The sequence below is a fragment of the Piliocolobus tephrosceles genome, chromosome 6 (assembly GCF_002776525.5).
Source record: "Piliocolobus tephrosceles isolate RC106 chromosome 6, ASM277652v3, whole genome shotgun sequence".
NCBI classification, from domain to species: domain Eukaryota; kingdom Metazoa; phylum Chordata; class Mammalia; order Primates; family Cercopithecidae; genus Piliocolobus; species Piliocolobus tephrosceles.
In genome coordinates, this window is record NC_045439.1 from 66530483 (window position 1) to 66602571 (window position 72089).

The following is a 72089-nucleotide window of genomic DNA, read 5'->3' on the forward strand; positions in this document are numbered from 1 at the left end:
TTATTGGATAGTGAGTCCTTTCCCCGTTGTTTGTTTTTGCCAACTTTGTTGCAGATCAGATGGTTGTAGGTATATGGCTCTATTTCTGGGTTCTCTATTCTGTTTCATTGGTCTGTGTCTGTTTTTATACCAGTCTGTCCTGTTTTGGTTACTGTAGCCTTGTAGTGTAGTTTATAGTCAATAATGTGATGCCTTCAGCTTTGTTACTTTTGCTTCAAATTGCTTTTGCTATTTAGACTCCTTTTAGCTTCCATAGACATTTTAGAATAGTTTTTCCTAACTCTATAAAAAATGCCCTTGGTAGTTTGAAAGAAATAACATTTAATCTTTAAATTGCTTTGTGCAGTATGGACATTGTAATAATGTAGATTATTTCCATCCATGAGCAGGAAATGTTTTCCCATGTGTTTGTGTCATCTCTGATTTATTTCTGCACTGTTTTCTGTTTTATAATTATCACTGTAGACATCTTTCACTTCCTTGGTTAGCTGTGTTCCTAGGTATTTGTGTGTGTTTGTGTGTATGTGTGTGTGTGTGTGTCATGAATAGGATAATATTATTGATTTTGCTCTCAGTTTGAACTTTGTTGGTATATAGAAATGCTACCAATTTTTGCACATTGATTTTGTATTCTAAAACTTTGCTGAAGTTATTTGTTAGATCTAGGAGATTTGGGGTATAGACTATGGGATTTCCTAGGTATGAAATCGTAGTGTCTGTCAAGACAAGTAGTTTGACTTATTCTCTTATTTGGATAACTTTAATTTCTTTTTCTTGCCTGATTGCTATGGTTGGGACTTCAAGTAATACTGTTCCAGTACTTGAATAGGAGTTGTAAGAGTCAGCATCCTTGTCTTATTCCAATTCTCAGGGGCAATGCTTGAAGCTCTTGCCTGTTCTGTATGATGTTGGTTATAGGTGTGAGATAGATGGCTCTTATTAGTTTAACTTATGTTGGTTTGATGTTAACTTGTTGATAATTTTTTAACATCAAGGGATGTCACATTTTATCATCTATTGAGATGCTCATGTGATTTTTGTTAGTCTTGTTTATGTGATAAATCACATTTGTTGATTAGCATATGATGAGCCAACCCTGCATCTCAGGAAGAAACCTTATGTGAGTATAGTGGATTAGCTTTTGATCTGCTGATAAATTTGATTTGCTTGTATTTTGTGAGAATTTTTGCACCTATGTTTATCATCAATATTGTTAGACTGCACTCTTGAAGACAGAGTAAGTTGAGTCTTGTTTCTTTATCTACCTGAAGTTTTATTTTTTATTTTTGTTATGTCTCTTCCAGGCCTGGCATCAGAGTAATGCTGGCTTCCTATAATGAGTTAGAGAGTAGTGCCTCTTCCTCAATTTTTGGGAATAATTTCAGGAAGATTAGTACTAACTCTTCTTTGTACACCTGGTAGAATTCAGCTGTGAATCCATCTGGTCTGGGGCTATTTTTTATAAGTAGGTTTTTTTTTTAATTAATTCAATTTTGAATCTCATTATTGATCTATTCATGAATTCGATTTCTTCATGGTTCAGTCTTGAAAAGTAGTACATTTTTAGGAATTTATCTATGTCTTCAAATTTTCTAAATTTGTGTGAATAGAAATGTTTACAGTAGTTGCTGAGAGTTTTTCTTTTTTTTCCTGTGGGATTGGTGGTAATGTTCCCTTTGTCATTTCCGATTATTATTATTTGGATTCCTTCTCTTTTTTATTAATCTAGGTAGTGCTCTATCAATCTTACATATTATTTTCAAGAAACAGCTTTTGATTTCATTCACATTTTGTATGATTTTTCATGTAAAATATATATATATGTAAAATATATATATATATATTTTACTAATGTATTTTCTGAACATGGTCCTTTGTAGGCATTCAATAAATATTTATTGATTTAACTTTGAATACATTAATAAAAACTGAGATGTTAACATGGAAGAGGATATATGATAATAATGCAATGGTGCTTAATTATTTGGTTATTTGTAAACAGTTAGATAGAAATACTGAAATTCGTGTAGGTATACATAGTCGTTCTGCTTGAATTTACTCTATGTCTTACCATGAATATAAATTTTACTTTCAACCATTCACCTAATTAACAAATATTTATGTATTGACTACTATGTGCCAGGCAGGATTCCAGGCATTCACATCAGTGAACAAAACAGTAAAAGTCCCTAATCTGTGGAACCCAAATTCTACTTGTTTGAAGACATACAATAAGTAGTAAGTTTAATAAATAATTAAATATGTTCTATTTCTACCTGTTCTAGTAGAAAATTTTATATCAAGAGAAATGAGTGATTCAGATGAATGCAGAAAAATTTGAAATGATAATAATAACAGGAAATATAGACCAGCGCCAATAGTCTCGTATAATCGCAAGTAGAAAGAAAGCATAATAATTTATTGTAAAATGGTCAATTATGCAAGAGTCTTAAGACTTCCTCTCCAGGTTTTGTCTGCTATCTTTTGGAAAGAAGTATCTGGATTATCCTACCAATTATACTGAAAATCTAAAGGTGCATAATTTTTCAAGTAGGAAGAGATAAAATAATTTAAGGCATCTAGTAGTAGAGGAGTTTAAAGTTGAGAAGACAAAAGGATGATTGGACTATAACTTGTAATTTTGAGCACATCAGGCTCCTTGATCTCCACAGGTGCAAATATTAGAAGTGAAAATAAAATAAAATAGTTCCTGGTAAGCACCTTTATTTATTTTGATTAGGTTGCCTATGATGCTGTCATGTATTGCCTCTTAATGGCCCGTTACGTGACTTACCAACACCGGTCAAGGTTATATGAAAGAGTAAACATTTTGCTGTTGCCAGAATTATATTAATACACATATGTGGGGAAGTTAGGAGAATGCCAAATAATGGGGGTGAAACAATCATTGCTTTATCAATACTGGAGGGAATTTTCATACCAGACTGATAGTGATGATATATCATTCAGTAACAATCAAGTTAAATGGGTATGATGATTTAATATATGTTTGTCACTGGTTTGAGTGTTTAGATGAAGAAGAAAATATTTCAGAACTACAGCATCAACAAAGTTTATATATTATCAAGTTTAACCAGTTTTTAAAATATATTATATTAATACATGATAGTACACTTCACCATTGAAATAATCACCAAAGATCACTTCAAAACATTGATAAAGGGTTTAATTTCCACTAATTCTTAAAATATTGGAGAAGGTTAAGCATAAAAGAAGAAAGGATAGGTATTAAAAGCAAAATAATGTTTACATCTTCTTTTACACAAAATAAACTGAATTAAGTACCTATGTTTATATTTACAATACAATGGACACTAGTTCATTTCTGTGATGAAGGCAAAAAATAAATTCCTGAGTTGTTAATGGAGTTTTACTCTACAATACTATCTTCACTGGATTTCTGTGGGTTTGAAAGAAAAAAGCAATAACAGTATAACCACTCTATGTAGGGTACAAAATAGTGTTTTGTTGTTGTTATTCTTTCTACTGAAGATGACACATGAATAAAGTTTGTACTTATTATAAAACGTACGAACATGCTTCATTGTCTGTTTCAAAATGCAAAATTATATTGCTTAAAGAGAAAAAATCCCTTAAGAAAATAGATTTCCTTCTCTTTTGATTATAAATCATGTGTATTTAGGCAATTTTCCTTAAGAAATCAAAGTATCCCTTTTTCTAGTTTGAAAACGAGACATTTGAGACAAATATAAAACAGGATAAAGAATTTGCCTTTTCTAATTCTCCAAGAGGTAATTACTTTCTTGAAAGTTCTTTTTTTCAATATCAGATTAAGTTGAGGCCAAGTGTGGTGGCTCACACCTGTAATCTCAGCATTTTGGAGGCTGAGGTGGGAGGATCACCTTAAGCCAAGGAGGTCAAGACCAGCTTGGATAACATAGGGAGACCCTGTCACTACGGAAAATTAAAAAAATTGCCAGGTGTGGTGATACATGCCTGTAGTCCCAGCTACTCAGAAGGCTGAGGTGAGAGGGTCCCTTGATCCTGGCAATTCAAGCTGCAGTGAGCAGCGATAACACCACTGAACTCCAGCCTAGGCAGCAAAACAAGACCATAATCTCAAATATATACATTTGCATATATATATATTTGCATATAAAAAGTGCAAAACCACATAATTCTCTAATTCCACTTACTATATTTGTATTAACAATGTTGAGAACCTGAGAAATTGAATGAGTTCTTTCCATAATCAAAATAATTAAAAAAGTAGTTTTCTTCCATTTCAAGAGAAGTCACTTGGGGAGACTTAAAAGCCATTTCATATGGAGTTTCAGGATACATTTTTAATAAATTAAAGATAAAAATTGTAAAATAACTAACTGAATGAATATTTTTAGTAGTAAGAAGACAATCTATACCATGTAAATAATGTCAAATAAGTTTTGCCCAGCAGTGTCAAAGTTAGTGATGCTTTCTTAGTTCAGAGGATAACAGTTTTCAGATTTGTATGTAAATGTATTAATATCACAGTTTGTCTTATTTTCCCTGATAAAAGCTTTCTTCATATATATAGAGGGCTTCATATATAAGCTTTCTTCATGTATTTACATGACTTCATATATATAAATATATATGAATATATATAAAGTATATGAATATATATAAAGTATATATATGAATATATGTGGCTAATTAAAAGGCAAAGTAATCTTTAAGATATCCATATATTATATACATTATTCAAATACTGACTTAAAGAGATGTTTTCACTCAACTTGATAGCATATTTATGGTCTATTTCTTCATTGTTTTGTAATTCCCCTAGATTAGGAAACAACTATTTTTGTCACCTTTGCTTCATTTCTCATAGGCATCATATATGCCTATAAACATTCTTAAAACTACATAAACATTCTTAAAAAAAATGCAGAGTATAACATTATAATAATTGAATCAGGTTAAAGTTCTCTGAGGTATTCTGGAGATAGGAAGTGTTTTCATTTTAATTATTTAAGAATTGAAATATTTATTTTATTATGAATACAAGTTTCTTTAATCACTGCAGAAATACTGAGCTTACATAAGTCCTAACTTTCAATCTCACAGCTTATTTGACATCAAATAAAGATAAGCCATGAAGAAACACTCTAGGCAGCCATTCCTGGATTGTAAAATAACTAAGTTTATTCACTATTTTGCTGACTTATTCTTGAAATTTCCATTTCTTATACCTGCAGTGCTTTTGTGTTTTATTTCTGCCCTGGCTGGAAATGCTATATTTTCTATGTTTCTACTGTTACTTAATACTTGAAAAATTAGAGGCATCTTAACGATTACTGAGAATCCATATACTCTAGACAAAATTTGTTATTTTTGGCATTTCTGCCAATTGGTTTACTAGTCATTTAACATTTCTAATTCTGAGATAGCTTCTGAGTTACATATACAATTCTAATATAAGTGGCAGCCAAGTTAACACCTACTGGAAGTTCCTAATTTCTTTTTTCAAAGGAGATATGCTCTTAAAATCAACTGTCAATGTGTAGCAAATTGAAAATTTTCCTGCCAAGTTTGATGAATTTCAGGGATACCTGAGTGATCAAATGATAAAACTGAATAAACAGTCCTTTAGAGACAAGTTTAGAGAAGTTAACTGTCTAGAACTCACATTCTTCTCACTTGTGATTTTGTACATGATTATATGTGTACAGGGAGAAATTACAGATATGTGTGTTTATGTATATGCACATGTGTATATGTGTGTGAACATGAGTGTAAACACTATAGATGTTCATATTTATTAAAATATCATATTATGTTTTGCTTTTGTTTAATGGTAAAAGAAGAACTGAACAAAGAAATTTCTGAAACAGGTAATTGTTTTTTGCCACATATGATGTTGGTTTCTTGAATCCCTCTATAAGGCAAAGAGAAAAAACTAGAGAACTACTAAAATTATTTCCCTGATTTCAAACTATCTTTTATTTAAATTGTAGAAATGAATGTCATATTATGTAAAAAACCTGAGATAATCTCTTTAACTTTGCATATTCTTTCCCATTTTATCCCCAAACTTGTAATTTATTATTTACATATTCTTGTGGTTTATGTAATTTTCATTTTGTGACTTAATAATCATTTCCAACAGTCTGCCACGCTTGTAGAGGCAAGTTCGATGTTCACTCTTCAAGTATTTTTTTAAAAATAGAGCTTTCCTTATTATTTATAACAGAGCTCAGATAGACCGTTAGAGCTCATTTCCACTGCTGATAGAACACAAATTTTTAATCTTGCCAATTATAAATAGATTAACATTTTTAGTTCTCATTAAACCTCCTTCTGTACCATTCAAAAGGGATTTTTCTGTTTTTTCCAGCTCAAGATAATGACTGGATGTAGTGAGAAGTTTGTAGTCTCATAGTAGCATCTGAATTGGTCTCTGGTTTGCTGTCTATCCTACAGACCTTCACTGATATTACTGGTCGAGTCTTGTTTAAGGTTACCTGCTGGGTACTTTTATACCAAATTCTTGTCTTGATTTCAAATCTATTATTCTCCCCTCTTTTTCATAATGAGACACCTTGAATACTCAGCTATATTCTCTGCAGAATATTAGATGATTTTTTAGTGGGTGCATTCTGAACTAGGCACTTAGAGGAAATTAATAACAAAAACATTGACGTTTATTATTATGTGCTATGAAGACAGTAATTCAACCTGAGTTGTTTCTGTTTGGAAATGCTAAAAATTTCACGATATATTCCCATTGTGAGTTTATTTAATTTTAAAGAAATAACAGGCACTAGAGAGATACCATATTAGTAAAAAAATTTTACATTCTATTTGGTAAATTAGAAAATAGACAAACATACCAACAAACAGAAACATACACATTTTCATATAGGCTTATACAAGTTTATATGACCAAGGACAAAGTTGTCTAAAAACACACTCTCTTAGAACAATGGAATATATGACAATGCAATGATACTTTATATATCTGTATTAGGTAGCTTTGTACACAAAGCATATATTGCTTTTATAATATAAAGATGAACATTTAAAATGTAAAATATTTTAAAATACACATAATGTATAATTTGTTTATCAACCAATCTAGGCTGGTAGCATTGAATCAGAGAGAAACCTTATACATGCTCACCGATGTTGTTTCTTCTCAGACCTTGAGACCCACATGTATTTTGCAGCTTTTTAAAAAATACAGGTATACCTTGTTCTATTGCACTTCACATTATTGCACTTCACAGATGTTAAGCTTTTTACAGATTAATGATTTGTAGCAACTCTGTGTAGAGCAAGTCTATTGGCACCATTTTTCCAGCAGAATGTGCTCACTTCATGCCTTTGTGTCACATTTTTGTAATTCTCACAATATTTCAGACTTTTTCATAATTATTAGATTTGTTATGATGGTTTGTGATTTTTGATGTTACTATTGTAATTGTTTTGGGATACCACAAACCACATCCAGGTAAGACAGCAAAATTAATTGATAACTGTTAGGTGTGTTCTTACTGTTCTGTAGACTAACTGTTCCCAACCTCTCTCCCTCTCCTCAGGCCATCCTATGCCCTGAGGCACAATATTGAAATTAGGTCAATCAATAGCCCTACAGTAGAATCTAAGTGTTCAAGTAAAATAGAGTCACTTTAAATCAAAATATATAAATGGTCAAGTTTACTGAAGAAGGCATGTCAAAGCCAAGGTAGAACAAAAGCTAGGTCTCCTGTGTCAGTTAGCCAAGCAAGAAATGTTCTTGATACAAACTAAAGTGCTACTTCATGAACATACGAATAAGATAAAAGCAAAACAGCCTTCTTCCTAATAAGGAGAAAGCTTTAGTTGTCTGGATATATGATGAAGCCAGCCGCAACCTTCCCTTAAGGCAAATCCAAGTCCATAAAGGATTCTAACTCAACTCTATGAAGGCTAAGAGAAGTTAGAAAGCTGGAGAAGAAAATTTTGAAGCTAGTGGAGGCTGGTTCATGAAGCTTAAGGATACAAGCCATTTTCGTAACATAAAAGTAAAAGTTCATGCAGCAAGTGCTGATATAGAAGCTGCTGCAAGTTATCTAGAAGATCTAGTTCAGTTAATGAATGATGGTGGCTCTACTAAATGACAGATTTTCAATGGAGACAAAACAGCTTTCTGTTGAAAGATGATTCTATCTAGGACATTCATAGTTAGAGAGAAGTTAATACCTGGCTTGAAAATTTCAAAAGAAAGTCTGACTTCACCCAGGCTAATGCAGCTAGTGACTTTAAGATGAAGCCAATACCCATTTACTATTTTGAAAATCCTACATCTCTTAAGAATTATGCTAAATCTACTCTGCCTATACTCTATAAATGGAACAACATACCCTGAATGATAGCACATGTTTACAGCATGGCTTATGGAATATTTTAAGCCCACTACAGAGACCTACTTCTCAGAAAAAAAAAAAAAAAAAAGATTCCTTTCAAAATATTATGGTCCATTGACAATGTATCTGGTCACCCAAGAGTCCTGATGGAGATGTACAAAGAGTATAATGTTTTTATGCCTGATAACCCAATATCCATTCTGCAGACAGTGGATAAAGGAGTAATTCCAACTTTTAGTCTCATTATTTAAGAAATAAATCTCATAAGGCTACGGCTACCATGCATAGTAATTCCTCTGATAAATCTGGGAAAATTAAACTGAAAACATTCTGAAAAGAAGTTGCCATTAAGAATGTTTGTGATCCATGGTAGGAGGTCAGAATATCAAGATTAACAGGAGTTTGGAAGAAGTTGATTTCAACACTCATAAATGATTTCAGGAGGTTCAAGATTTCTGTTGAGTTCAAGATTTCAGTGAAGGTGTGATTGAAATATCAAGAGAATTAGAATTAGAAGTGGGACCTGAAGATGTGACTGAATTGCTGCAATCTCTTGGTAAAACATACATGGATGAGGAATGATGGATTAATGAATGATGGTGGCTCTACTAAATGACAGATTTTCAATGGAGACAAAACAGCCATGTAAAACATACATGGATGAGGAATTGCTTCTCATGGATAAGAAAGGAAGTGGCTTCTTGAGACAAAATCTAATTATGATAAAGATATTGTGGACATTATTGAAATGACAACAATTAATTCAGAATATTATGTAAATTTAGTTTATAAAGCAGCAGCAGGTTTGAAGAAGATTGTCTTTATGCTTTAAAGAATTCTACTGTCGGAAAAATGTTGTCAAACAGCATCACATTCTACAGAGAAGTCTTTCTGAAAATACTCTATGTGGCAAACTTCATTGTTGCCTTATTAATACTTTAAGAAATTGCCACAGTCACCCTAAGTTTCAGTAGCTACCACCCTGATCAGTCAGCAGTCATCAGCATGGAGGCAAGAACCTCCACCAGTAAAAAAAAATTACAATTTGCTGAAGGCTCAAGTGATCATTAGCAATTTAAGCAATCAAATATTATTGAATGAAAGTATATACATTTTTAGATGTAATGCTATTGCACACTTACTAGGGTGCAGTATATTCTCATATAGTGTGCATGCACTGAGAAACCAAAATGTTCATGTGATTCACTTTATTGCAATACTCAGTTTATCGCTGGTCGTCTGGAACTGAAACTGTAATATCTCCAAGTGTTGCCTCTACTGGGGGAAACCCCCCCGATATTTAATGTGGGTTTTTTCAATCTCCCTAAGTGTTAGATGGTCTGATAAATAAAGGAGAAGAGTACAAAAGAAAGAAATTTTAAAGTTGAGTGTCCGGGGGAGACATCACATGCCGGCAGGTTCCATGACGCTCCCTGAGTCGTAAAACCAGCAAGTTTTTATTAGTGATTTTCAAAACAGGAGAGAGTGTATGAATAAAGTGCGGGTCACAGAGATCACATGCTTCACAAGGTAATAAAATATCACAAAACAAATGGAGGCAGGGCGAGATCAGAGGACCACAGGGGGGGCAAAATTGAAATTGCTAATGAAGTTTTGGGCATGCATTGTCATTGATAACATCTAATCAGGAGACAGGGTTTGAGAGCAGACAACCTGTCTGACCAAAATTTATTAGGTGGGAATTTTCTCATCCTAATAAGCCTGGGAGTGCTACAGGAGACCGGGGCTTATTTCGTTCCTTCGGCTTTGACCTTAAAAGACAGCCACCCCTAAAGGGGCCATTTCAGAGGCCTACCCTCAGGGTCCATTCTCTTTCTCAGGGATGTTACTTGCTGAGAAAAAGAATTCAGCAGTATTTCCCTATTTGCTTTAGAAAGAAGAGAAATATGGCTCTGTTCTGCCTGACTCACTGGCAGTCAGAGTTTACAGTTATCTCCCTTGTTCCCTGAAGATTGCTGTTATCCTGTCTTTTTTCAAGGTGCCCAGATTTCAAACTGTTCAAATGCACATGCTCTACAAACAATTTGTGCAGTTAATGCAATCATCACAGGGTCCTGAGACAACATACATCCTCCTCAGCTTACAAAGATGATGGATTAAGAGATTAAAGTAATGACAGGCATAGGGAATCACAAGGGTATTGATTGGGGAAGTGATAAGTGTCCATGAAATCTTCACAATTTATGTTCAGAGACTGCAGTAAAGACAGGTGTAAGAAATTATAAAAATATTAATTTAGGGAACTGATAAATGTCCATGAAATCTTCACAATTTATGTTCTTCTGCCATGGCTTCAGCTGGTTCCTCCATTCGGGGTCCCTGACTTCCTGCAACAGCCTCCATTAGAGAACAAAATCACAGTTCACGTTAATGACAAAACATTAATTTCTCTTCCAAATAACACTTCTCATTTAATGACTAGTTTGGCTATATAAGCCCTCAGTTTGGAAGGCAAGGGAAAAGTGTAGCTACTGTTTAAAAACTTATTTGTGACTTTTAGGCCTGACCATAGCAATTACAAAAGCTTTACTAACAAGACTTTCAGGGAAAAGATGCCTTTCCCACACTGGAATTGGCGTACAGCTCTCTCTGCAGAGATTGCAATTGAACTGGAGCCCCTCTGGCCCATTCATTCTTTTTGCATATTTACATGTCTAGCCTGATGCCTTCATTCCTAGGCTTCTTTATCTGAGGCCTTTGGCAGAGCTCCTCTGGCACCTATTCTGAGACTTCCTTATTAGGGAAGGAGAGGCAAATATTGAAGACCCTTTTCCCCCCACTGACTCAGTATCCAGTGCTTTGCCAGTCCTAGCCCTTTCCCTTTATCCTACTCTCAAGTGCAGGGCCCATAAAACTGCTAGAACGTTTTGCTCAGGGTTCCTGCCACACCACTCATGTCTGGACTGATCCATCTCACCCTCTACAGGTGTGCTATTCTGTGGGAAAATATAGAACATGAGGAGTCAGTGTTTTAGATTCTTGCTTATACCATCTCAGTAAATGATTATAGACTTATCTCTTTCATTTTTGGCTTATTGCTTTAATTGGTTACCTTAACACCTGGAAGCTCAGCTCTCTCTCTCTCTCACCACCCATACCCCACCACCCCTTGCCAAGGTCAGCAGAGTTCTTGACATGAAGAATGGTAGAATTCTTCTCTTTGGCTCACAATGCCTCCTCCTTATGACAAAGTATTATTTTGCCATTATGTAATATTAGGGTAAATGAAGAGAGGAATTAGAGAAAAGTCACTAAATTGTTATGGTTGTTGTGGGTACAATCTAATAGTACTTTACTCTGGCTATAGCAGAAATACAAAAGATACTTTTCTTTTGTTTTCTCTCTTAAAGTCCCCTGCAGCACACAACACACATGTATATGTTACTCATGCAAGTGTGTGTGTGTGGTCACACACACACACACTCACTGCAGTGAGACTCTTAAATGAAGGTTCTTTGATCATGGCTGAACTATAACTCCATTCCACAAATCTATTCTTCACATTTTAAAACACATCAATGCATCTTACCATTCCAGTACTTTCTAAACTACATACTTCTACAACAGACATTCCAATATGCCTCTTACCTCCAAAATGTTTTTGTGTTTTAATCACTAGGGACTCAGTGCCTCAATCCCTGTGTCTTAATTCTCCCTCAATTTCCAGTGATCACATACAAGGATACAAGGACCTCTGAATAAAAATCTTCAAAAGACTTTTAGGCATCTTAAGGGATAAGGAAAGAAAAGCACGATGGCCAATGTCAGTGCCATACAAAGAATTTTCTGTTAACAAGTTCTGAACCAATGCTTGGTCTCCCTTTATATTTCCTTGAGGTTTACAATGAGCTGTGAGTCAGGTTGTTTTGAGGTGATTTCTTGTCTAGCTTTACATAAATCCAGCAGCAATTCTGAATATCTGTCTTTGTTCTTTGAGTTTTGGTACCTTAGCAGAAACAGAAAACAGAAAAATAAATTTTATATTGAACACGTTACAATCTCATGCTTAAACACAAAATTGTGACATAATAGACATTATAGTGCTCCTTACATATCCTCAACCATTTAGGAAAATAGACACATAGATATACCTGCTTCTATTTAAAAGAGAAGGAAAATAGAAATATATGTGTGTGTATGTGTGTGCATGTGAGCACACATACAATGGTATATAATATATTTTACCTCATGAAGCTAAAACCTGTAATCACTTCATATTTATGTTCTTTCATCACAGCATAGCTGCCATGAATGACTGGCAAACTTAGCTATGTTTAGATTCAATAAATGCTTATCCACTTCCCTCGAATTCTAATCCCCATGTGTTGAGACAGGGAGGTGGTGGGAGGTAATTGAATCATGTGGGCAGTTTCCCCCATGTTATTCCCATGATTGTGAGTGAGTTCTGATGAGATCTGATTATTTTAAAAGTGGCAGTTTCCCCTGTGATCTCCCTCTCTACTGCTGCCTTGTGAAGAAGATGCTTGCTTCTCCTTCACCTTCCACCGTGATTGTAAGTTTCCTAAGGCTCCCCCAACCATGCAGAACTGTGAGTCAAACAAAACTCTTTTCTTTATAAATTACCCAGTCTCAGGTAGTATCTTTATAGCAGTGGAAAACCAACTAAAACGGAGAACTGGTACTGGGAGTGGGGCACTGCTATAAAGGTAACCTGAAAATGCAGAAGCAACTTTGGAACTGGGTAATAGGGAGAGATTGCAACAGTTTGGAGTGCTCAGCAGATGACAGGAAAATGTGGAGAGGTTTAAAACTTTCTAGAGACTTGTTGAATGATTTTTAACAAAATGCTGATAGTGATATGGACAATAAAGTACAGACTGGGGTGGTCTCAGATGGAGATGAACAAACTTCTTGGGAAATGGAGCAAAGGTAACCCTTGCTATGCTTTAGCAAAAAGACTGGCAGCATTTTGTCCCTGCCCTAGAGATCTGTGGAACTTTGAATTTGAGAAAGATAATTTAGGGTAACTGGCAGAAAAACATTCAAAAAGTGATCTGGCTGATTCTGAAAACATTCAGTCACATGCATTCACAAAGAGTGGGTATGAAAATGTAACATGTTTAAAAGGGAAACAGAGCAGAAAGATTTGGAAAATGTGTAGCCTGACCATGTGGTATAAAAGAAAAAGTCATTTTCTAGGGAGAAATTCAAGCCAGCTGCAGAAATTTGCATAAGTAATAAGGTGTCAAATCTTAATAGCCAAGAAAATGGGGAAAATGGCTCCAGGGCATGTCAAAGGTCTTTATGAAAGCCCTTCCTATCACAGGTGCAGAGGCCTAGGAAAAAAAATGGTGTCACAGGCTGAGCCCAAGGCTCTGCTGCTCTGTGCAGCCCTGGGGCATAGCACCCTGCATCCCAGCCACTCCAGCTAAATCTGTGGCTTGTTTCAGAGGGTTCAAGCCCCAAGCCTTGGCAGCTTCCACATGGCTTTCTGCCTGCAGGTTCAGAGGAGTTAAGAATTGAAGTTTGGGAACCTCTGCCTAGATTTCAGAGGATGCATGCAAATGTCTGGATGTTCAGGCAGAAGTCTGCTGCAGCGGTGGAGCCCTCATGGAAAACCTCTGCGAGGGTAGTGAGTAAAGGAAATGTGGGGTTGGAGCCTCTACACAGAGTCCCCACTGGGGCACTGGTTAGTGGAGCTGTAAGAAAGCCACCATTTTCCAGAGCCCAGCAAGGTAGATCCACTGACAGCTTGTACCATGGCCTTGAGAAAGCCACAGGCACTCAACGCGAGCCAATGAAAGCAGCCACAGAGGCTGTACCCTGCAGAGCCACAGGTGCAGGACTGCCCAAGGCTGTTGCAGTCCACCCCTTGCTTCAGTGTGTCCTAAATGTGAGACATGGATGCAAAGGAGAATTTGGAGTTTTAAGATTTAATGACTGCTCTGTTGACTTTTGGACTGGCATAAGGCCTGTGACCCCTTTGTTTTGGCCAGTTTCTCACATTTGAAATGGGAGCATTTACCCAATGCTTGTACCCTCAATGTATATTGAAAGTAATTAACTTGCTTTTGAATGTACAGGCTAATAAGTGGAAGAGACTTGCCTTGTCTCAGATGAGACTTTTGACTCGGACTTTTAGGTTGATGCAAGAAGGAGTTGACACTTTAGGGGGCTGTTGGGAGACATGATTGGCTCTTAAATGTGAAAAGGACATGAGAGTTGGGATGGACCAGGGAAGAATGATATGGTTTGTCTCTGTGTCCCCACCCAAATCTCAATTTGTAATCCAAATTGCAATCCCCATGTGTCCAAAGAGAAACCTGGGGCAAGATGATTGGATCTTGGGGGTGGTTTCCCCCATGCTGTTTTTGTGACAGTGATTGAATTCTCACAAGACCTGATGGGTTTGGAAGTGGCAGTTTCCCCTGTTTCTCTCACCCCTGCCACCTTGTTAAGAAGGTGTTTACATCTCCTTCACCTTCCTCCATGATTGTAAGTTTCCTGAGGCCTCCCCAGCCATGTGGAACTGTGAGTCAATTAAACCCCTTTTCTTGATGAATTACCCACTCTCAGGTAGTATCTTCATAACAGTGAGAAAATAAACTAATCCAACATTGGATCTAAATTTTACTACTTAGAATTTCCAAACTTTGTAGCTGAGACTTTAAGGATCTGAATTTTATACCTGGATTATTCGATACAGTGATATTGGCCACATGTCATTATTGAATACTTGAAATAGAACTAGTCCAAATTGAGATGTGCTACAATTGTAAAATGTACACTAGTTTCTAAAGACTTTATGAGAATAACATCACATTAATGATTCTATATTGATTAAATGTGAAAGTGAAAATATTTGGGGTATAGTTGTTTAAATAAAATATGGAAACTAATTTCACTTTAATTTTATTAAATGGTGGCTACTATAAAACCTGAAATTACAAATCTGGTTTGCATTGTATTACTGTTGGATGGTACTGTTATATATGCTACAATAATTTTTTCACATTGCTTATATTGTGCATTTATTAATTCAATACTATTTTGAAGCAACTTTTACAAAAATAGATAGTATTTAGAAGCTAATTTGTAGTGTTCGGCAATTAATTTTAAATTCCGTGTAAAAGTTAATAATAGCATCAGTTTTTATTGTAAAAATAATTGATGCTATAAAGTGTTAAAATATGTTCTCATTTGTATTGTATCATAATTCTTAATACCATGTTAAGTTGATAAACGTCACAGCTAATCATAAAATAAGTATAACCCATGTTCAAGCCATGTTTTTAAGGCAGGTATGATACTTTAATTTTAAAAACAGTTTTCAATAGATGTCAATTACTTCTACAAAAAGTTTCTGGATTAGATCTAATTATTGACTCATTAAAATTTAATTCCATTTGTAGTGAAGAGAAAAACATTATTGATATAGTTTGGATATTTGGCATCATCTAAATCTCATGTTGAAATGTAGTCCTGAATGTTGGAGGTGGGTTGTCTAACGGGAGGTGTTTGAGTCATGGGGACAGAATCCTCATGGATCTTGGTGCTTTCCTCACAATAGTAAGTCTTATAAGATCTGGTTGTTTAAGTGTGTGGTACCCTGCCACACTTGCTCTTGTTCCTGCTTTTACCATGTGACATGTCTGCTCCTTTTACCTCTTCTGCCATGAGTAAAAGTATCCTGAGGCCTTCCCAGAAGCTGAGTTGATGCTAGTGCCAGGCTTGTACAGCCTGTAGAACTGTAAGCCAATTAAACCTCTTTTTTTTAAAATAAATTATCCAGCCTCAGGTATTTCTTTGAAGCAATATTAGAACAGCCTAATACAGAAAATTACTAACAGGAGTGGGGTATTACCATACAGACACCTGAAAATGTGAAAGCAGCTTTGGAATTGGGTAATAAGCAGAGTTTGGAAGAATTTGGAGGGCTCAGAAGAAGACAGGAAGATAAGGGAAAGTTTAGATCTTAAAGACTGGTGAAATTGATGTGACCAAAATAGCAATAGTGATACAGACAGTGAAGTCCAGGCTGAAAAGGTCTCAGAGGGAAATGAGAAACTTATATGGAACTGGAACAAGGGCCACATGGGTTATGCCTTAGCAAAGAACTTGGCTGCATACTGTTCATTCCCTAGGGATCTGTGGAAGTCTGAACCTCAGAGTGATAATTTAGAGTGTCTGACAGAAAAAATTTCTAAGCATCAAAGCATTCAACATGAGTCCTGGTTGCTTCTAACAACCTACACTCAGATATGGAAGCAAAGAAATAGTGCAAAGTTGGAATTTATATTTAAACAGGAAGCAGAGCATAAAAGCTCGAAAAATTTTCAGCCTCACCTTGTGGCAGAGAAAGGAAAAGCGCTTTTCGGGAGAGAAATTAAAGCTGGCTGTGGAGCAACCACTTGTTATAGAGATTTCTATAACTAAAAAAACCAGGTGGGTGGGCACAGTGGCTCACACTAATCTCAGAACTTTGGTAGCCTGAGGCAGGTGGATCATCAGGTCAAGAGATTGAGACCATCCTAGCTAACATGGTGAAACCCCATCTCTACAAAAAATACAAAACTTAGCTGGGCATGGTGGCATGCGCCTGTAGTCCCAGCTACTCAGGAGGCTGAGGCAGGAGAATCACTTTGAACCCGGGAGACAGAGGTTTCAGTGAGTCGAGATTGTGCCACTGCACTCCAACCTGGTGGCAGAGCGATATTCCGTAAAATTAAATAAATAAATAAATAAATAGCCAGGTGCTGAAAGACAAGACTATGGGAAAAGTGCTTTAAAGGCATTCCAGAGATCTCTGAGGCAGGCTTTCTCATCATAGGCCCTACGGCTTGGAGAGAAAGAATCATTTTGCAGACCAGGGCTCCACTGTCCTGCACAGCTTCAGGGCACTGCTACTAGCATCCAGGATGCTCCAGCTCCAGTCTCAACTCAGAAGACCCCAGGTATAGCCCAAGCCACTGCTTCAGAGGGTGCAAGCCATAAGCCTTCACAGATTCCACATGCTGCTAAGTCTATGGGTGCACAGAGTGCAACAGTCAAGGAAGCTTGGTGGCCTCTGCTTAGATTTCAGAAGATGTATGAGAAATCTTGGGTGCCTGGGCAGAAGCCTGCTGCAGGGGCAAAGCCCACACAGAGATCACTTACTAGGGCAGTGCCAAGGGGTCATGTGGGGTTGGAGCCCCCCCACAGAGTCCCTAGTGGGGCACTGGCTAGTAGAGTTATGAGAAGGGGAATATTTAATTCCAAGATTTTTGTTTGATTCTTTTTTATAATATCTACCCGTGTTGGATTTTTTCATTCACATCATATATTGTTTTACAGATAATGTTTTTTTATCTGTGTTCTCTTGTATCTCACTGAGCTTACATAAAAGATTATTTTGGATTCCTTTTCAGATATTTTATAGGTTTTCTTATCTTTGGGTCTGTTACTAGATAATTATTGTATTCCTTTGAAGGCATCACATTTGCATGCTTTTTTATGTTTCTTTTGTTTCTAAATTGATATCTGCACATGTGATGGAACTAGTGCTTCTTTTAATTTTATACAGTAACTTAGCTTTCATTGGGAAATCTGTAGATATGTCCTATAATGTCAGTTGGGTAGGGTACTTTGGCTTTGGTTGTGGGTGGGTACCAGAGTGTACTCTACCTATGATTTCTTTAGCTATTGTCAGTGTCAGTACTATCTGCAAGTACTTCAGCAGCCTATGCTGTGGTTGTTCGTGAAAGCTGTGGTATGGATTTGTTGAAGAAAAAAATGCAAATGGAATGATCCTCAGTCTCTGGGGTGTTTCACCAGTACAAGTAGAGGCTCAGCTGCTGGAGTGGGTTGGATGCCAGGAGTGATGGGCTCAGATTATGAGTACGTTTTTTTGTTGTTGTTTTTACTAAATACTGAGGAGGATAAACTAGAATCCCTCCTCACAAGGAATATAGATATAACAAGAAGAAAATACTTATATACATACATCTAATATGCAGGGCTTATTTATTTAAGTATCATAGAAGTGATTTGGTTGATTAGTTTGGAGAAATAAGAAACCATATTCATCTGACTTGAAAAAAAAGTAATGAAGAATATTAAAAATGAACTAGTTGTGAAAAATGAGTATATTTTGACAGAAAAAATATGTAATGAAATAAAATGGATTCACATTTGCTAATCAGCAAATAATTCAAGTTCAAATAATTTTATTGTAAGTAGGAAGTAAAAACTAGTCTAGATAGTGAGGTTCCAGATTATGATGATATAAAACAATTGTGGAAAATTTTATGTTTTTTCTGTTAGCATGAAAAGAGCCAAGCTATTCCTAGATTTATTTCATAAAATTATAAATTTTATAGCAAAAAATTAAATAAAGAGAGGCCACTTAAAATACTTTTACCTATAATACTACTATGTAAAGTGTACTAATAAGATCCTGAATAAGAGTGATGATATTGGAAACTGAAAAATGCAAGTGAGGTATTCTGGATAGATAGAATTGACTATACTTGAGAACCAGTTCAGACCTGTTGCAGCAACAAGACCAGAATAAATATTGAGCATGGCTGGCTATGTTTTTTTCCTCTTCAACGTGAGGAGATTGATTTTACATTTCTAGTATATTGTATTAGGAATTTTAATAAAATTGCTATGATACATATTTTTCTCACCTCCAAGACTTGGGACATTACATTTTATTTATTAAATTTCTATTTATTTATTAAATGTTGAACCAAGTTCAAATTTAAACCGTGGTCATGAGTATAAGACATTTTCAATTTTGTAGCTGCCCTGATGTTCTGTCACCTTCTGAATATGCTACTTCATATTTTCTCTATAAAAGACATTCACATTCTTACCCTTATCACAGCCATTTAAAATTAAGATAAGAATGAGACATTATTATATATAATCCTCAGACCTCTTACAAATATCACAAATTTTCAATAGTCTGAAATAATTAAATTCATAATTCCATATTGCATTTAGTTATCATGTCTTTTAGTTCCCGTCAACCTGGAACATTCCCCATTCTTTTCTTGACTTTCATGACCTTTTTAAGATTATAGGCCATTTATTTTGTAGAGTTCTAATCCATTTAAACGTGTTTGACACTTTTTCTAATTTGATTCAGAGTGTGTTTATTTGGCAGGAATATCACAGCAGTTATGCTGCCTTCCTATTGCATCCTAACAGATGGTACGTTTCAATCTGTCCCAGTACTGATGAAGTTCATTATGATTATTTCATTAAGATGGATTCTGACATGCTTTTGCTTTAGAGAATTATTCTTATTTCTCCTTTGTAATTTCTTATTTTATGTAAAAACATTACGAAATTATATAATATTGCATCCTTTATTTTTGAATATATCAATTTTTAATTAATTTATGATTTTATATTTTATAATATTAATTATAATTTATATAAATTATGATTTTCAGGTTAAATTGTCCAATATTTGAATAAAGAAAACTGGTTTTTATGTCTTTCTGACATGGTACATGTTCCTGGGAACTTTCTTCTGTGCTGGAGAAACAAGATGCCTCAGACTCCTCTTATATTTTTTTACTGCTTCAGTCTTCCAACCAGACATTTTGCCTAAGATGCCCTAGTTTGTTTATGGAAAAATATATTTAGAAGAGAAGATACATGTGCTATATGTGGTAGTGTGCTTATTACTCTTGGGATGCTACTGCTCCTAGACTGTTTTAGTGCACAAAGCCAGAACATTTCTATGTACTGTATGAATAAATACAATAAAACATCTTTAGGTCTATACTTATTTCTCTATCTATCTGTTCATTGGACTATAACTTGAAAACCACAAGTTTGTACTAATATTCCCAATTCTAATTCAAACTCAAAGGGTACATTTTATTCTTCCAGTTTTTGTAGTTGTAAATACAGGCTCTGATAATGATACACTTAGTTCACATTAACTTATTTACTCATTTAGGCAATTTTTCATATGTAACAAATTTCCTAGCTTCACTTTGACCCTCCTCCACTACATAAATGCTCTTCTCACCCCAGTCTGACTCCTGTATCCAACGCTAGGCTGAACCACCAAGCAGAAGACCTTTTCTCCTCATCCAGCCTCTAGAAGGGCCACCACTCTTCTCAGAAACCTCATTGGCCTTGCAGTCTCTCTGTAAACAAAACCCCTGTGTGGACACAATTCTTACTCTGCAGAGACTTTAATACTCTAAGATGACATCTCTACCTACCCCAGTATTTAATAACTCACCACTAAACTTTAAATTTGGCAGAAATAAAATTTTCTACCACAATTCTCAGTTTTTAAGAAACCAAAATGCTGCAGTCAGCTTTGAAAAGACATATCCTAATCCCCTTGCTACAGATAATACAATTTCATTCTGTCTTCCTATAACTGACCAGTGGATTCACTTTGCCTTCTGCCTAAAAGAGCCAATTTATCAAGATAAAGGAATTGGAATAGAGAAAGAGTAATTCACATAAAGCTGGCTGTGCGGGAGACCAGAGTTTTATTATTACTTAAATCAGTCTCCCCAAGCATTCAGGATCAGCTTTTTCAAGGACAAATTGGTGGGTGGGGGGAAGCCAATGAGCCAAGAGTGGTGATTGGTTAGGTAGGAGATGAAATCATAGGAAATTGAAGTTGTCCTCCTGGGCTGAGTCAGTTCCTGAGTGGGAGCCATAAGATAAGATGAGCCAGTTAATCTTTCTGACTGGTGACAACTGATTCACCAAGTGCGAGTTCTACAAAAGTATCTCAAGCACTGATCTTTGGAGCAGTTTAGGGAGGGTCAGAATCTTGGAGCCTCCAGGTGCATGATTCCTAAACCATAATTTCTAACCTTGTGGATAATTTGTTAGTCCTACAAAGGCAATCTAGTCTCCAGGCAAATAGCTAGGTTTGTTTTGAGAAAGGGCTGTTGTTATCTTTGTTTTAAACTATAAAAGAAGTCACTCCCAAAGTTATTTTAACTTACGTCCAGAAATGAACGAGGACAGTTTGGAGGTTATAAGCAAGATGGAGTTGGTTAGGTCAAATCTCTTTCACAGACACAGTTAGAATTTTGCAATGCTGTTTTCATTTCGATATCACTGTTAGTATTTCTCTTATGATATATTATCTTGTAGTCATTACTATTACTTTCATCATCCTTACTCAACTGAAATCTATTCTGTGACACTGGAGATGCCATATACTTTGTAGTTGAGTTTTTGTGGTATCTTACATAATGATTTATAACCAATAGAAGCTCAATTACTAACTACAATTTAGAACAATTATTGTATTCACAAATAACCATTTGATTCTATGTGATTTTTATGAGCATTAAATGAATACAATCTGAGAAAAAATGTATAATGTAAGAATCTAAAGAAATCTATAGTTACTGTAGAAAAAAATGTAAAAATGTTTATATATTATCTTATTTCATTGAAAACACCTCTTTCATAGAGATAGAATATAAAAGGATCTTCCAAAGGAAAATATTATCAGTTCTAGAAAATAAATGGAAAATAAATCAAGCGAATGTCAATACAAATGTATTTAAATGCTATTACATTTTCAAAGAAAATGCTTTTATGTTTGCAATAAAAGGTCAAATATGTGATTTTCATTTAACTTAGCTGTCGTCATAGACTCTTTGGCAGAAGCTTTCAAATACCATGGTACTATCGAGTTGAGTTTTAATAAATTTTGACAGAGCATTTTAATTCAGTATTTATGAATCATTTGTAATATATTTGAGTTCATTATGCAAATAAATAATATAACCTAATTACTATAATTAGCTATACTACAGTGTAACTGAAAATAGTTATCTTCTTTAACAACTATATATAAAAGTTTAGACATTATTTGAGCTGAACACACTTGTTCTAATAGATTTCTGTAATAAGTAAGTAAGTGTGCATGAGGTATTTGAGAGAAAATGTTTTGTATAAGCCCACTGATTTTTTAACTGTTTTGAACCTTTATACACATGGGACTCTCTTACCATTATATACAAAACCTGCTTTATGAACTACAAAGGTAATATTTGCAACTTAGAACATTAAACTATTAAATCAAAATAATAAATGCTAATGGCAAAACATAAATTATATCAAATGCCTGTTAAACTCAATTTTGGCTGAGGATGCCTCTGTACCTTAAGTCCCCATCTAAAAAAAAAAAAATACTGCAACCTAACTGAATACCTAAAGAAACCAAAAACCTTACTTAGGATCATACATCTGTGTAACAACCAGCTGAGTCTCAGCCAATCACAGCAGCTGAGCTTCCACCATTTATAGGCTACCAAATAATCTGAGCATGTTCAAATAAGGCAAACTTCAATCTGTAACCCAAAAAGTAGTTTCTGTACCTTACTTGTATTTTCAGTCTATAAATGCTGCCTGCCCATGTGGTGGAAGGGAGTTCTCTGAACCTTTCTGGTTCTGAGGGCTGCTTGATTTCTGAATCATCCCTGTTTCAATTAAACTCTGTCAAATTTAATTTGTTTAAACAATTTATTTTAACAAGACATAAAAAAGAACAATAGTCCCTATTTAACTCTTCCATCATTCTTCCCCACTCTCTAGCCTTACTCCCCACAGGTAAGTCCTCATATTTAATTATTTTAGTTGTCACTTCTGGTAGTTATTGCTATATCTCCAAATATTATATTTATATTACTTGAGATTTTTTTTTCATTTGTAGAAGAGAAAAGGTTCTACAATGTAAAAAATAAAGTATTTATCAACTATGGCCATATTTACCTATTCTGTACAGGAAAAAAACAATTCTAAAGAATTACATGGGATTACATTTAACTTCTGTAAAAACAGGAAAAAAAATTCTAAAGAATTATATGGGATTACATTAAACTTATTTGAAAGGCTCTTTGTCCATGAATTTGAAGTAGACTAATGGGATTAGCGTTTATCCATTTTTTTTTTCATGGAAACAAAATAGAAAAGATTTCTTAATATTTTATGTTACTCTATGTTTACTAGTTTGTGGGAAATTTATTATTTGTCATATTATAGTCACTTGTGGCAGAAAAATGATAGTAGGCATTCTGCAAAATGTCTGTGCAGTAAAATATTTGGCCTTGCCTGAAGAAAGTTCTAGCATTTTTCCTTGGTGTCGGAGAAATAATCTCTGGGTCCTTGGAATGTCATGCCTGATAGATGTGTCTTTGCTTGGGAACCATGGGCCATAATATGTAGTCTTAACAAAGTGATTTAGGAAAGTGCTGGCCACACCCATATATTCTTAGCATAGGGTCTGCTCACTACAGAAAGACCAAAATGTGACTTAGAGATGGGGTTTTGAGTCATATATAAAGTAGTCTAGAAGTTGAGATTTATTACACGAAACATCAGTCAATCAATTATGCTTATATAATGGAACCCCAAAGAAATCTCTGAACACTAAGACTTCATCATACTTTTCTGGTTGGCTAAATTCTGCATGTTGTGTCAACCTGAAATAATGGAAAGGATCAATCTAGTTTTAAAGAGTTTATTCAAGTAAAAAGCTGGAAATAACCATTTAGAAGACACCAACTTCAGAAAATGAGATCAGTATTTTGATATTAAAAGGTAAGTTCCTGTTTATATAGGCAGAAAAGAAAGAAATTTAACAAGATTAAAACTTTTTAATGCAAAACTGGGTTATAACATTAGTTACAGTTTATTTTCTCTTCTGCATGACTTGTTCATTTTCTTTTCAAAAAAAAGAATATATTTAGCATTTGATCTTAAGACAATGTTGAGAACCATGAAGTCTTTGTGTGAGAAGGGTAAGAGGAAAGTTGATTTATAATGAAAATCAATGGTGAAGATGGAAGGGGTCTTCCCTGTTTCCCTTCAGTCACTTACAGTGTTTTATTAAACAATGCAAGTAAAAAGTAGATTAATCTATAATCAGAAAAACAAAGGTTACAGCTGCCCTAGGTTACAACTGCTTGTCATGTGACTCTTAATCACATTCCATAATCATATTCCTTTAAAGTTCAACATAAGTTAGACTTCCAACAGCGTAGATTATGGATTGCTTATTTTCACAGTTGTCACATATAAATGCAGAGAGATCCACATATCCCAAATCCATTGAAAGAAGAAAGAAATAGCTCTGTGTTTATTATTTTCCTGAACTCTATATACATACAATATATATTATATATATACATAAAATATATATCATATATACACACACACATATACACATATATTTGTGTATACACACACACACACAAACACACACACACACATAATGGTTGTATGCTTTGGGGTTGCCTGATCTTAACCTGTATACTTTCTATAATAAACTGTAACCATAAGTATAACAGCTTTCAGGGAGTCTACAAGTCTTTCTAGTAAGCAATTTTAAATGAGACCTGTTTGGGGGCTTTCCCTTCAGTATTAGTATTGCAATTGGTATTAAAATTAATGTCAGACTTGGGAATTTTTGCCTAACTTAGCAGTTGGTCCAACTCTCTGCAATATTACAGCAATGTAAACCAAAAATAAAATTCTAAGCCCCCTAACTGACTAAATGAACCCCTCCTTTCAGCTGAGGGCATTCCAAAGAAACCTGAAAAATAGTTGCCATTATGGAAAGAGGGAGTGGACATGGTTCATTATACCATCTTCTCTTTGGAATTCAAGCACAACTGACCAGGATTAACATTAAAACAGAGATCTTAAGACTTACAAAACAGACTGTTTGTAGCAGTAAGATGCCAAATTCCAACCTGACTCTAGTATAGCGTCACGTAACAAGATAGCAGGCCTGAAAGAAATCAAAGCAATACTCCAAAAAATATTTCTTTGACGTATTTTGAAATGTCTCTGCAAATGAGTCTCTTGTAGGGAAAATTTACCTTCTCTAGAGAATCACCTTCTTTTTCCAGGTATGTTTCTAATCCTGAAGACATTAGCTGAGAGCCTAGCACGTTTTAAAGATCTGCATAGGACACATTTACCATCTATTGTCTCTAAGGGCAGCCATCTGAGGCATCACATACACCATAAGAACTTTCGTCTCCGTAACCCCTTATCTTAACCCAGACAGTCTTTCTATTGATTCTAGTTATGTAGATAATAACTTAACTCTTTTAACCAGTTACCAATCAGGAAATCTTTGAATCTACCTATGACCTGAAAGCCTCTGATTTGAGATGGCCTGTGTTTCCGCACTGAAACAACATAAATCTTACATGTATTGCTTTAGTTTCTACCTGTAACTTCTGTCTCCCTTAAACGTCTAAAATCAAGCAGTAATCTAACCACCTTTGGCATATGTTATTAGGATCTCCTAAGGCTGTGTCATGAGTCATGTTCCTCAAATTTAGCTCAGAATAAATTTCTACAAATAATTTACAGACTTTGGCTTTTTTCATTAGCAGTAGTATACGGAAATGAGAGGAGTTAGCCAGCTTGCTTTAAGCAGACAATAAGGAAAGAGTCCCTGGGGAAGCTCCAACCCACCCAGGTCATCGCCCAATCCATCTATATCACAAATGCTTTCACCAAATGTTTTGTGCAGATAAGGGAACTTGCACATGAGGCTTCCCTAAACATGCCTGCAGTAGAAAATTCCATCTTTTGACACATTCACAGTAAGAGAAATAAATCAATATGGAGTAACTCAGGCTAAGGGCGCGCATGCGCACTGAAAGAATGGGGAGAAGCCAGCAGGAATTTTCACCTTATGCAAATAAGGAACCCAGCTCCATCAGCTTTTCTGTAAAAGCCCTTGTATTCAACTGTGAAATAGCAATCTGCTTTCAGGACCCTGTCTTTGCTGAAAGCTTTCATTTTGCTTAATAAATTCTACTCTGCCCTACTCACTTTCCAGTGTCCATGTGCCTCATTTTTTCTGATGATGGGGCAAGAACTCAGACTTAGCTGAACTAAGGAGCAGGAAGACCACAATAGAGATAGATATGGACTACCCAGAAAATAACGTCAATAACAAAGTAGTAGAAAAAAAGTGAGATCTAAATACAGTTATTTTGATTCAGTAAAATTGTCAAGAATACTGAGGTGATTGTTTAAGATAGAAGTTGCTACATTTTACATTTATAAAGATCTTCAGAAAGTATGGGATTTTAATTAGTTGAACATAGGAAGCAAGAGATTTTAATAGGATATAAAACAGGCGTCTTTTGCACTTTTGGAAATTGAGTAAGTTAATTTCATTTTTACTGTAAATATTGGAATGAGTTAGTACCTGCAAATATCAATGTTCACAGTTGAAATATTTAAGTAAACACAAAGATATATACAATTGGATTAAACTCAGAAAATCATAATATTCAAATCAGAAATATAATCCATGGATTGTTTAAGTTGGAAAAGAAAATAGGAGCCTGAGTATGGATGAACATGACAGTGAGAAACTGCTGGGGACCTCAGTCTTGGGAAAGGAATTTCCACATTTCATGAGTTTTAACCAGTAGGACCCTCACCATTTCTCACAAGAAAGATCTGAGAAAAATACTTTTGAAACTCTGGTAAGGGAGGGAAGAGTAATCATTTTAAAACAATCCAAGTATGTTGCCTAAAAAAGGTCTACTCTTAGGACAAAAGGCATTATCAGAACCTCATCCCCTCTGAGAGAAGGGCATTCTTTCCACTACAGCTCTGCTAGCCTTCTTAGTCTTACAACCTAAAGGGGAAATAGAAGCAAACAATGCTTCTGGATAAACATTTGTGAAAGTCATATCCAAGATTCTATCTCAAAAAATAAAAAGAAAAAAAAAAAGAAAGAAAATCAAGAAAATCACATCCAAGAGATGCTGGAATAATAAAAAGGAGTTTTAATCACAACATTTTCAGAAAGCTTCCCCTCTCTAAAACCTTATCCTGACACCTGTGCTTTAATATAAGAACAATATATTATAAATGAAAGTCCTCCACAATGAAGACTCTTTATGAAGAGTAGTTAGAGAAGCTCAAAATTAATAAGAATGACAAAAAGCAAAAACACTAATGAAATGTGAAGTGTCTAGCACTAATGACGACAACAAACATTTAACATAGTTCAACACCTAGCCAGATTTACATTTAATCTCAAACTAAATACCTATCTAACTAATTTGCTATTACCCAGTACAGGATATCTGGCATATATGTGTGTGTGTAAACCACACACTACACTTATGCATATCATATATAAACTTCAAATATCCAAAGAGAAAATATGAATAAAAAGTCAAAGAATTAAAAAAACAAACACCTTACCTATAGAAGAACAAGTTTAAGAGTTATAGCAACTTTTTATCCGAAACTATGCTAGAAGGGAGTAGAAGGAAATATTTTAAATGTTGAAAGAAAACAAAGAAAAAACAACAAAAGATGTCAACCAAGAATTATATATCCTTTTAACTACAAAAGTTCAGAAGAAATACTTAATCTTGATGTATGAATGTACTTGTTGGAGCTGTTTTGTGAGCCTGGCCAAGCACACACTTTTTGCTGAGCTAAAATAACTGGAATCCTTGTGTCAGATTCCTACCTGTGCTAAAATCAGGCATAGCCTTTGGAATTGTTAATGAAATGTGTAAAACATTGCTCTGTGTTGGTAAGGATTTTGGTTCCAATAAGTGTGGAACCGGGCTTCACAGGCTTTCTCAGAATATTGTTTTATTGTTCTGCCTACTTCTTGAGATACATGCATTTTTATTTTATTTTTTTTTAGTTTTTGGTGCTCGTCTTTCCTTATTCCATTTTTCTGTTTTTCATAATTCTTTAACTTCTTGTGTTTTCCAAGCTTCTCCTATACATCTGAATATTTAAAATAACATCTTAAGTACCAAATTTTGCATCTTTGGCCATTTATCTTAAAAACCTGCAATATTTTCCATGACTGAAATATTTTAAAACTTGATTTTCCCAAGATTACCCTGTCAGCATTTTCTCTTGTTTCCTAACCTCTTTCTGCCTATTTTGCTTCATAGTATCTTCTTCCTTTGCTTACTATACTGATGTTGAAAATTTTCAAGGGTCTGTATTTCCTCTCTTTTGTACTACATATATCCCCATGTATTATGTCATACAGTCATAGATTCAACTAATATGTGTATTACTATGGCTCTGAAGTGTATATTTCAAATCTAAACCTCTATCATGAGTTATAGGACAATATACCCAAGGCAACTACAAAAATAGACTAACTATAAATTAAATAAATATTAATAGAAAAAAAGTTAAGTCCTAATAACACAAATCAGAAAATTGAGATAGGATGATGCTATTGGTCCCAGATTGAAAAACTTCATGCAGAAGAAGGATAGTTAGGTGCATAAATACATTATTAAAAATAATAAGTAATATTAAAAATATATTTAGCATAATGGAGTATCATAGATTAAATGTTCATGAAGTTTGCCTTCTATTGCCCTCTGCTCTAGCAAAGCTGTCAACTTAGTTACCTATAAAAGGTCACAGAACTCTTATAAATCTGTATATAATATAAATTTATAGAAGTTTCCCAAATTTATAGATTGTGTGTTAATGGACAGAGGGATGGAGTAGAATAAGCCACAAGGAAGGCTGGAAAGGAAACTGTCCCAAATCATGGTACAATTCAGGGCAGAACCAGGAAAAGGTTTTGTTTGTTCTAATTCATGTAGACATTTGAATTACTTTAGAGACTGCATCCCTGATGTTGCAGCCTTGATGTATAATGAGACTTAAGAGCTATGAACTGAAAACTCATGTATGAGCACACTATGTTGAGTGTAATACTGAGAAAGAAGAATCTTTAATGGTGTTTCTATCTTTTAAATCACAAAATTGATCTGTGCTGGCAGCTGGATCTGCAAGATTTAGCTCTAGTATGGCTCTGATTTGTTGGCCAAATGTTTGAGGACCACATATAATAGCAATACTGTGTGCCAGTAAGAAGCAATAGCTGCAGCAAAGGCAGTAGGATGATAGATATTAGAAATTTTCTTTCTTTGTCCTAAAAATTTGAGGCATTGTTTGGACTGCAAATGTTCATAAGCAGTAGAAACTCAGCCTTATAATAGGTTTATTTTTCTCTTTTAAGTACATTTTATATGACAAATAGAGCCATTCATACTGGATGTATATGTAAAATTAAAAAATCAGAGCATGCCTATGAATGGTGAATTTTGTTAGAGAAAGATTCACAGTAATTATGCCTGGCCAGAGTTCTGAATAATTTATAGTAGGTTTGCCAAGTGAACATGGTAGTAAAGAGTATGCTACTAAAGAGTAGGAAAACTTGAACAAACGCATTAAGGTAAGAAACAGCATGATATATTGAAGGAATTTGGAGTTTAGCAGCAGTAAGATGTGTGCTTCAAAATAACAATAAATACATTTCTTCAAGTATCTATAGCACCAAAGCAGTTTCAAGCAAAGAATAGATCATTAATAAATATATAATGAATGAATGAATGAATGAATGAGCACATAAATTAATAGAAAGTGGGGAGGGGAAATTAATCAAGTAAAAACAGGTAAGAAAATATTTATTTATGAAGTTTCTTATAGGCCATATTATTTCGGCTTTATTCTACAGTAAGAATTGATGAGTTGTGATCAAGAAAGTGCTTACATTTTTTTCAAGTTTTCTATGAAGGCAGTGTGAGAGAAGGAATGCTGTAAGCAACACATCTTGTTGGGAATGGGCCACCTGAAATCTGACCACAAACTGGCCCCAAAACTGGCCGTAAACAAAATCTCTGCAGCACTGTGACATATTCATGATGGCCATGATGCTCATGCTGGAAGGTTGTGGGTTTACTGGAATAAGGGCAAGGAACACCTGGCCCACCCAGGGTGGAAAACCGCGTAAGGCGTTCTTAAACTACAAACAATAGCATGAGTGGTCTGTGCCTTAAGGACATGCTCCTGCTGCAGATAACTAGCCAGACCCATCCCTTTATTCAAGCCCATCCCTTTGTTTCCCATAAGGAATACTTTGAGTTAATCTATAGTCTATAGAAACAATGCTTATCACTGGCTTGCTGTCAATAAATAAGTGGGTAAATCCCTGTTTGCCGCTCTCAGCTCTGAAGGTTGTGAGATCCCTGATTTCCCACTCCACCCCTCTATGTTTCTGTGTGTGTCTTTAATTCCTCTAGTGCTGCTGGGTTAGGGTCTCCCCGACTGAGCTGGTCTTGGCAAAATCTCATAAATTCATTTTTTTTTCTGCCAATTGAGACATTGATAGGTGTCTTAAAAAGAAACTGATTAGAGATAAAGTTTATTTAAAATTGTAGAAATATCACAAAATATCAAAATCACATATCTTAAGGATCATCTTTTTGATTCTTTAAATTTCTTATATCAAAATGAAATTTAAGATAATGCAATCGCAACTTAAAGTGTTTTAGTCTCATTTACTTCAACATTAATTTTCTCATCTTATCTCAATTACATTTCAATTGCAAATAGCTTTACCTTGATTTGTAATACATATTATATTTATATTGTGATAACAAAAATTAGTGTTTCAATGACTAAATCACTTAATTTAACAAATTCACTACATAAATTTATATAATTGCTCTGACCAAAACTTATTTGTACACACAGCTGAAGACAAAATTGACTTTGGTGATGATCCCATTTTATTTTAATGCTGTACATTTACAATAACTTCTAATTAAGTGACACTGATTGAGGAATAAAATATGCACACAGACCTACACACAATGAGCTTATGTATGAGTTTATAGAAATTGAAATTTATTAAATATATTTAAGATATATATTATCGACACAAAGTCTAATGCTTAGAGTGTTGACATTGAAAAAAAAAACTTCAGTTTTAAGGTCTCAGTTTACTCACAAACAATGCATTGAATTGACTTTAAAAGAGTTAAACATCTTAGTTGTGATGTGATAAAAATCTACCATGATGAAAGAAAGTTGCATAAACACATGCGAATAGTGATTACTCTGTAGAGCTCCTTAGCATCAAAAATGGGCATTTATGTTCAATGCTCAGATTAATTATCACAGAAGAATTATCCAAAAATTAATTAGTGAAGTTCAGCAATGGTAATATTATTTTTACCCCATTTTATGCATGAAGTAAAGGTGTCTCAGAGACACTGAGTAATTTTAATGGTGCTTTCATAATTGTATATCACACGATTAATAGCAGGGAATTGATTTTAAGTTAAGTAGGTAGTGTGTCACATCCTATTGAGAAGACCTCCCTTGATCTCTGACTTCTCAATTAGTGCCAGTAATTTTATTTCTTTGTGCAATTTACTTTTCAAAATAAAAAATAAGGTTTCATTTTGCTATCTTCTACTTATAGTAAACTTGAGAATATGTGCTTTCAAAGTAAACAATTTTAATTCAATTTTGATACAAACTAAATGCAATTAGAGGAGGAAAAAATAAAAAAAAAACTAGTACATTTTAATCTAAATATAGTAATCCTATAACACTGCTTAATTCTGTAAAACTGTGGTCAGCTTACTAGTAATTTACTAGTAAAGGACATTAACATACCTTTTAGTCTTAGACTCTGAAACACATAAAAAAGATTTTAGGTTTACACACAACATAAAATGCAAATTTTCAAATTTTTATGTGTTAATGACAGACTTCAAAGTAACAATTTTTGATATTTCAGACTTGTAATTTCTTAAGTTTCAGTCACTTATGTTGTTTTCACCATGCGTGTTCATGCCAATATGTTTAATCATTGTTATGCCTGTGAAACGTAATGTAATTTGAATCATGACACAATTTGTTTAAAACTCCAAATAATGTAAACAAAATCTTAAACATTGAGTTTTAAAATATTAACTAATATTTCACTTTGATATAAAATCATATTAAAAAGTGAAATATTTTTATTAATTGTTTTAAACTATGAAAAATATATTAAAACATTAGCTGTTTTCTCTAAATTAATCTATATTTATAATAAATCTGCCTCTCAAATGGAAGAGAATACTCCCTGAAACTGATGACTTAGATATTTCTTGTTTTTTGCTATTTGAAATATCTTTTGGAAAGTTTTTGTCAAATTCCATGAAAAACAAAAGAAAGGTAGGAATTTTAATGAAAATATGTGGAATTTACAGTTCAAGATTTTTTAAAACATTGGTTTTTTTAATCATAAAATATAACTTTCCTTATTTGTCTTCTTTCATATTTGTCAACTGATTTTCATAGTTTTCTCCAGGCATATATTTCTTGTATATTTTGTATGATATAATTTTAGAAACCTTAATTTTCTTCCCTTGTTATTTAAGTTTACTTCCTTTAAGTTACATTTTCTACTGTTTGTTGAAAATTAACAACACTTTTAAATACTGATTTTTAAATTCTAATACCTTGCCTATCTCTTTTCATAATTCTAATAGTAAGTCAAATAATAGATATTTTGTGTTTTTTCTTTGTTTTTGGTGTGTATTGATACGTGTGTGTAAGGTTCTATCAAAACACATTTCCCTGTCCAATTGTTATAGCTCTCCATACATAAAAAGTTGTGTACTTTTCTATTTTATTTTAGTCAATAGAGGCTTCAAAAATTTTAAATGATTATTTTGAGTAACCTTATTTTAATACTGATTATGATTATGCTTTTAATTTTTTTTACATTGAACCCTCTAGATTTTGTGCTTGCTAATATTTTTTCAAAGTGAGCAAGTTTTCTTCATTCCCTAATTAAGTGTATTTTTATTCCATGAAAAGTTTTTGAATTTCCTAAAATATTTTTTGCACTCAATTAAATAACCATTTGTATGTATCTTTCAATCAGCTAATATGATATATCAGTTAATAGGATAACTAATGATGAAATGACCTCAAATTCCTGAAATAAACTCAATGTGGCAATGGTTTATTAACTTCACTTATGGAATGAGGTGATTAATATTTCATTAGCATTTTTTCATCCGAGTTAAAGTTTGAAACACATTTTTGCTTTTAATTTTGTCCTTATCTGGTTTCTATGTTTAATTTATACCAAACTCATAAAATAATTTGAGTGGTAAGTATTCTTTATCTCATATCTTAATTAAATATTATAAAATGTAAATAATATATTTCTAGGGTATCTATTAAAATCAATCTCCTTATCTATGTGGGCTGCTGTTTGTTGTTGTTGTTGTCGTTGGAAGACACTTAATTACTCATGTAAATTATAGTAATAGTACCATTTAGTGTTCTGTTATACAATTTTGCCATTTATGCTTTTCTAGGAAATTGCAGATTAGCCAATTGTATTAAAATAATTTACAAAAGATTATTCTAAAATTCTTATTTTATATTTTTAGTGTCTCTGGATACATTGATGTAATCTTATATATTAATATATCAATATAACCTATATGTATTATTTTTATAATTATTTATGTGTACTTTTTTATTTATTACTTCAGCCAGATTTTTTTTAATTGTTATTTTACACAGGAAATTTTTTTGTTATATTCTTTTATTAGGGTTCTCCAGAGAAACAGAACCAATAGGATGTATATACATATATGTAAAGATATAGTTATAGATATAGATTTATTATAAGGAATTGGCTCGTGCAATTATAAAGTCTTCTAAGTCCTAAGATTTGCAGTTGGCAAATGGGAGACACAAAAAAAGCAGATAGTATAGTTCTAGTCCAAAGGACAGAGACACAAACAAAAAAGAAAAACAGTGTCTCAGCTCAAATTCAACAGGTGGAATTCCCTTCTACTCACAGGGCGACCAGCTTTTTGCTCTATTCAGATCTTCAATTGATTATACCCACTCAAATTAGGGAGGACAATCTACTTTACAAAGTCTACCAATTCAAAAGTTAATTTCATCCAGAAACACCTCACAGACGTATCCAGAAGAATATTTGACCAGATGTCTGGCTACGTCATAAACCAGTCAAGGTGACACATAAAATTAACCATCATAACTCTGTTTGGTTTCTGATTTTTAAAATTTCTGTACTATATTTGCTAATCATACCCTATTTTCTTTGGTGTTATTCTGTTTTTCTAATTATTTTTACATTGGATTGTTAACTACTTAAAACATTTTTTCCTTTCTAGTTCAATTATTTATTACTAAAATTGTTACTTAATATTATTGTTCTTCCAGATTCTCAGATGAATTACTTTTGAAATGTGTATTAGTTATATATTGCTTATCTATTGCTAAAATAATACTGAATATCAAAAAAGCAAAACACGTCAGCGGCATAAAACAATAAATATTAATTTTTTGTGTATCTCTGGGACCATTGAGGAAGCTCAGTAATTTCAGCTGAGCTGGTTCAGGTAATCTAGATTCAGCTAAGCTGGGTGACTGTGTTAAAATCTATGGGTCAAGCACAGCATGGATCTTCACTGTGGTTTGAACTCAGGTCTGCTCCACATATATTTATCCTGAGACCTTGAATAAGAAAGGGGTACTGGCGAGGGGTTCTCTTCTCATGATGATGGCAGGAAGTTTAAGAGGCAACCCCCAACTGCACGATGTTTTTCCATTTCCCACTTCCATGCATGAACCATCCCACTGGCCAAAGCAAGTCCTAAGGCTGAGCAGAAAGAATACAAGTGAAAAAAACTCTATCCACCATGAGAAGCAGAGGAAGAAAAGTGAAGTTTCTGAATTAAAGTTAAAACTAACCTTTTTTGTTTTTTAGCCACATTTTTTTTTTTTTTTTGGTCAGGTCAATGAGTTTAGAAAAGTACATTGTTTAAAGTTTTAAATGTATGTGATTCACATAACATATTTCTGTTATTAATATTGAACAATTGAACTTTGGTCAAAGAATGTGACCATATAACGTCAATTCTTTGAATTTCTTAAGAGCATTTTGATAACCAAAACTATAGTCAATATATGTAAATATTCCACATGTGCTGGAAAAGAATAAGTATTCTTAAATTATTCATTCAAAAGTTTCATTAATGTCCATGGTCAAGCTCAGATTTATGCTCTTCAGATCTTACAAAGCTGTTTTTTGTTTGTTTGTTTGTTTCCAGCTCTGTGAGCTGCAGAGAAAGTATGTAAAAATCCCCAAACAAGTTTCATATTTTCATTTTCTCCTTGCTGTTATCACGATGTATGTTTTGTGACTGTGTTATTAGAAACATGCAATTTAAAGCTGATATATCTTCACATTCAATTATATTTTCTTCTATTGATTTGATGACAGTGCTGTTTTGCAAACTATTTAACTGTTAAAGTCAATGATCATCAATAGACGATGAAACCCTTGGCTGACAAAGAAATGGAGGATTTTGTGATCATGATGTGCAAACTGGTAGCCACTGTTTATGTCCTCATTAAACAACAACAACAACAAAAAAAAAAAAACTTTAAAATGAAGGGACAAGTTTGTAAGGTTGCAGCTTCCTGAGTTCATTGAACAATGTTAGCATAAATACCAAGTTTCAAGCTCTGCTGATATAACTTATCTCATACACACTGCTCAAAACATGGCATGATTGACATTTGTGGAATTATGGTTTAGGTCCCAATGTTTATTGGAAGTCTACAAGCACAGGGCCTAGATGACACTTTTATAACCAATCCATTTTTTTAGGATATAGATTATGATAGCTTGATAAGTACCTAAAATTATTTTTATTTCTTTTAGAATTACAATGAGTTAAAGTCTGATAGACTGAAAGCATAATTTATTTGTACAAGGTTTACTTCAATTAACCTAAATTAATCCCCATTTTCTGACTAGAAACAAATACACAGAGAGGTTACTTGCATATCCTCCAAAATAGAAAATTGTAAAGCTGAAGTTTTAACACCAGTCTGGCTCCGCAGTTTTATTCACTACATTCTGCTACCTTTCTCATTTAAATATTTGTCTGGAAGAGTGACATTAACATTTTCTCTAGTCCTTTCTTCCTTTAGATACTTTTCTAAATTCCCACACCAAAGAATAACTATAATTCTCTTCTATGTCTCAACATTGCTCTCTCTTTTGTAATAAAATTGCCAAATTATGTTTCAACATTTAAGAAAAGAAAAATTTGACAGCTATCTCACACACGTCAGCTTGGAGGCAAATTATAAATAATTAACAAAATGACTTTTTTAAGGACAGAGAATCTGTTACTTGGTATCCTTTTTTGTTGTTGATTATGTTTAATAGGTGAAATTGTGAAACACAACATGACATACTGACTGATAGCTGCTTAAACAAGCTTAAAAACAGCAAATTAATAATGGAATATTCTAATGTCCTGTTTCCTTTCAATGAATCTCATTTTCAATATTTTATGACAATTCTGAATATATCTAATACTTATATCAAATCACTAACTTTTTACAAGTCTCATTTTTTAATTTCTCATTATCTGTTTTCTGTTTTTTGAAATGGTACTTGCCAATACTGAGCTATTTTCAATCTTCATATGTATTAATTCTTACAAAGATAAGAAAATACAAATTATATCTACATTTGTGTGTATACACATGGACACACACAATGATTCAAGCATTTATTATGCACTTATACTCAAAGGTCATTTTAATATGCCCAAGTAATTTATAGATTATTAAATCAAAGTAATGTTAAATATTTGCAATCTAAATTTGGCCTGTCTATTAAAGAACGATTTAAAAAATTAGGTAACTCTTTTAAGGTAATTAAAAATCTTAGAATGTTTTACACTTGGTTTCTCCATCATAAACGACATACAATTACCTTCATCTATTTTACAACAATTAAACATACTACACAGTATTTTTTATACATTAAGAATCAAAAGAATCAAGTCTAGTTTTGTGTGTGTGTGTGTGTGTGTGTGTTTCTTTTCATGATGGCAGACTGGAGGGAATGTTAGCATGCTTCTCCCACTTGGAAAGATAAAATAGTATATAAAGGTTCACACCATGAACTTTTTTCCAAGAAGCAATGCAGAAACTTAACTGGAAAATAGAAAGAAATGACAGACACTTTGAAAGAAGCAGCAGGCTGCAGCCTACACTGTACACCAGGAAAAAGCTTTAAGTCCCCAGAGTGTGAGAGACTGCCTCCGGGATATACACCCCCACCAGGAACCTGGCAATCCAGCCTACAGGGAAAGGCCTTAAGCTTTCCCAGCACTGGAAGTGATACAGAGAGTGGTGGGGAATATAAAGTAGAAGCAACAGTGCACATTCCCAGTCTGTAGTGCCAGACTGAAGGAAGCCATTCCTGATTCTACATCACAGGAGACCTAGCAAAAGTCTGCCAACTAACTTAGGCAGCAGTCACAGGCTGAGAGAAGGTCCAAACTGAAATTCGTAGTATAATCTCAAGTGGGGATGAACACCCTTGGCCAAAACTAGGGGGTGTGTAGGAAGTGTGCTGCAGCCAGGGATGCAGGAGCTGGGTGCCCAGGGTTTGCAGATTGACTAAGAGGGACATGGCCTGAAAACCACAGTTCCTGTCTCTGCAGGAAAGGCTTATGGCCTGGGGCAGTTTTGAGTTCTGAGTGTTCACTCCTGGAGTTTAACTAGCTGTTGCTACTGAACTACTGTGGGGGAAAGACCTGAAAAACTAACTTTAATAAATGAAGGAGAAATAAAATCATTTTCACAAAAACAAATGCTGAGGGAATTTGTCACTACCAGACTTCTCTATAAGAAATGCTAAAAACAGTTCCAAATCTTGAAACAAAAGGTTGATATGCACCGGAATAGAACCTCTTGAAATCGTAAAACTCATAGGGCCTGTAAAACAATAACACAATGAAGAAAACAAAGTATCTAGGTAACAATTAACATAATGGCTGGAATAGTGTGTCAAATCTCAATATTAACATTGGGTGTAAGTGACCGAAATGCCCCACTTAAAAGATACAGATTGGAAGAATAAATAAAAAATTACAAACCGAATATCTGCTGCCTTTAAGAAATTCACCTAACAATTAATAATTCATACAAACTCAAGGTAAAAGGGTGGAAAAAGATTTTCTACATAAATGGAAACCAAAAAAGAGCCAGAGTAACTTCTCATATCAAATAAAACAGACATTACTGCAACAGTAAGGCCAATATATAGTAATAAAAGGATCAACCCAACAGGAAGATATTCCACCCCTAAATGTATTATATACCTAACATTGGAGCTCCCATATTTATAAAAAAATTACTACGAGGTTAAAAATGAGAAATACAGCAACACAAAAACAGTGGGATAATTCAACGCTCCATTGACAGGACCTAACAGATCATCGAAACAGGAAGCATTGCCAAGAAAGAAACACCATTAGGACTTAACTACATTCTACAACAGGACTTAAACTACATTCTACAACAAATTGACATAACAGATATTTAAAGAACATTCTACCCAAGAACTGCAGAATATACATCCTTCTCATCAGCACAAGAAATATTCTCCAAGACAGACCATATAATAGACCACAAAACAAGCTTCAATAATTTTTTTTTTAATGATGCAGCAGCTCACGCCTGTAATACCAATATTTGGGGAGGCTGAGGTGGGCGGATCACAAGATCAGGAGATTGAGACCAACCTGGCTAACAAGGTGAAAGCCTATCTCTACTAAAACTACAAAAAAAAAAACAAAAAATTAGCCAGGCATGGTGGCAGGCGCCTGTAGTCCCAGCCACTCAGGAGGATGGGGGAGGAGAATCACTAGAATCCTGGACGCGGAGGTTGCAGTGAGCCCAGAGCGCACCACTGCACTCCACCCTGGGTGACAGAGCATGACTCCATCTCAAAAAAAAAAAAGAAAGAAATCATATCAAGTGTATTCTCAGACCACAGGGGACTAAAATTAGAAATCAATTAATAAAGAAATCATCAAAACTATAAACATACATGTAAATTAAACAATCTGTTCTTGATTGATATTTTGTTTAATAATGACTTCAAGATAAAAATTAAAAAATTCTTTGAAATATGTGATAATAGTGACACAAGTTATCAAAACCCTCTGGGAAAGAACAAAAGTAATGATAAGAGGAAAGTTTGTAGCATTAAATGCCTACAACAAAAAGTCTGAAAGAACACAAGTTTACAACCTAATGTCACACCTCAAGGTACTGGAGAAACAAGAACAAACCTAACCCCAAACTAGCAAAAGAAAACAAATAACAAATATCACAGCAGAACTAAATGAAATTGAAACAAAGGAGATACAAAAGATGGATAAAACAAAAAGCTGCTTTTTGAAAAGGTAAACAAAATTGATAGACCATTAACTAAATTAACCTAGGAAAGGAGAGAGAATATTCAAATAAGCTTAATTAGAAATGAAGCTGAAAACATTACAACTGACACCACAGAAATACAAGATTATGCGAGACTACTATAAACTCAACATACACACAAACTAGAAAACTTAGAGGAAATGAATAAGTGTTGGGAAACATACAATCTTATCAGATTATATCAGGAAGAAATAGAAACACTGAGAAAACCAATAATGAGCAGTGAGATTGAATCAGTAACTTTTTTAAAATGCCAACTAATATATACATAATATATATTAAATATATATTATATATAAAATATATTCATATATGTATATATTTATATGTGTGTATATATATACATACATATACATGTGTGTATATTTATATGTGTGTATATGTGTGTATATGTGTGTGTATATATAATATATATATAATATATACACACACACATATATATATAAAATACCTAGGAATATACTTATCCAAGGAGGTGAAAGATCTTGATAAGGAAGATTACAAAACACTGCTGAAAGAAATAATAGATAACACAAACAAGTGGAAACACATCCCATGTTTATAGACTGGAAGAATCAATATCATGAAAATGACCATATTGCCCAAAGCAACCCACAGATACAATGTTATTTCTATCATAATGCCAACATCATTTTTTCACAGAATTAAAAAAAAAATCCTAACATATATATGAAACTAAAAACAAGTCCAAATAGCTAAAGCAAGACTAAGCAAAAATAACAAATCTGGAGGCATCACATTACCTGCCTTCAAATTATACTACAATGCTATAGACAACAAAACAGGGTGATACTGGTATAAAAATAGACACACAAACCAATGCAGCAGAATAGAGAACTCAGAAATAAAACCAGTTACTTATAACCTCCTGAACTTCAACCAAGCATACAAAAAATATAAATTGGGGAAAGGACACCCTTTAATAAATAGTGCTAGGAAAACTGGATAGCCACATGTGGAAGAATGAAACTCGATCTTATACGAAAATCAACATATGGACTAAAGACTTAAATCTAAGACCTGACACCACAAAATCTCTAGAGGATAACCTAGGAAAAACTCTTCTGGACATTACCCTAGGCAAATAATTCATAACTAGGACACCAAAAGCAAATGCAATAAAAACAAAAATTAACAAATGGAAACTAATTAAAGTAAAAAGCTTCTGTAGAGCAAAATACATAATCATCTGAGTAAAAAGACAACCCTCAGAATCAGAAAAATGTTTGCAAATTATGCATCCAACAAAGGAAATATCCAGAATATACAAGAAACTTGAACAAATCAACAAGAAAAAAACAAATTCCATCAAAAAGTGGACAAATAACGTGAGTACACATTTCTCAAAAGAAGATGCACTACTGGCCAAGAAACATATGAAAAAATGTTCAACACCACTAATCATCAGGGAAATGCAAATCAAAACCACAATGAGATACCACCTTACTCCTCCTGCAAGAATGTCCTAAAAAAAAAAAAAAAAAAAAAAAAAAAATGTTGGTGTGGATGTGGTGAAGAGGCAATGCTTATACACTGCTTGTAGGAATGTAAATTAGTGCAACCTCTATGGAAAACAGTGTGGAGACTTTTTTTTTTTCTTTTCTTTTTTTTTTTTTTTCCTTGAGACAAAGTCTCTCTCTGTTGCCCAGGCTAGAGTGCAATGGCACGATCTTGGCTCACTGCAACCTCTGCCTCCCAGGTTCAAGCCATTCTCCTGCCTCAGCCTCCTGAGTAGATGGGATTATGGATGCGCACTACCACGCCTGGCTAATTTTTGTATTTTAGTAGAGACTGGGTTTCACCATGTTGGTCAGGCTGATCTCAAACTCCTGACCTTGTGATCCACCAGCCTCAGCCTCCCAAGTGCTGGGATTACAGGCATAAGCCACCTCACCTGGCTAGAGTAAAGGTAGATCTAGAAGTAAAGGTAGATCAAAAGCGAGATTCAATCCAGCAATCTCGCTACTGGGTATTTATTCAAAGGAAAAGAAGTCATTATATCAGAAAAATACCTGTATGCATATGTTTAATTGCAGCACAATTCACAATTGCCAAGTTATGAAACCAAACTAAGTGTCCATTGAACAATGAGTGGATAAAATAAATGTGATGTATATACACCATGGAAAACTACTCAGACATAAAAAGGAATGAAATAATGTATTTTGCAGCAACTTTGATGGAACTGGAGGCCATTATTCTAAGTGAAGTAACTCAATAATTAAAAATCAAATACCTTATGTTCTCACTGATAAGTGGGATCTAAGCTATGGGTACACAAAGGCATACAGACTGATATAAAGGACTGTGGAGACTCAGAAGGGGAAGGAAAGATGGAAGTGGGAGTGAGGGAAAAACTACATATTGGGTATAACATGTATTACTTGAGTGACAGGTGCACTAAAAACCCAGACTTCACTATATAAAATTCATCCAAGTAACCAAAAACCAGTTTTACACAGAGAGCTATTAAAATTTTTGAAAATAATTCAAAAATAAAGTCTAGGAATATGTACCTAGAGAAAATAATAACGATTGCAACAATAGCAATACAAACTTAATACTGATATAGAGCTATATAGTTTATAGAACACATTATATTGATTATCTCATTTAATGTGTGCCATATTTATGTTAGAAAGAATTTTCCTCATCTGATCAAACAAAAATATGATCAGATTGGGTTTTTATAATCTTTAATTTTTGTGGGTACATATGACAGATTTGGATTTTATGTCTTCAGACAACAAATTTAATATTATTTAAATTACACTTTACTTGCTTATCTTCTCATAAAAATATTAATGATAATGAATGAAAGTATTAAAATTGGTTCATTTAAACCCGACCTATAAATGCAGAACCTCTTCTTTCCCCTGAAAAATATGCATCCTAATTTGGCTAGATAAATAAGAGAGTACTGAAAGAGTGCTATGAAAAAAATTTCTAATATGAGAAACCTGAAAGCTTAGAAAAGGCAGATCTCTTTTACACCTTTAAACTAGAAACATAAAAAAGCATCTGGAAGTTGAATTTCCACAGTAGGGGCTGGAAAGGAAGAGTAAGAACATAACAATATAGTACTTAATTATCATAATTCACCCCAGGTGTGGAAATGCTGAGAAAAGGTATATTTATGATGAGTATCAAAATTTGTATTCACAAGTTGGTAAAGACTCTTGATTAAACATCATATGTATTATACAAGGAAGATAAAATAAAGCAAAGTTAATGTTTTCCAAGTACTCATTTATTTTCTAATATTCACCTAAAAATAAAATCTTATATAGTTGTATGTGTTATAGTCTGTTTACAAATTAGGTAATACATGTCTCTTAAAATCACACACACGGGATTGTTTGTTTTTTTCTTAGTGATTTGTTTGAGTTCATTGTAGATTCTGGATATTAGTCCTTGATCAGATGTACAGATTGTGAAGATTTTCTCCCACTCTATGGGTTGTCTGTTTACTCTGCTGACTGTTCCTTTTGCTGTGCAAAAGCTCTTTAGTTTAGTTAGGTCCCAGCTATTTATCTTTGTTTTTATTGCATTTGCTTTTTGGTTCTTGGTCATGAAATCCTTGCCTAAACCAATGTCTAGAAGGGTTTTTCCAATGTTAACTTCTAGAATTTTTATAGTTTCAGGTCTTAGATTTAAGTCCTTAATCCATGTCGAGTTGATTTTGCATACAGTGAGAGATGAGGATCCAGTTTCATTCTCCTACATGTGGCTAGTCAATTATCCCAGCACTATTTGCTGAAAAAGGTGTCCTTTCCTCACTTTATGTTTGTTTATTCTTTTTTCTTTTTTCTTTTTTTGCTTTGTTGAAGATCAAAAGCAACAAATGGCTGGATGTGTTTGGGTTTATTTCTGGGTTCTCTATTCTGTTCCACTGGTCTATGTGCCTATTTTTGTTGGCTGGATGTGTTTGGGTTTATTTCTGGGTTCTCTATTCTGTTCCACTGGTCTATGTGCCTATTTTTGTACCAGTACCACAGTTTCAGTGACTACGGGTTTATAGTGTAGTTTGAAATCGAGTAGTGTGATGCCTCCAGATTTGTTCTTTTTGCTTAGTCTTGCTTTGACTTTGTAGGCTCTTATTTTGGTTCCATATGAATTTTAGAATTGTTTATCTCTAATTCTGTGAAGAATGGTGGTGATATTATCAAAAAGTGAGCTAAGGACATGAATAAACGATTCTCAAAAGAAGATATACAAATGGCCAACAAACTTATGAAAAAACACTCAGCATCACTAATGATCAGGGAAACGCAAATCAAAACCACAATGTGATACTACCTCTCTCCTGCAAGAATGACCATAATCAAAAATTCAAAAAACAATAGATGTTGGCATGGATATGGTGAATAGGGAACACTTCTACAGTGCTGGTGTGAATGTAAACTAGTACAGCCGCTAAGGAAAACAGTGTGGAGATTCCTTAAAGAACTCAAAGTAGAACTACCATTTAATCCAGCAATCTCATTACTGTGATTTACCCAGAGAAAAATAAGTCATTATTCGAAAAAAGATACTTGCACATGCATGTTTATAGCCGGACAATTTACAATTGCAAAATCCTGGAACCAACCCAAATGCCCATCAATCAACAAGTGGATAAAGAAACTGTGGTATATATATATATATATACACACACAATGGAATACTACACAACCATCAAAAGGAATGAATTAACAGCATTTGCAGTGACCCGGATGAGATTGGAGACTAGTATTCTAAGTGAAGTAATTCAGGAATGGAAAACCAAACATGATATGTTCTCACTGATACGTGGAAATTAAGCTATGAGGGTGCAAAGGCATAAGAATGATACAGGGGACTTTGGGGACTTGGGGAGAAGAGTGGGAGGGCAGCAAGGAATGAAAGACTGCAAATATGGTGCAGTGTATACTGCTTGCATGATGGGTGCACCATAATCTCACAAATCACCACTAAAAAAAGTACTAATGTAACCAAATACCACCTGTACCCTAATAACTTATGGAAAAAAATCACACACATACAAAAGTCTTATAATAATTGCCAGAAGAAATAGTTACCATTCAGTAGCCATTTTATATAAACATTTTAATAATCTTTCATTATTAGTTCTATTGGTACTATTGAATACCACAGGTAAATGTAAACATAACATTAAATACTAAAAATATACAGTGCTGAAAACATACAGATTGACTAATGTCAGGAACTAATAATTTAAAGAAAAATGAGAAAATCACATATTTCACATGAAATAAAAGAAATGGGTTGTCTCAGAGTTTTAGGGCAGCAATCTTCTAAATGATAGCAGTATTCTGTGTTTTTAGCCAAGTAGGGTTACCCAAGTATGTTTACACTGTGAAAATTTAATTGAAACTGTGCACTTTTTATGTTACTATATTTTAATTCAATACCAATATTGTCATGAAATATAAGAAATAAAATATTGAGACTACAAAAGAATTAAAAAGAAATTCTAAAAGATTTATTTCCCATGAATACAACAATTCTGAAAAAAATATAAGGAAAAATTTAACTCTTAGGCTTTGGATGGGCTGAATAACATTTATTATATGCTTTTGTGCTATTTGGATATATTACAAAGTGTATATTATACTTTAAATTTTTAAAATACCAACTTTAAATATCTTCTGTTTATATACTGAGTCTATTAATTGATTTAAAATTATAAAAATAGACATGTTTTAACAATGACTAGATGTAATTGATGCTATTAGTTATCATATAATAAAGCACACACTCACACACACAGAGATACAAACACACACACACTGTCCCCTGGTATGTTTGTATTCAAAGTCATTGTGACTGAACCCAGTACTAGAATAATAGATTTTATGTTCCCAATGCAGTGTAATTTAATAACTTCCATATGCTTTTTCAAAACCAAGAGAGCTTTGAGAGGTCTGTGTTTTGTGTTCTTTTTTATGTATATTAGCTATGTTTAAACACAAGTAGTTACTGAGAGCCAGGTAGATTGACAAATAATATACACATTATCATGTTATTTTCAGGATTTTCTGATTGCAAATTTTTAGAATATTAGCATTGCAAATGAAAGGTGTAAATTTGCTGAACAATCAAATCTAGATATAACTGAAAATATCAGCGTAATATCCTGCTATAATTTGCAGAGTATATAAAACATTAAAACAATCACATCGTCTTATTCTCGTGAAAATTCAGCAACCAAAAATTAAAATGAAAATGTAGTTATAGTATCTAGTTGAGATTTTATAATTTTGTAACACAAATAAAAATAAAAATAATTCAACACAAAATTACATTTACAATAATAGTTATAAAGTACAGAATGTTTCTATTTTATATTAGTAGTATTGTGAGTTATTTTTTTCTATTTCTTCCAATGGGCAATAATTCACACAAGAAATAGGAAGAAAGCCTAAAATTATTTTTTAGTCATTTTTTACCTCAAGTTCACCACAATATAACTGCAAACCTGAATGAACTCTACTTGCTTTATAAGATGCGAAAACTAAAAAGGACAGAAATTAAATCTTGACATAAACACACAACACACACTTGGAAAGTGATATATCAACATTATATTTAAAAAGCATTAATATTTACATAATTTTAACATTTTTAAGGCACATTGTCCTTTAGTTATAGCTAGAACAAAAATCGAACTCTTTTTTTCCACTTATAAATTCAGTTACAAACAATTTTACTCATACTTTACAATTATTGAAATCCTTATATTGTCTTTCAACCAGGGCTTATTTCAAAATAATCTCTATGCCATTTTTCTGCAGTTTACCAATAGCACATTATGAAGCAATATATGCTTCCATAGGAAAAATTTTTAGTATCACTTAATCAACTTAAATCAACTCTATTGCTTTTATCATTTTTATTAGTATCAAGATATAGTTCGTAAACTTTTGTTTGGTTTTTAGAAATAAAGTATAATTCTTATGTTTGGTTTATAGAAATAATCTATAATTCTAATTCTTATGTCCAGTTTTGATATCAAGGACACTCTTGTTTTACACAATGAGATAAAAAAATTTCCCATTTTTAATTTTCTGGAATAGTTTGTATATGAGTAATAAGATGTCTTCTTTAGTCATGGTACAAAAATTACAAATAAAGCCTTGCAGGCCTGCTTGGAATCCTAGAGTTTTCTTCATAGGAAGCTATTTTTATTAAATTGTTCTGTATTTTCAATGGTTACAGGAATAATTTGGTTTTCTATTTCTCTTTTAATCAGTTTTTATGGCTTATATTTTTAAGAACTATTCCTTCTCATGTAAAGTTTTGAATGTAGAGGCTTAAAGTTTTCAATAACATCCTTTTTAAATTTTGATAACTGCATTTTCTTTTTGATATCTGATATTATTGCTGCAATTATTCATGGATGTACCTTCTCTTTATCTTTTTTCTTGTCATATCGCTGTTTCAGCGAAGTCTTGGTTATGATATCCAACTATTTCTATGGATTTGTTATTTTTTCTGGTAGTCATTATTCCCTAATATATTTTGAAAACCACACTAGTAAGTATTTATGTATCTAGAATTATTGTATATTCATGAAGAATTTAATGTTTTATAATTATAAATTATCTTCATTAATTATTCGCTCTCTATTATCTCTGTATAACAATTTTATTAAATGTAGATTATATTTAGAAGCCAAATTCTGATACATTTATTTCTGCTAATTCCACTCACAGTAGGTTATTTTTATTTGAAATTTGTCATTTTAGAGTTTGAATTCATTTTAATGTGGAAATCATATGTTTCCTTAAGACTTAAGGGTCTGTCCTTTCTCAACAACTTTGTGTTTCTATCTTCCAATCACCTGGGTGGATATCATAGTTCAGGATAATATTCTATGTTAATTGATTATATTGGGCTATCAGTTTAAGCCCCAAACACACTTAAGGAAAATCTATGGTTAGAAATTCTCAAAGGAGGCTTTTGGATTCCTACTAAAAATCAGATCAGTCTGCTTTGTCCACATATTTTTTGCCACCGAGAGATATCTATTTGTCTGTATTGGCCTGTCTTTAATAAATGTGTATACTCTTTATTCAGAAATAAAAGCACTGTCCTAAGTGGAAAACTCATTTTCTATTTTCCAAGTAGCTTCCACTTAAGACTTCCTTTCCTATAATTATAAGATAATGGGAAATAGTTTCCCCTGTGACATTTTAATAAGCAACTTCACCTCAAATCTGCCAGGATTGAACTCTTTTTACTGCTCCTACTTCAGATTTCCTCTTTGTGTCTGGCTTTTGCAATCTTTATTGCTTGATAATTCAGCTACAGAATTAAAAGAATCATCACATTAATTCAGCATTTCTAGATATTTTGCAAGGGATTTTTGGATTACTCATTTTGCAACGCTGCCAGTGATAGAATTTCGTACTTAAATCCATAAGCCAAAAAATTATAACAGATATTTTGTGATTATTACAATTTGTAAAACTTTATAAACTATCAAGAAAATTGCCTAATACATTGTAAGAACTTAATATATATTAGAGTCCCTTCACTTGAATTTGAAAACTGAGAACTTAAGACTTCTGAGTTGTTTAATTTCAGTTAGCAAGTGTTTAAAATCCATGAGGTTATTTATTTCGGTTACCAAGATTAAGCCATTTTTTACTGCTATTTAATATAGACAATGGCCTTAAGATTTCTTTAGACTTTATGATAGATTTATATTCACAAAATGAGATAGCTGTCTTAGTAAGATATTTTATTCTAATTTCCATAACATTGTATAGGTCAAAAAGAAATTTATTTCTTTACCTATCACTAGGTGCAGATCTAAGGGTCCTGTAACATAAGACAGATGAATAATAATATTAAAACATACAAATGTATTTAATATAAGTTTTATGTGGCAAAGGAGCCTTCAACAGGAATTGAAGACCCAAAGAAACAGATTAATTCGTGTATTTTTATGTGTAGCTTTGATGAAAAGTGAGCAGGCATGAAGAAATATTATTGGAAAACAAAAGAGTACAATATACTAGTAATACTAGTAATAAACCAGGGGAAACAGCAAAGCCTGTTTATTCAGAATGTCCTTGAGTCTCTGTGTCTTTGGCCCCTTGCTACTGGGCATATATAGTGAACCCTGAATGACAATCTTTTGATTTGGTTCAGGGGAAAAGGGCAGGAGGCCAGAGAGTGACCTTCCTTAGATTTTTTTAACCTGTATCAGGGGAGAACAGGGGAAGGTAAGAATGACTTTCTTGCATCTGCTGTTTTCTCAAACAGATGCCACATTTTGGTATAGCATGCCCTGCCCCCCATCCATTGTATATTTTTCTGATTCTCTTTTCTCACATTTTAACTCTTCGGCATAGTTACCATGTGATTGAATGTGCAAAGAAGAGGTCTTGATAGACATTATCCTCCTTGAGTGAATTATATATGTGTATGCTTTTGATAGATTTTAAGTTTTCTTTTTTTCTAAAAAGTATTGTATAACTAATAGCCATAACGAATGGACTTCATGAAATTTTTAATTGGTAATAGTGGTAAAATAATTGAGTTTGATCTTTTGAGAGTATCAGTTAATGTATTCCAAGAATGCATGACCAATATATTCAAATGTATTTTTGTCAGTAATCCTTAAAAGCCTTTTCGTGCTAATATGTTAGTGAAAGAAAATGTGTAATCCTTTTCATTACATAATGAGTTACATGAAGTTTTAAATTTAATTAATAGTTAACCTAATTCAGATAAATTTAGCCCAAAATTTCTGAGCAATTTGTAGCAGGTAGCTTTGGGGACCCTCTGCTAACTAACTGGGTAACTTTTATATTTGTTTACAGTTTCACACATGTTATACAGTAGAATTTTCAACTAGGCTGCTGATCAGTTTCAGACCATATGTTGGATACCTGGATCCTAGTGAAATGACAATAAATTTTGAATACTCCTAGAACTTTGAAGCCAAATAACAAGATTCCTTGATATGGGTATATTGTTCCATCTCAATTGAGAATGATATTTGATCAAGGTTTTTCTCTACTTTGCTACTTTATAATCCTTTGAGAAATATGACAGAAACATGTTAATTCATGTTTTACTAAAATCTCTCTTTCAGACATCTTCCTTTCACATCCATAAGCCAATATTGGGAACAATATTGACATATGATTAACAAAGAGAAAAATTATGATATAGATCATAAAATCTATCTTTGTAAATGCTATAGGCCACACATAATGTCAACTGTTATCAAAGGAAAAAATATATAACCTGGATAAAACAAACAGTGAAATCAATCCCAATGTGATAATTTTTTTGTTCCACAGCATATGGTTTTACAAGTGTAGACTGCACTGTAGAAGGAAAAAATGCCATATGTACTCTACTTATCTGAGAGACCAACTACAGAAGTAAGTTCTTAATTACTGAAGAAGTATAATCACCAGATGGGTTCTTCTTGCCTGAACAGACAAAACCAATTCACTATGACCATGGCATTGCAATAAAAAAAGAGTTTAATTGATGTGAGTCTGGCCCATGAGAAAGAACTGGAGTTATGGCTCAGATCAATCTCCCTGAAGGCTCAGAGGTTAAGGGTTTTCAACTAGAGTTTGGTAGACAAGTGGCTAGGGAATTAGTGCTGCTGATCCATTGGGGATGCCATCACAGGTGTGTGATGGGGTGCCACAAGACTAGTTGAGTTACAAATCACAAGTCCACTTGGAGTTAGTCAATTATCACAAATGGAAAAGTCTGAAAAGATATCTCAAAAAGGCAATCTTAGGTTCTACAGTAGTGATATTATCTACTGGAGTAGTTGGGGAAGTTACAAATCTGGTGATCTCCAGAAAAATGGCTGATTATCTTATCATGTAACTATGCCTACATCTTAGCAGAATTTAGGCCCCTTTCATAATTCTGACTTTGTGGCCTTTCATGAGTTTTACAAAGGCAGTTTAGTTTTGGGAAGGGCTAATATAAACCTGGCATCAAGGTTAAAGTATTAACTAAATTTCTGCCCAAGTTAGTTTGGCCTGTGCCGAGGATGACAAAGGACAACTTGGAAGTTAGAAGCAAGATGGGCCAACTACATCAGAGTTCTCTTACTGTTATAATTTTGCAAAGGTGGTTTCAGAAGTTGTAGTTTATAACTTTAAGCAAAAGAAGCCAGAGACAAAATTTAATAAAAATAAATAGAGAATGAGAAAGAAAGAGAAAGAAGGGGGACCTGATAACACAATGCACCTAACTCTCAACAACTAGTTTATGTGAAATATACAGAGATACTCACTGTTATTCATAAAGCTACTCTATTTCTGAAACTTTCAAAGTATATTTGATAAAATAAAGTTTACAAACATTGAAATAAAAAATCTAAACTATTGGTTCAGAATGCCTTTAGGAATAAGGAAACTATGAAAAATGATTATCACAAAATTCAGGGTAGTGGTTCATTTGGGAAGAGAGATAAAACTGTTGTCAAAGAAGGGCACACAGGGAACTTATAAGTGTTGATGTTATTTAATTTCTTGACCTAGTGTTGGTGTTTGCATGACTGTTCATTAAACTGTTCATTAAGTCTTTAGAGAAATGAAGCAAAAATAAAACTTATTTGAGATCCGAACATATGGTTTATTTAAAAACGTGAATAGGTTTCCCTTGCATAACAACAAAAACAGCAAAATTCATATTGACTCATAGAAACAAGACCTTATTCTATTCTTTAAATAAAGTGCAATTGACTGACCTGAGTCAAAACTAGGGGGGAAAAGGATTAAGATATACCAACTGATGGAAATAATAAAGAAAAAGATTCAAATTCTAAAATTAGATAAAATAAAATATGTGTTAAAAAGCATTAAATACAACAATTTAAAAGACGATTCTCTAAGATGATGTAGCAGTTATGAATTTGTGTGAATAATACAGCAGAAGATTCACATTATAAAGCTAAAATTACAAGAGAAGAGCATTTATTAAAAACAGCAAAAAGGATATAATTCTTAGCTATAAATTTAAGAAATGTGCAAAACCCAAATGAAGAAAATTTTAAAATAATTCTAACAGATGCAACATTACACCTGAGAAAAAAAAGTAATGCATCTCTTATTTTTGACTAATTCCAAACTTACAAAAAAAAGCATAAGTTTTTCTAATTTGGTTTCTAAATCTAACATTATCCTAAAAACAATATCAGCAATGTATTTTACTAAAGCCAGATTAGTTGAAACTTAAATTGCAAATTAAAAAAGAAACTTTTGAAAATAGTAAAATAAAAACATAGATTTCCAAGGGAAGTTTAGTCCTATTAATATTAAGTCATAGTAAAGAACTAGTATAATTAAAGCAGCAATATATTGGTACATGCATACATAGAAATATCAGTAGAATCTAATTGAAAATATAGAATTAATCTATTCCATAAGGAAGTTTTGCATATGATAAATGTGGCATTTTGCATCAATAGGAAAAGACAGACTTTTAAAAATACAGGTTCAGAAAATGGAAAGCCATATGGGAAAAAAATGGATAAAATTGGATTGTACACAAGAAAATGTACAAACAGATGAAAAGTCTGAATGTTAAGAATAAAGTCATACAAACATTTGGTTAAAAAACTAGGACTAATTACTCTATAAATTGAGTAGGAAAATAAGTGTTATACATACAATTTGAAACCACATGCAACAAAAGATTGATGCTCTTAGCTTGATTAAAAATAATGATTAAAATAGTTGCATGGCAAAAATATCTTTATGTGTATCTGAGAGAAAATATTTATAAGAGATACTATAAAAAGGGCCATATGCCTAATATATAATCAACCTTTAAAATGAGGAAACAATTTAAAGTAAAAATTTGGGAGAAATGAACATGGACAAAAGACATAAATAGTAAACTTATTTAAAAATATCTGTGAAAATGACCTGGTGAAAAGTTATTCATCTTTACTAATAATAGGAGAATTTCAAATTCAACTCATGTAAGAGAATTTGATATATAACAAACTATAAAATCACACAGGTATTTATTTGTTAATTGAAGAATCCCTATTCTAAGTATTTACCCCTAAGCTATACTTTCAACTATACAAAAGTACATATACATAAGTTATCCATTGCAATTGATATTTTTAATGGAAAAATATTGAAAGTATTGTAATTATCCACACATAAGAAACTGCTTGAAAAACTTTGGTTTGACCGTAAAATTAAGCACTATGGCTTTGTAGAAAAAATGAGGAAGATATCCATGAAATGAAATGGACAGATTACCAAGGTTTATTGCTACATTGAAAAAGCCCAACAAAGCAGACATAAAATGTTAATATACAATAATATATATAATGTGCTTTTTGTGAAGATGTAAAAAAGAAAGATAGCATTTACTTTGCAAAAAGAGGAAGGATAAGGAAGAAATTAATGAATTTGGTTAGCTACAGGCTCTACATAAAACTAGAGTATAAAAAGATAAGACAATATTACATGATTAGCATAATTGTGCATACTATTGAGTTTTGGCAAGATATTAATGTTTTATATATTCAAAAAATAAGATGAAATCAACAAACATGTGGGAAAAACTAATATTGGATTCTAGTTTACTTCAAATGATTAATTATAACCACATTAAGGAAAAAAAGTGTTGCAAGAACTCATGAAAACCTTAATTTCATTATATATTGTCATTTAAAAGTAAAAATAAATGCAAACTAATCTAAAACTCTAACAAGTTTGGAACTTTTTTTTTCATAGGTAATAGTGTTGCCATTCTGAAGCTCTTTTATTTGGTTTGTACAATTAAGCTAATTAAGTAAATATTGAGAAGATGTTGGTAGTCAGGGCCCTCCCTATTGGAGAAAGGAGGTACAACACAGAATTGGGAAATACCAAAAAAAAGAAAAACAAACGGTTGCACTGAATTAGAAATATTCCCATATATTGGACTGAGCCAATGATTTATTTTTTCTGCTCTCTGCTTGCTTAAGGGACCCAGGAACTCTGCTATTTAAGTAGCAATAACCACAGCTGGAACAGAGATATTGGTTTACAAATATCATTCATCAGTAAAGTAAACCTGAGTTTCCTTGGTCTCAGATAAATTTGTGATCCCGGGGCTGAGGTTATATATATATACAATATGACCCTCAAAATTATTGAGCCAGAAAGTAAGGAAACACTAGAAAAGAATTTAGGATCATGTAAAAGGAATATGGGAGTCAAGGGGAAGGGGCTACTACTGTCCAACCAGGCACAATTTGAACTTCAAATCATGAATAATGGTAGCAATGGTTTATAAGCCATTGAATAAATTAGTAATCTGTCAAACTATACTTATACATATGTGATAGGTAGATGATAAATCGAAAAAAATAGATGGATTGGTAAAAGAGAAGGCAAAAAATTTATCTTTAACAATGGAATGCAGTATAATGAATAGAGAAGAAATAATAGATTTAGAAAATCATTTTTCAGACACTAGAGTAATAAATGATTCAGGTAAGATTTATCAATGGAAACAATGATCACTGGATAAATGAAAAATTAAATGTAAATAAATATCAAAAATTACCTCACAAACATTGTTTAAAAAAGGAGGAATGCTTATATTAACAAGGAAAAATCTGGTGGGTACCAAAATAATCAGATGGTAAAATTTTACCCACAGTAGTGAACTAAGAATAATAAAATCACAGATATTTATTCTGTCAAAAATATGTAAGCTGAATATAATCATGAATTAGTATTAGATAGTTCGAACTGAGATTCATTTTACAACTGACCTGTACTCTTCAAAATATGTTAGTATCTTCCACACTCTTAAAAACCATAATAAAAATATATCAGTATCATAAAAGAGAAAGAAAGAGAAGAATTAGTTCAAGTTAAAGGAAATTGAAGAGACAAGAAAACAAAATGAATTTTGTGATGGTAGATTGAATCAAGAATGGTGATAGATTTCTATCAAGACCATCTATTCTTTTTTCTTTTCTTTTTTTTTTTTTTAATAACTTTAAGTTCTAGGGTACATGTGCACAACGTGCAGGTTTGTTACACATGTATACATGTGCTATGTTGGTGTGTTGCACCCATTAACATATCATTTACATTAGGTATATCTCCAAATGCTATCCCTCCCCTCTAGCTCCTCCTCCTCCCCACAATAGGTCCCGGTGTGTGATTAATCCCTTCCAGAGTCCAGGTGATCTCATTGTTCAATTCCCACCCATGACTGAGAACATGTGGTGTTTGGTTTTCTGTTCTTGCGATAGTTTGCTGAGAATGACGGTTTCCAACTGCATCCATGTCCCTACAAAGGACACGAACTCATTCTTTTTTATGGTTGCATAGTATTCCATGGTGTATATGTGCCACATTTTCTTAATCCAGTCTATCGCTGATGGACATTTGGGTTGATTCCAAGTCTTTGTTATTATGAATAGTGTCGCAATAAACATACATGTGCACGTGTCTTTATAGCAGCATGACTTATCATCCTTTGGGTATATCCCCAGTAATGGGATGGTGGGGTCAAATGGTATTTCTAGCTCTAGATCCTTGAGGAATCGCCACACTCTTTTCCACAATGGTTGAACTAGTTTAGAGTTACACCAACAGTGTAAAAGTGTTCCTATTTCTCCACATCCTCTCCAGTACCTGTTGTTTCCTGATTTTTTAATGATTGCCATTCTAACTGTTGTGAGATGGTATCTCATTGTGGTTTTGATTTGCATTTCTCTGATGGTGAGTAATGATGAGCATTTTTTCATGTGTCTGTTGGCTGTATGAATGTTTTCTTTTGAGAAGTATCTTTTCATATCCTTTGCCCACTTTTTGATGGAGTTTTTTTTTTTTTTTTTTTGTAAATTTGATTGAGTTCTTTATAGGTTCTGGATATTAGCCCTTTGTCAGAAGAGTAGATTGAAAAAATTTTCTTCCATTCTGTAGGTTGCCTGTTGACTCTGATGGTAGTTTCTTTTGCTGTGCAGAAGCTCTTTAGTTTAATTAGATCCCATTTGTCAAGTTTGGCTTTTGTTGCAATTACTTTTGGTGTTTTAGACATGAAGTCCTTGCCCATGCCAAGTTCTGAATGGCATTTTCTATGTTTTCTTCTAGGATTTTTATGGTTTAAGATCTAACATTTAAGTCTCTAATCCATCTTGAATTAATTTTCGTATAAGGAGCAAGGAAAGGATTCAGTTTCAGCTTTCTACTTATGGCTAGCCAATTTTCCCAGCACCATTTATTAAATAGGGAATCCTTTCCCCATTTCTTGTTTTTGTCAGGTTTGTCAAAGATCAGATGGTTGTAGATGTGTGGTATTATTTCTGAGGCCTCTGTTCTGTTCCATTGGTCTATATCTGTTTTGATACCAGTATCATGCAGTTTTGGTTACTGTAGCCTTGTAGTATAGTTTGAAGTCAGGTAGCGTGATGCTGCCAGCTTTGTTTTTTTGGCTTAGGATTGTCTTGGCAATGTGGGCTCTTTTTTGCTTCCATATGAACTTTAAAAGCAGTTTTTTTCCAATTCTGTGAAGAAAGTCATTGGTAGCTTAATGGGGATGGCATTGAATTTATAAATTACCTTGGGCAGTATGGCCACTTTCATGATATTGATTATTTCTATCCATGAGCATGGTATGTTCTTCCACTTGTTTGTGTTCCCTTTTATTTCACCGAGCAGTGGTTTGTAGCTCTCCTTGAAGAGGTCCTTTACATCCCTTGTAAGTTGGATTCCTAGGTATTTTATTCTCTTTGAAGCTATTGTGAATGGGAGTTCATTCATGATTTGCGTCTTTGTTTGTCTGTTACTGGTGTATAAGAATGCTTGTGATTTTTGCACATTGATTTTTGTATCCTGAGACTTTGCTGAAGTTGCTTATCAGCTTAAGGAGATTTTGGGCTGAGACGATGGGGTTTTCTAAATATACAGTCATGTCATCTGCAAACAGGGACAATTTGACTTCTTCTTTTCCTAACTGAATACACTTTATTTCTTTCTCTTGACTGATTGCCCTAGCCAGAACTTCCAACACTATGTTGAATAGGAGTGGTGAGAGAGGGCATCCCTGTCTTATATCAGTTTTCAAAGGGAATTCTTCCAGGTTTTTGCCCATTCAGTATGATGTTGGCTGTGGGTTTGTCATAAATAGCTCTTGTTATTTTGAAATATGTTCCATCAATACCGAATTTATTGAGAGTTTTTAGCATGAAGGGCTGTTGAATTTTGTCAAAGGCCTTTTCTGCACCTATTGAGATAATCATGTGGTTCTTGTCTTTGGTTCTGTTTATATGCTGGATTACGTTTATTGATTTACGTATGTTGAAGCAGCCTTGGATCCCAGGGATGAAGCCCACCTGATCATGGTGGATAAGCTTTTTGATGTGCTGCTGGATTCAGTTTGCCAGTATTTTATTGAGGATTTTTCCATCGATGTTCATCAAGGATATTGGTCTAAAATTATCTTTTTTGTTGTATCTCTGTCAGGCTTTGGTATCAGGATGATGTTGGCCTCGTAAAACGAGTTAGGGAAGAGTCCCTCTTTTTCTATTGATGGGAATAATTTCAGAAGGAATAGTACCAGCTGCTCCTTGTACTTCTGCTAGAACTCGGCTGTGAATCCGTCTGGTCCTGGACTTTTTTTGGTTGGTAGGCTATTAATTATTGCCTCAATTTCAGAGCCTGCTATTGGTCTATTCAGGGATTCAACTTCTTCCTGGTTTAGTTTTGGGAGAGTGTAAGTGTCCAGGAAATTATCCATTTCTTCTAGGTTTTCTAGTTTATTTGTGTAGAGGTGTTTATAGTATTCTCTGATGGTAGTTTGTATTTCTGTGGGGTCGGTGGTGATATCCCCTTTATCATTTTTTATTGCATCTATTTGATTCTTCTCTTTTTTCTTCTTTATTAGTCTTGCTAGCTATCAATTTTGTTGATCTTTTCAAAAAACCAGCTCCTGGATTCATTGCTTTTTTGGAGGGATTTTTGTGAGTTGCTCTTCTCTAGGAGTATCTTTGTGGAGTTCTTTGTATTTCCTGAATTTGAATGTTGGCCTGCCTTACTAGGTTGGGGAAGTTCTCGTGGATGATACCCTGCAGAGTGTTTTCCAACTTGATTCCATTTTCCCCATCACTTTCAGGCACACCAATCAGACATAGATTTGGTCTTTTCACATAATCCCATACTTCTTGGAGGCTTTGTTCATTTCTTTTTTACTCTTTTTTTCCTCTACACTTCTCTTCTCACTTCATTTCATTCATTTGATCTTCAATTGCTGATACTCTTTCTTCCAGCTGATTGAGTCAATTACTGAAGCTTGTGCATTTGTCACGTAGTTCTCATGTTATGGTTTTCATCTCTATCAGTTCTTTTAAGGTCTTCTCTGCATTGATTATTCTATTCATTCATCCATTCTTTTTTCAAGGTTTTTAGTTTCTTTGCACTGGTTACGTAGTTCCTCCTTTAGCTCTGAGAAGTTTGATCGACTGAAGCCTTCTTCTCTCAGCTCATCAAAGTCATTCTCCGTCTAGTTTTGTTCCATTGCTGGCAATGAGCTGTGTTCCTTTGAAGGGGGAGATGTGCTCTGATTTTTTGAATTTCCAGTTTTTCTGCCCTGCTTTTTCCCCATCTTTGTGGTTTTATCTGCCTTTGATCTTTGATGATGGTGACCTACTGATGGGGTTTTTGTGTGGGTGTCCTTTCTGTTTGTTAGTTTTCCTTCTAACAGTCAGCACCCTCAGCTGTAGGGCTGTTGGAGATTGCTTGAGGTCCACTCCAGACCCTGTTTGCCTGGGTATCAGCAACAGAGGCTGCAGAAGATAGAATATTGCTGAACAGAAAGTGCTGCTGTCTGATTCTCGCTCTGGAAGGTTCGTCTCTGGGGTGTACCCTGCCGTGTGAGGTGTGAGGTGTCGGTCTGCACCTAGCAGGGGATGTCTCCCAGTTAGGCTACTCAGGGGCAAGGGACCCACTTGAGCAGGCAGTCTGTTGTTCTCAGATCTCAACCTCTGTGCTGGGAGATCCACGGCTCTCTTCAGTCGGGGCATTTACCTCTGCTGAGGTTTCTGCTGCTTTTGTTTAACTATGCCCTGTCCCTAGAGGAGGAGTCTACAGAGGCAGGCCGGCCTCCTTGAGCTGTGGTGGGCTCCACTCAATTCGAGTTTCCTGGCGGCTTTGTTTATCTACTTAAGCCTCAGCAATGGTGGGCGCCCCTCCCCCAGTGTCGCTGCCGACTTACAGATAGATCTCAGACTGCTGTGCTAGCAATGAGGGAGCCTCCCTGGGTGTGGGACCCTCTGGGCCAGGTGTGGGATATAATCTCCTGGTGTGTCATTTGCTGGGACCCTTGGTAAAGCATAGTATTAGGGTTGGAGTTACCCGATTTTCCAGGTGTTGTGTGTCTCACTTTCCTTTGGCTAGGAAAAGGAATTCCCGTCCCCCTTGCACTTCCCAGGTGAGGTGATGCCTCACCCTGCTTCAGCTCTCGCTGGTCCCGCCGACCAGCGCCAACTGTGCGACACACCCCAGTGAAATGAACCCGGTACCTCAGTTGAAAATGCAGAAATCACCCATCTTCTGTGTCGCTCACGCTGGGAGCTGGAGGCTGGAGCTTTTCCTATTCAGCCATCTTGGAGGACCATCCATTCTTAAGACAGTGAACAAAATTTGATTATGGACTTTGTACTAAATAATAATAGTGTGTCATTTTCAAGTGTCTCTAATTTGATCATCTGGCTGCTATATAAACAAACATCCTTACTGTTAAAATATTTATGCTACAGCATTTGGGGATAAAGAAGGAAAATGTTAACTTCTTTGAATCTGGATGCAGGGTATATGAGTGATCTTTGCACTTTTCTTGAAACTCTCCTATGAATTTGAAGTTATTTAAAATATGAACTGAAAGAGATCTAGGCTGAAAATCAGAAACATAGAGTGAGATTTTTCTGCTCACTACTGATGCTGAGGAGAAAAATACCCATCACATCTTTTGGAGCAGACACATTTTAATTTTTGAGGAGAATAGCAAACACTTTTTAAAAAGTAGTTTTCTTCCTAACTGTTGTCTTGTATATGCTATAAATAATAGAGTAGACTGAAAAAAATGCTAATCTTAAATCAGATCAATTGAATACAAAGTGGTACATCTAACAATATAACTGTTTATACTGTTTTATTTAAGCCTTATTTGTCTGAAGATGTTTTGAAATGTCACTTTTTATGCAGCATTTTAAATAAAATACTTTCCAAATTATAACTTCTAAAATCTCAGAATCAGTATTCATAGTGTTTTCTCATATTTGCAAAACACATGTTTTTATATTAAGGCTGAACAGAAGAAATTTTGAAGCAATTGTGGTCTATTGATTTAACAGGAAATTTAATGAGAGTTCACAGTGTGCTCACTAGACGATTCTTCTGATCAGTGAGTGAATCATGACTAAGTAAATGAGGTATAATTGTAGACAATCAAGTGAAGAGGTAAAGCTCTCTCAGTATATGCAAAGCCCATATCTAAGGTATATTGAATAAATTCTGATAGTGACTGCTTACGAAAAGTATTCATTTCTTTCTCTTAAAAACAAAATTCTACTTCAAGGAAATAAAAGTATACCAGGTAATAAGCAAGAAGTTTGTAACATAATTTAATTCAAGGCTACAATTTCAATCATGATTATAGTTAAAAACACAACCAGAATAATAGTATATATATGATATTTGATTGTAAGCAGAGAAACTAATTTTCACCTCTGCTTCCAACATACTTGAACCTTTAAAATGAGTATGCTCACTGCCACTCTGAGGAGGTGCTAGACAGTTGAGTTGTCGTACTTTAGGCAAGCAGGCCAGCCCCATATCCTTTGGACATTCCAGATATCAGCACTGGATATAAGAGCAGATGAGATAGGCTGGGAGACCAGTGAGAAGATGACCACAATTACTGGTAAGTGATGAATGAATACATATGCTATCTGTTCTGAAGTACCAGCAGTAGGAAAGATTTCCTAGCCAGAGTTGCATGCACTAACGGAGCCATTGGAACTGAAGGAAACATGTGAGCTTAAGTATTAGACGTCTCCTCAACAGGAATCAATATATATTTACAAACAAAGGCCTCCTCAATCATTTTGATTTCAGATTTCTTATTCTTAGAATCTACACAAATGATTTACCAATATCAGACTACTGGGACCAGATTCACCAAGTTACCTATTAAAATTCAAATTCCTGGTTCCCCTCCCCAAATATGGACTTCAAATATTTATAGTGGAGTCCTAAACTCTGCAATGTTTAAAAGCAACCCTGGTGACACATACTACTAAATTTGGAAACTACTCTGCTATGTTCTACTGCACAAAGGATTCTTTCCTGGAGAACTTATTTGTGGTGACTCCTAAGACAGGCTAAACTCTTTCTCAAAAACTGAGGCATAGGTACCTCCTAGAAAACAAATGGCTACTTCATTCTGAATTAGAATAAAAATAATGTAAAATAGTGCAGTGTCAATAAATATTATAAACTTCAGGAATAAGAGTTTGAAAGCAAATAACCAGCAACAGTGAAAAATGGAAGAACAAGAACACGCCTATTTAGTAGAGTACTTCCTTACATTCAAGTTTCTAACTACAAGGACATGGAAACAATAGTGTAATTCTAAAACTAATTGTGTATGCTAGTAGTAGCTTAAGAAAAATATATCATTTCATGAAATTGCTTACCTTCAGGTTGCCTTTTCCAGCTTTTTAAATTGGCACTTACAGTATGCTAAACTAATGGTAAGGCACAATTAAAGACTCCAGATGTGACTGTGATTTAGCTTGATGAAAGAAATTGTGAGACATTGATCATTGATGCTAATTACTTACATTCTGCTCAAATCTTGGCAGTAACATGAGTAAATCCCACACAATATTACTGAACCACATTAATTTTTGTTCTTACTTTATTCAAATATCCCACACATTTAAAATCAATAGATTTCTTCAGGTAATAACAAATAAAAGAACATATCAATATATATGTGGTTTGTCTGAACAAGAGCCATATACCTAGAATAATTAGAAATAGCAACTGATTTATTCATCGCTTTATAACTTAGAAACAATGTACATGATAATGTTTTGTGTATTTGTGTGTGTGTGCAGTTTGCTATTGTTGTAAAGTAACCTAAGATAAGCATTAGAAGTGAATGAGGATTCCCACAAATTAATATTGGAATATGAGAAAATGTTCTTAATCTTTGAAGTAAATGATAAATATCTAAAATTATGTTTTGCATCATGGATTCTCAATCTATTTTTTTCTGTAACTAGAACATTGAGCATCATATACATTTCACAATCAATCCAACGGAGAAGGAGGCAGGCGGCAGGGATATATTGGCTTAGCCAGATTGAGTTAAAGGTACTCCACTTACTAGCTCTGAAATCTTGGACACCAAGTATCTCCAGGTCTGTGTTTTCATCTATTAGTAAAAATATTAGTATCTACAGGGTGTTCATGATCACTAAAGTATACAATGTACATTAACTGTTATTCTGAGATTTCTATGTTTAACAACCAGTCAATTCTTACAAAGATGATAAGATAGATAATAATAGAAAAATAAAGGCAGTCAATAATAGAAAAATAGAAATATATTGGATTTGAATTTATTTATAGAAAAATCAGAGAACTGAAGAGGAAAAAGTCACTTTGGGAGGATGACCTAGCCATAGCAAACCTTAAGACAAGCTGAAAGGGAAGTCAACCAATCAGAGAATGTATTATAACTATATATCCAGATGAGAAAAAGTCAATAAGGATTTGTCTTAATATTTTAAGATATTTCAGTACATGTACACCATGGAATACTATGCAGCCCTATAAAATAACAAGATCCTCTGCAAGAACATGGATGTATCTGGAGGCCATTATTTTTAGCAAACTAATGCAGGAACAGAAAACCAAATACTACACGTTCTCACTTATTATATATGAGAGCTAAATTATGAGAACGCATGAACACAAAGGGGGAACAACAGACACTGGGGCCTACTTGAGGGTGGTTTGAGGAAGGAGAGGATCAGGAAAAACAACTATTGAGTACTAGGCTTAGTACCTGGGTGATGAAATAACCTTGACAACAAACCTCCCTGACACGGGTTTACCCATGTAACAAACCTGCACATATACTACTGAAACCAAAATAAAAGTTTTTCTTTTTAAGAAACGATCTCTATGTTCATGCTTGTTATTATCACAATGTCTAAAAGTTGGTGCATAAAAATTCTTAAATTGATCTTAAAAGGATAGAGGCATTAAAAATAGTTTTTGTGTAATTGCTGATGACACATATAGAAATCTTAGTGATTAATGAGGTTATAGTCAGTTACAAAAATTTGTGGTAATTTTGATTACACACTAGCAGACAAGATATTTTCATATTGAAAATAATTATATGATAACATCATATGTGTTGCTCTATGGCAGTGTAGAATTAGAGTTACAAAGAATATTCAATGTGTCTTTTGACAAATTTTAAATAAGGTATTTGAAACAGAGGTGTTAGGATCCCAACTTCCAGTGAAAGATTTTGGGTATCTTTAAAATGTAATTATTCATTTTTAGAGTCCTTTAAAATCAGAAAATGTGAGATATTCATTTACACTTGTTGTTTTAACACATAACCCCCCTAATTTTCATTGTTTAAAATATAACTTTTTTCCTTGGTCTATTAAAATCCAATCTGCATTGTTGGGTAGGAGTTTCACAGAGTCATGCAGAAATACAGGCTGATGAAGGCTCTGCCATCTTCAACAAGTACCTTTCAAGGTTTCCCTGTTGGCAATTAATGACATTACTATGTCCACAGCCTCATGGAGCTTACCAATGCTGTACATTTCACCCTGGCTTCCCCATTAGCATCTGTATCATTGGCTCAGAACTTTCTTTGACAATATGAATCCACCCTTCCTGCAAGAAGCAGGCTGGAAGTATTGCCCAGTAATGCATATCTTCAGTAACAGTGCTCAACCAATAATTGATGAGAGCAGGTAACTAAGCACCCAATTTATTTTGTCCCTTTTTGCAGATAACTGGAAGTGCATGTCCCACAGTGACACTTCCGTTCCACAAAGGTGTTAATCTTCAGTTACTTACTATGTTAATTTGCTTGATAAAATGTGCTTTATTGTCTGTCTTCCTTTCCTGAGTCTATGAGAATGAAGAAAAAAAATGAGAAGTTGCATATTCAATTGTTAATAAGGATGCCTGTATAGACAATGTGGCTTATGTGGGATTTGGAGTTTATATGGGAAAGTGTTTGTAGGTAAAATGACTACAAAAAAATACCAAAATTAAGCATGCACATGATCACAATAAATGTATGTGAAGAAATTAAGTAAACTATAACTTAAAATTACTCAGATAAATCAAATATATAATACAGTAAAATTGCTATATTAAGTCCATTTCATTTGGTTATATAGAAGTTAACCATGTTGTAATCATGTTTATAAGAATGTACACACACACACAAACACATCTTAATACAACATCTGTAAAATCTAGGTGAAAAACGTGGTCTTAACTCTCTAATCTTAGCATTTAATGTATATAAAAATCTGAAGTTTGTCTTGGAGGGAAGGTTTTTATAATCAATCTAGAAGCATGCAGAGCAAATTAACTTTACTTTAACTGTCCAAAATAATATCTATATGGGCATACCTAGTCCAAGAAGTTATATCACTTTTAAGCGATAAGTAAAGGCAGTAACAAATAATTCCAAATGTGCATAATAAAAGCAAATAAAAATATCTTAAGTGTACTTCCTAAAAGCAATTATTTATATTTATATAAGGAACGAGTTTGATGAAATCAGGAGTTTTAGGAATCTGCTGTTATTATATATTCATAACACTTAAAATCAGGTAAATTGACAACTTGTTTTTTGAATTCATTTAACAATAATTTGGAAAACAAAACAAGTACATTACCGTGGACAAAAGATTTACTATCCTTATTTTACCAACAGAATCCAACACATGTATATGGCTTACTCTATTATCTACATATTTCACAAAACAAAATAAATAATCAATTTCTATATTACATATGACCATTTATGTAAATGTATAATTAAAAATAAATCATTCTCGCCTGTGCATCTGTCCATATTTTGTTTTTTAAAAATATATTCTTAAAGGAACAGTTATAATTTTGAGATTTTTTAAAAGTGTTCATGCATACATGTATTTTTTATATTTTTAAACTACTTTTCTCTCTTAAAATTCTTTCAAACTTTTTTTATATTTTCTGTACTTTTTCTTATTAATTTATATATTCATCTTTCTTACTAAACTCTGAACTTTTTGAGGATGCTGACTATACCTTAGTCTAAATAGAATAGATGAATTAAATATGTCTCTGTGTTTCAGAAAAGTGGAATTGTCATTAGAGAAGTTCACACTGCACAGTACTTCATTCATCATTCATTCATTCATTTATAAACTTGTGTTATGCACTAACCACAGGCTAGCCACCTGTGCTAAGAGCTAAAAATATAAATATAAAATATGGAGCATAAGTTCTATTACAAAATCCGATAAAATCTTTAAATACTATTGAGCAATGGAAAGATGCATTTATTTGTGTTTATATAGAACAATTTGGGAGCAGTGAGTAACATGATCTGAGAGTAAAAAAATAAAGATGAATAAGCAGTGCATATTATAACATTCAAGATAAGGGAATTTGAGTTCCTAATGCTGTGTATGTTTGACACAAACAATATGAAGTTTTGCTCTTGTAGCTGGTCCACAGACAGCACCCTTAATGAATGAGACCTTTTACTATTCACGCCTAGTGTCATCTCCCCTGACATTTAATCTGAGCTTGCCCTTTGATTCTTTGATCAATAAAGTGCAGCTGAAGTGACTCTTTAATTTCTGAAAAATAGTCCTCAGAAGAACTAAAGTTTCTACTTTCATCTTTTAAAACACTTCCTCTTAAAAACCAGTCATCAAGCTGTTAGACATCTGAGTCACATAAAAAGGCTACATTAAGAAAAAGTGTTGCTTTCACCAACATCCATGGAAGGACTCCAAGCCAACAGACAGCATTAATTAGAATCAAATGGGTGAAATGTCTTGAACATTCCAGCCCAGTAGAGACTACAGATAGTAGCAGCACAAGATGACAATGACATGGAGCAAAACAACCATCCAGTTGAGCCCCAATCAACAAACAGAATAATGAGAAATAAAATGATTGTTATTTAATCCAGTAAGTTTTAGAATGAATTTGTCATACAGCATAGACAGTCTAAACAGATATTGGAAACAGAAGTAGGTTGTTGCTGTGACAAAAAGCTAAAACATGTGACATCAGCTTTGGAACTAGCTTTCAGGTACAAGCTGGAAGGGTATTGAGGAGGATATTAGTAAAGGATGAAAGGGAAAATAAGAAATTATTAGAGGCTAGAGAAAAAAGCAGATTGTGTTATGAGTTCTTGACAGCAGTAGTCACTGCAAAATACAAAAAATTTTTAAAAAATGTATCATTGAATTTGTAGGTCTGACTAATATTTCCTGCCTTTAAGAGAGAACTCCTAGAGAGCCTCTTTGAAATTTGGAAATAATATATACAGTTGACCCTTGAACCAAACAGGTTGAAACTACATTTATATAGTGATTTTTTTTCTCCCTCTTCTACTCCTGAGACAGTAAAATCAATCTCTCCTTTCCTTCTCCCTCTCAGGCTATTCAAAGTGAACAGAATAAAGTTGAAACCTTTATGATATTCCACTTTAAATTAATCACTAGTAAATATATTTTCTCTTACTTATGATTTTCCTAATGACATTTTATTTTCTCTAGCTTACTTTATTATAATACAGTATGCTTGTATATAAATATATATAATTAAATATATAATTAAAATTTATATTTATAATTTGTGTATGATTATTTATATATAAACATATAGAGACACACACATATAATACATGCAAGCTAAAAAAGTTGAGTTTATGAAAATAGAGAGTACGGCCAGATGCGGTGGCTCACCTCTGTAATCCCAGCACCTTGGGAAGTCAAGGCAGGCCCATGACCTAAGGTCAGGAGTTTGAGACCAGCCCGGCCAACATGGTGAAACCCCATCTCTACTAAAAATAAAAAATAAAAAAGTCGGGTGTGGTGGCAGGCACCTGTAATCCCAGTTACTCGGAAGGCTGAGGTAGGAGAATCCCTTGAACCTCGGAGACGGAGGTTGCAGGGAGCCGAGATCACTCCAGTGCACTCCAGCCTGGGTGATAGAGTGAGACTCTGTCTCAGAAAAAAAAAAAAAAAAAAAAAGACAGTGGAGAGTAGAATGATAGCTACTAGTAGCTGGGAAGGATGCTGGGGGAAAGGAATAAAGAAGTTAATTAATCAGTACAAATATACAGATAGATAGAAGAAATAAGTTCTAATGTTCATTACCATGGTATAGTGACTTATAGTTAACAATATGTTTAATATTTCAAAATAGCTAGAAGAGAAGATACGAAATGCTCCCAATTCAAAGAAATGATAAATGTTTGAGGTGATGGATATTCTAAACACCCTGATTTAATGATTACATATTGTGAGCACGTGTCACAATATCCCATACAAAACATGGTGTTAATTGACTGTTTATGTTATCAGTAAGTCTTCCAGTCAACAGCAGGCTCTTAATCGTTATGTTTTAGGGGAGTTAATTTTATACACAAATTTTCAGCTGCGTGGGGATTGGCACTCCTAATCCTTGCATTGTTCAAGAGTCAACTACAGTTTATTTGGGCATGTAATTCCAATGCCAGTTTTGAGTGGGCTGTAGAAAACAGGCTATTTACCAAGTACAGGCTGCCACGTAGGCTGCTTAGCCGCTTATCTATGTTACCAAGATTTAAAAGTAACAAATTTAGGAATGATGCGTGAAATGTTTGGCACATCTCATGGGTGAACCACAATATATACCTTTATAATTTAGGGGCAAAGCTGTGCTATACTCTGCAGATTATTATTCTCATGTTGAGAAACAACTCCATGCTTGCTTTTGGGCCCTGGAAAAAGCTAAACATTTGATCAAATTGGTGATTTGGTCACCAATTTATCATAAAATTTGAGTTGTTCATCATCAACTGGGTGTTGTCTGCCATATGAAACCACAAAATTGGGTGTGCATAGCAGCACCTGATCTTCAAACTGAGGTAGTATAAACAGATAAGACTCAAACAATTACTGAAAGAACAAGTACGTTGCATGATAAATTGCTCATGTCTCCAAGACTTCTAATTCCAGTATATTACCATCCCTTTCGCAACAGATATTTAGAGTCTGTAGAGTTTCTTATGGTTTTTTTCCCCCTTCCCTACGGGACAAACATTTGTCCTGGTTTATAATAATTCTACATAATATTCTAGTGCCAACCAGTAGTGGGCATCTGCAGTATTAGCACCCCACTCAAGGGTATCTCTTAATCAAAGTTTTTAGGGAAAACCCTCATATCATACAGTCAACCTTGTTAATGTAACCTGGAAGGAGAAATGTAGATCTGAAAGGAAAATTTCAGATCTACATTGACCCTCAGGCAGAGGCTAACAGCTTGGACTTAGCATGAGGAGCTTGGAGAAAACATAATTAGAAAGCTGTTGACAAAAATGACAAGAAAGAGGTATGTAGACAGTCATTCCTAATAAAGGTGTCCGCATCTCCTGCCAATGCTTTTAAACAAACAGCAGAAGCAGAACAGAACCTTAATAATCAGGTGGACAAGATAAATGGCTTGTTGAATGTGAGTCAGTCTCTCACTAAGCCATCCACCTTGCCTGATAGTTCATGAATAATGTGGTCACAGGAGTAGGCATGGAGGTTATGAATGGGCTCAGCACCGTGGACTTCTACTTACAACATATTATCTGGTTACAGCCACTACTGAGTGCCAAGCCTGTCTACAGCTGAGATTAAAACTTATCACCCAGTGTGCCCTGATTCCTGAGAAGAATATGTCATTATTTATGTTTGTTACTTTTCTTTTATTTCCTCAAGAAAAGGACCTCTGGATGAAGTCAAGTTTTCTCATATGGCTATCCTAAGTAATGAATGACAACAGAAAACATTACCTGGCTGTCTGACCTAATCTGAAAAACATTTTTTTTACAAAACATATGCAAATAACTCTAAAAGGTGCCAGAGCAGCTATCCAAGTTTTCAATTTGCTGCCTAATATGCATTATAATTTTACTTTAGCTTATTATTGGCAATACCACGGAGTACTAGAGTTTATGACACCACCCTTAGCAGCGCAACAATGCTTTCTCAGCTTCTTTATATTTGATCATAAAGAAGCAAAACATATTATAACTAAATAAATGTCAAAATCTAATTCAATCCCATTAAAAATATCAACAGTATTAAAGCATTCTATAGTTTAAATTCAAAAATAATTGTCCATTAAATATTAGTTTATTTTGATGGTAATTTTACGGTAATAACCAACCTAATGATTTTTTAAAATATAATGAAGTATAGTAAAATAGAACAATGTAGTCCTTGAAATCTTCAAGCCAATTACTTCTTTTTATCCTATGACTTATGCAACCTCATACACATTGCTTAAATTTTTAAACCATTATATACTCAATTTTAAATGGGAATAATACATTTTGGCATATGATTGTGATAAGCAATGTACAAAATTACTTAGAATTTATCCTAAATAAATTGATTTTTTTTAAGTCAATCTGCAAAGTGTTCATGTTAAGAAGTTATTTCAAAAGTTTACTCTTACTTTGATTGGTAACATGGCTTGAGTGTTTTCCTACTAAGTTTATGTCTGTTATTTGCCATGATTTTTTTTAAGAGAAATTCCAATTTGTCTTAATAGTTACATGGCAAAGTTTTAAACTATTTACTTAATTCATTCTTCAAAATCCTTCTATCTTTACTTTCAAAAGTAAGCATTTAATTATAGAATAGCTTTTACATTTACAAAAAATTTACAAAGATATAATATGGAGAATTCTCTTCTAACCATATCCTGTTTTCCCTATTGTTAATAACTTACATTGTTAGTATAGTGTATGTACCACTCTAGTAAACTGATTTTATTACAAAATTATTAACCAAACTCCATAGTTTATTCAGATTTTCTAATTTTTACTTAATATCATTTTTTTCTGTTTTGGGATCCATAGAGGATACCACATTACATATCGTCATTAGGTCTCGTTAGGCTCCTCTTGGTAGTCACAATTTTGAAGACTTTCCTTGTTTTGATGACTTTGATCATTTTGAGGAGTACTGGTCAGGTATGTTTAGACAATTCTTCATTACAGGTCTGATGTTTACCTCATGATTAGACTGAGGTGTGCATTCCTGATGACGTTAACCTTCATCACCTGGCCTAGGTAGTGTTTGTCAGGTTACTCCAGTATCAAGTGATCCTTTTCCTCCATTCCAAGCTCATATTAGAAACCATCATTGGACACTATATGTGCCTTACTGTTTATCTCTTCCTATATGTGATATGTATATCTCAATTAATATTAAATTACAATGAACTCATACTGAAGTATCCAACCCAAATTTGTGTCACATGGTTCATTTAACTTTCCAACATGGTTTACCTATGACCTCTCATGTCATGAGTCTGAAAGCTGGCTCCTACCATTCCCCATCCATTTACCTATTTGCTCAGCCGCAGCATACATGTATCATGCTAACACACATCTCAGTGGGAAACAATTTTATCATCTAGAGTTCAATGCTGCGTGTAGTTCCTTTTGTCCTTAGAGTTTTGATATGGTTTGGCTGTGTCCCCACCCAAAGTTCATCCTGAATTGTAATAATCACCAAGTATAGTGGAAGGGACCCAGTGGGAGGCAGTTTAATTGCGGGGGTGGTTACCTTCATACTGTTCTCATGATAGTGAGTTCTCACGAGACTCAATGGATTTACAAGGACTTTTCCCTCTTTTGCTTGGCACTTTTCCTTGCTACCGCCATGTGAAGAAGGACGTGTTTGCTTCCCCTCTGCCATGATTGTAAGTTTCCTGGGGCCTCCCCAGCCATGGTGAACTATGAGTCAATTAAACCTCTTTCCTTTATAAATTACCAGGTCTCAGGTATGTCTTTATCAGCAGAGTGACAACAAACTAATATGAGTTTCCATTTATTTTCAAAGTTACTTAGGTAAAAACAATTTTCTCCCAACTCTAGTAAGTTAGATTATGTCATACATTTGTAATACATTCAAATTTGTTTCAGCTCCTGAATTTCATCCTGAGGTTACTCAATACCCTAGTTGATTTTGTTTTGTTCATATACATTGAGGTTTATGATTTATACCATAAGTTTCTACGAGTTTTAACAGGATAGTGCCATGTATCTACCACTACAATATTGTATGAAATAATTTCCCCACACTAAAAATTTCCCGTATGCTTCATCTATTTAGCATTCTTCCTTCACTAAGCACCTACCAATAGCTGGTCTGCTTTCCATATCTATAGTGTTTTGTTTGTTTGTTGTTCCCAGAATGTCATGTAAGTAGGCTCATAGAGTACGTATCTGTTTCAGATTGGCTTGTTTTGCTTAGCCATATGCAATTAAGATTTATCTGTGTTGATCTGCAGAATGATAGTTCATTAATTTTTATCTCTAAATGGTAATTTCATTGTATAGAAATGCCATCATTTGTATATCCACTCACCTAATGAAAGGGATCGTGGCTAGTTTGATTTTTTGACAATGAAGAATAAAACTGGACTGGGCATAGTGGCCCAATCCTGTAATCCCAGCAATTTGCAAGGCCAAAGCATCAGGATTACTTGAACTAAGAAGTTTGAGACCAGACTGGACAACATAGACCTCATCACTATATAATTTTTTTAATGAAATATATTAGCTAGTTTGAGCTAGAGGCTGAGGTGGGAGGATCATTTGAGCCCAGAAACTCAATATTGCAATGAGTTATGATTGTGGCACTGCACTCCAGCCTGGGTAACAAAGTAAGATCCTGTATCAAAAAAATCATCATAATAAAATTGCTATGAACTTCTACATGAGGGTTTTCATATGAGTTGATTAAATTCCCAGGTATACAATTGATGTGCTATGTGGTAAGATTATGCTTAGCTTTGTGACAAACTGTCAAGTTGTCTGTCAATGTGACTGTGCCTTTTTTAATTTCCAAAAGCAATACATTACAGTGTCTTATACCTCTCCTCTTGTAATTAGTATTTTGAATTATTTAAAAATTATTTTAGCCATTCTAATAGATGTGTGTTGATATCTCATTGTTAAATCTGTGCTTCCCTAGTCACAAATACAGTTGAATATCTTTTCAAATGCTTCTTAGCTACCTGCACAACTTCATTGATGAGTTGTCTGTGTATACCTTTTGCCCCATTTTTAATTTGGGCTTTTGTTTCTTATTGTTGAGATTTAAAAGGTTTTTGTATATTCTTGATACAAATTCTGCATTAGACGTACATTTTACAAACATTTCTCCCAGTTCATTATATGCTTTTTATTGTCTTAACT